General features: G+C 34.1%; 1 pseudogene; it reads left to right on the top strand.

The window, feature by feature from the left end:
• Positions 1–23,242: 23,242 nt before the first annotated feature.
• On the top strand, positions 23,243–56,214 carry LOC140444667 (extracellular signal-regulated kinase 2-like; annotated as a pseudogene).
• Positions 56,215–72,089: the final 15,875 nt, after the last annotated feature.

Here is a 72,089-nt window from a genome sequence, read left to right as displayed (position 1 = left end):
CGGATTTTAAAATTGCCTCCTAAATTATATGTCAATATTTTAGAGCCACATGTGCATCACTGTGTGTGTGAGTGTTTTGCCAACTTAATGCTCACCAACAGTCAGAGGTAAATAAAAAATGAATGCTTGCTGAATTTTAAACACAGACTTTTACGACTATATATTTTGAGAAATATATGAATGTATCGTGTTTTACAGCTTTACTGCTCTTTTAGTATTAGAATAATTTGGAATTGGGTATGAGCTGGAAAAATGGCGTAAAACTACGACATAAATGTGGTTTTTCGTTATATTTGTATTCTTCAAGCTGCCAGGTGATTTGTTACAATAATCAGTTTACCTAGTTTATTTTAAAAAACATACAGAAAGGTAAATTTGCTTTTAAATACCAACAAAATGAAAGTACCACAAAAAAATGATACAGCAGGTGGTACTGTAGACTAACGCGAAGCTTCATAATAGGTTTTCTGTATTTTTTAAATTTAAATGATATGTTTAAAATTAAATAAAATATATTTTATCATTTATGTTTATTTTTATAGATTTTAATAAAATTAAAAAAGTTTATTTGTTGCATAACTTAGAGTCAGACCAAGTTTTTATTTTAAGTAGATATAGAAAAGATAGAAAAGTTATAGTTGCATAAAGATTTGTAAAATTAAAGTTCCCCCAGGGGATATACAATGTTTTTTTGACTAGAGTCTGTATCATTAATTTGCTCTAACTATGTAGTTGTTTCCCATTTTCTAAGATTGGAAACAATTTAAAGAAATACCTCGAATTCCAAAGAAATTTTGTTTTTTTTTTTTATCAAAATGTCGTGGTTTACCCAATCAAAAGCTTTGGCATAGTCACAAAAAAACAATGGCAGTATAAAGATTATTGTTTAGTGCTTGATAGACCTCATGTAGTACAGAAAACATAGCATCACTGATACATTTATTACATAAAAAGCCGATCTGATTTTGCAATTTTTTACAAATCATTAAATATAAATATAACTTAACTAATTATAATAGCACCTAATATACACAATGTAAGCCTGAATACAAATTAATGACTGGTAATAAGATGACCAATTATGGGGATAGGTAGGATACTATGGACCAGATATATTTATTAGCGTGCAGCTAATAATCAGTTAAAAATATGATACCAAGATCTCGAGTTTCCACTTTGCCATTGTTTTAATATTATTGGTAACATATATTAAATCTTTTTTTATGAAATTATTCCCCATCCTCTTCAAAAGATGAGGAGGATCAAACTCCTTTGACCTCAAAGGAGTTATTTCTATTTTGATCTACATTGCCTTGTCTCAGATATTCTGCTTCTGTATTTTTCAAGAGCATATTTATTACAACAGATAACAGTAACAGGTATACTTCCAATATTTAATAAATTAAAAATTACTTCCACCAACACGTTTTTAATTTGAGGGGTTTTTGCACCACCTCTGCTACAAAATTAATATGAAATAGATGATTTCCAGTTTTTTAGACCTCTTACCATAAAAACTAGAACATGCTCTGCTATATATAAATCTTTATATAGATGGGAGGTGACTTATATAAATCTATAAGTCACCTCGCATGTCTTCAAAACCTTCTATATACCTACTATGCTCATTGTAATGAAGACTTGGCAGAATCGTCATTTCATCAAATATTATAGCTATATGCTTATCCATTCCTTTAATGTTTGATGTTGTTACTTTTAGTGACTCAAATATTAACTTATTAATTCCTGGGCCCCCAATAGTTTGAGCTAGAAGTTTGTTTAATGTTGACTTACTGGGTAAGATAAATCGATTGAAAAGAATACTATATGAACGAGCACTTTGTTTGTATAAATACAAAGCCAAACATTTTTAATTAAGAGTAAATCGTCTTAGCTTTATTTCTTTACAGCTCTCTCTGTACTGAATTAGCATAGCTGCCATTCAATTAATTTTCTGAAGATCACCCAATTGATTTTCTTTAAAAAACTCTTTAGCTTCAAACAGTCTGCGTTTAAAAGACTATTTACTATTTTTTTCCAAAGAATATTTTTATGGTGTAGTTGTTTTAATGCTCCATATAATTTTTTTTAGGGGTAATTGTACTTCTTGATATCTTACACTGATGCAATATTTTCATCGGTTTGATATTCTTAGGGGAAACACCTAAAAATAAATGTTATGTTAATTTCTTTATTCAATCCTTACAAGGCAAAATCTATTTATTATATTAACCTTCCTGTAGTGGCATTACAACGTGAGAAACTTAGTAGACTGTTTTTTGATGTGATTATTAAACAATTTATTGTAAGGACTAGAATGTTTCAGTACCTTCATATATCTTTGTTAGATTTTAGCAATGGGAGATTATGAACACAGCCAAGTGGTGTTATATTTCTAGTTTTTAGTCCCAGCTGGTCTATGACACGGAGGCAACTAAACTTAGTACCACTAAGTCTACTGATACTGAGTAAACTCTAGTATCACTATCCGAAGGTTAAGCAAACTGTTAATTTTATAATAATTAATCATATTAGAGAATGTTTACAAATCTGCTGATGATAATACAAAATATAAATATTGTTCTGAAGCTATTTTCTTGTGGCATGTTAAAGTAATTACTATTTAAATGGGAATAAGCCACAATTAAAGGTTAAAGTACGTTTATTGACGTTTCAATTTCCACTTCGGAAATCCTTCTCAAAATACGATTTCCGAAGTGGAAATTAAAACATCAATAAACGTACTTTAAAATCAATCAGTTATTTGTTCTCCAATATCAAATACTTATTGAGCTCACCATGCAAATGTAAGCTAGGAATTGCATTTGGATACAATCTATGTATGTATGCATTTGTTTTGTTTTAAAAACTGTAGTGGAATTCATCATATCTAAATTATTAATTTTAATAACACTAAGCCACTTCCTAAATCGTATAATGTCTTTATTAGGATTTGGAAAGGAATGTCTAATTGTTGACAAATTGGTGCATTGTACAATACAACGTTTATTGTGAAAAATCATACTTAACTAATTATTATTAATGGCGACTAAGATGGGTAGGCCACGTGCACAGACTGCATAACGATAGACTTGTAAAACTGGTATGGGAAGAGATTCCCACATGCAAAAGACCACTCGGACGTCCCAGAATGCGATGGAGAGATAACATCCAAGCAGATCTCCGGAAAATGAACATTCCCTTTGACCCTAGGTTGATGGAAGACCGAACAAATTGGAAAAAAGTTGTACAGTCAGCCAAGACCCACCCAGGGTTGTAGCGCAACGTGATGATGAATAGTAATAGCGAATTATTCTTAAAAGAAGAGACATCTCTGTATCAACAATTCAAATTGACACCTAATCAGTTATATAGGTACTTCCCCCCCCCCCCCCAGTTTTATAGCCTTCTGATTTTTCATACCGTGAGAGTGTTTTTTAGTTTTTTTCTGGTGGTATTTCAGTTTCTTTGCGTTTCTTATCTTGCAAAAATTATACAAACTAATTTGGTATTGAATGTAATCTGATTTTGTTTTTACCTCCGTGTTGTAAGTCAAAAAAAAAATAAATTCAAAATGTTTTTAGAAATTGATTCAGGATTAGCTTTTTATTTTATTTATATTGTATTTTGTTTAAAAGAGCATCAACAGCTCCCTGTTTGCACGTTTGTTTTAAACAATACATCAAATAGTTTACCAGTTTGTAGAATTTCGACAAATTCTGCGAAATTTGAACAGAGTAAAAAGAGTAACTAGAATGTAAATTGTAAAGCCCATTATTAAACTGTATTGTCCATCCTCGTTTAGTTCATTGTTTGACAAGTTTGATAAAATCCCTCCAACAGTATTATTAATTTTAATATTACGAGGGTGGTACGAGGGTTGTTTTAGGTTTGACAAAATATTAAGAAAATTGAAGGTGATCAGAAAAACTCGGTTTTATACACTTTTATACAATGTATACAAAACAAATAATAATTGTTGTATCATATTGCTAATTTTACACAATTGAATTCAATATAAAATTGATAAGTCATGATAGTCAAGGGTATTCTATGAACCAAGAATTATTGAAAATATTATAAAAAGAGAATTTTGGAAAACGACCGAGTAGAAAATTATAAAAGCGATATAAAGAGCACCACACATGATCAGTTTTTTATTTAATCCTACCAAGGATACTAAAATATTAACCCCAAGAGGCAACCGTTTTTCCTCGGCAGGAAAAACAGGGGTTAACGTGACTACTGTTTGTAGCATGGATGCCATTAGAAATTTTATACCATCGTTTCTAATATTTCCAAAAGTAAATATCAACCAGCTCTTAAAAATAAAACGCCCGAAGGGACCATGGCAGTAGCTTATCCTTCTGGATGGATGACTTCTGAAAATTTTGTTAAATATTTCATTTAACACGCTCGTTTAAGAGAAAACAAATCTGATTTGGTGTTAATGAATAATCACACTAGTCACGTTTCTTTGGAAGTCATTACGCAATGCAGGAAAAATTACATTACTCTACTTGGTTCCCACCTCATACCAGTCATTGTATGCAACCATTGAATGTGTCAATATATGGAACTCACGAGTTTGCGAAGATTTTTTGATCAGTAATCCGGGTCGTCTTATAACACTGTATGACATTGCAACCCTATTTGGAAAAGCGTATTTAAAAGCAGCAACGGTTTCAAATGCTCTTACTGGTTTTAGAGCCACTGGCATATATCCTGTTAAATGCCAGGTATCTGATATACCTGATTTCGAAGCATCTTTATATATATATATATATATATATATATATATATATATATATATATATATATATATATATATATATATATATAAGCGGGGATCCTACAGCTTCTGCCGCTTCCCGCATTTCGATCGCCATCTTTTTCTATCTCTCCAGGTGTCTTCATCAATGGCTCTGTCTTTCATGGTTTCCATAACACCTTGTATCCAAGACTTGGCTGGTCTTCCTCGTTTCCTTCTATTACTTGGATTGTATTCCATAGCTCTTTTTGGCCATCTGTTGTCGTCCATCCTCTGTACGTGTCCATACCATATTAACTGTCTAGTTTCTATTCTTTCAGAAGTTGTATGTACTCTATCTGTTTTTCTTCTAATTTCAGAATTAGGTATACGTTCTACTCTTGATATACGGCAAGCTCTTCTTAGGTAGTCCATTTCAACCGTGTCAACTTTTTTCTTTCCTTTTACTGTCATTTGCCAACATTCTGCTCCATATGTAAGAATGGGCTCTACAATTACTTTGTAGATAGTCATTTTAGTTTTCATAGTAGCTTTGTTGGACCAAAGTATCGAATTCAGAATTTGAACACTCTTCCTGCCTTGTTGCACTCTATAGTCTATATCTCGTTCCGTTGTTCCTTTACTGCAGATAATACTTCCCAAATATTTGTATTCGTAGCACCTTTTCATTTGTCTAATTTCCAAATCCGGGTCTTCGTCTTCCCTGCCTATTCGCATATATTCTGTTTTAGACATATTCATACGAATTCGAAGCATCTTTAACAACAAATAAAGACAAATCTATTTCAACGGAAGTTCCAACTACGTCTGCTTTGGAAATTGTAAAGCTCGAAGAGGAAATGACAGATATTCAAGGTGTCACCAATATCTTTTTTAAAAGAAACAGCTCCTCAAAAACTTACTTAAATATCTGACGAAATTTCAGATATTCCTATTCCAACTACACCAGGTTCAACTGTTGCTGAAGTGAGAGCAAAATGACCTAGGAAGAAATTACCATCTCTCGTTATTTTCATTACACCAGTGGTAAAGATTTTTGAAGGAAAGGAAACTGCAAAATTAGCAAAAGAAAGAAAAGGGAATATAAAAGGTCAGAAGAAAAATGAAAAACAAAATAGAAGCCAAGACTTTAACTTTCAGCAAAAAATAGAAAAATCACTCTGGATAAAGAAAACGGAAAAATGACTGAGAATCGATTGAAACATAAAAAAAAATACGATAAAAAAGTTAAATATATCAATATCAATAATATTATATCAAATTTATCAGTAACGTATGGTCCTAAAGTTTTGGGAAAAATTTCAAAAGCATATAACTCTGACCAAAATAATCTGTTACGATAAATATACTGGCCTAACTTTTATGACTAATTATTCTGTTTTATTGTAGAAATTTCGGTGGAAGTCTAGAACCAAAATTATGGTGAATGAGCCGGCTAAGCTTCTCGATCTTTCGATGCTGTTCTAGTATATCAGGATTTCGTATATAAATACAACATTTTTATATGGAGGGACAGTTAATACTCAAGACCCGCGCTCGCGAATTTGTACGTACGGATATAATAAATTATTGTCAGATAAGTTAATATAAATAAAGAAATAAATTAAATCCGTAAGTGTTATAAATATTGAACCTTTTAATAAATTCACAACAAATGGTGTCAGAAGTGGGATCGAACATAAATTAGACTTATAATAATAATACAAGTGAATATAAAATAAATTGTGAAAATGGCTACGATTTATGAGCTGACAGTGACTAATTTAAGAAGACATCTTGAAGACAGAGAATTATCTTCCACCGGAAAAAAGGCTGAGTTAGTCCAACGACTAAAGAACGCTTTGCTAGAAGAAGGACTAGATCCAGAGACTTATATATTTGAAGACAAACATGATGCTGTCATCTCGTCGATTTCGAAATTGGAGAACAAAGTTTCTGACGATATTTCGAAAGTTTCTTCTGATGTAGCCAAAGTATCCGGCGACATCGCTTCTTTAGAAAGCAAAGTTTCTAACGAGATTTCTTCTCTGGAAAGCAAAGTCTCTGCTAACATCTCTTCGGAAATCTCTAAAGTCACTTCTGAGATGTCTGCCCTGGACGATAGAATATCTTCCTTAAAAAACCAAGTTGCTGCCGATATGTTGGCCTTCGAAGAAAAGATATGGAAAGAGATGGAAAAGAAGATGGAGGAAACCGGGACAGCAGAGAGAGGAAACAATCCAATTACAGTGGAGATAAAAGAAGACGAGACGAAATGTAAGTTGGAGACACGGCCGAAATTTGAAGGAAGTGGAGGTTCTATTCATGTTAAAGTCCCAACTTTCGACGGAAAATCATCATGGAACAACTACATGAAACAGTTCGAATCAGCCGCAAGAGCAAATGGATGGTCTGAAAAAGAAAAGGCGGTAAACCTGACTATCGCTCTTCGAGGAGATGCCTTAGATGTGCTTCAGACCATAGCAGTAGAGGAGACCGATGATTTCGAACAACTGAAGAAGAGGTTAAATATGCGATATGGCCACGAACATTTGGAGCATGTATATCAGTCGCAGCTTAAAAATCGTAGACAGAAGAAAGATGAGGCTCTTCAAGAATATGAGGTAGATATTGCCAGATTAGTACGATATGCTTATCCAACAGCTCCCGAAGACATGATGGAAAAATTGGCCGTTCAAACGTTTATTGATGGTCTTCGTGATCATGAAATGCAGAGAACACTACGATTAGCTCGTCACAAGACGCTGGTTGATGTCTTATCCGCCGCCCTCGAATACGAGTCAGCTACGCAGGCCTCTGGTGGGTACAGTAAAGTTAGGACTGTAAAAGAGGAAGGAGATGAAGATAAACTTGACCAGCTCGTTAATATGATGAAAAGCATGACATATAAGAAAACGAAGACCATCAGATGCTGGAATTGTGGCGAAATAGGACACGTGCGAAGATCCTGTAAGCACCCTAGGTACGACGCAAATCAAGAAACTCACCATCAGGAAAACTAGAACGGGTCAGCCTTAGGGGGGCAGCTTCGACCCAGAACTTTTCCAAAGACCCTCTCATACTAATAGCTTCTTTGAAATGTCGTGAAGATAGTGTATATGTAGATGGAGACATAAATGGTAAAAAGCATACGTTGTTGGTGGATACCGGAGCGACCAGAACCATTATACGCCCGACAGTTATAAACAGCCGAAAGAAACTGTTACCAACGAGGTTGCGACTTCGGACCGCTACAGGTGAAAATGCTAACATTCATGGAGAAATCCAGGTACAATTGGGAATTGGAACAGAAAAGTTCGTCCATACTGTTATAGTTGCTGACATCGAAGAGGATGTTATATTAGGAATGGACGTAATGAATATGCATGGATTCCAATTGGATTTTAAGAATAAGGTAATCAAAGTTGGCAACGAAGAGGTATTTCTCCATCCACATAATGACAACACTGTGCAAGCAGCCACTACAGAAGATACAGTCGTGCCTGCGAGAAGCGAAACGATCATAGTAGCGCGACTACAGGGAATTGTAGACGAAGGGACACCTGTTATGATGGAGCCTTGGAACCACGACGATGAGGTTGGCCGTGGAATCATAATTGGAAAGGAATTGGTGACTTCGGCCAAAGAAATTCCTGTGAGACTTATCAATGTCAACGACTACCCAGTGACCATCAAGAAAGAGACAAAGGTAGGAACTTGTGTACCTGTGACATCCATAATCCGTCAGGCGACAACATCTGATAATTCCAACGACAAATTCGACCAAATGGTTGCAGTTGCAGGACAGTCTCTAAATCAGATGGAGAAAAGGAAATTAAGGGAATTTCTTCGGCAGTATCGTGATATTTTCGTACCGAAAGGAGGAAAGACGGGAAGAACTACCGTTGTTAAGCATAAAATTGATACTGGTAATGCTAAGCCAATTCGTCAAACAGCTCGACGATTACCACAGGCGAAGAGAGAGGAAGCTGAAACGATTGTTCAGGAAATGAAGAAAGACGGGGTGATAGAACCTTCTACGAGCCCATGGGTCTCTCCGGTGGTCCTGGTTAAGAAGAAAGACGGAACGACGAGGTTCTGTGTGGATTACCGTTTGCTGAACAACGTTACCAAGAAAGATAGTTATCCTCTGCCTCGGATCGATGACACATTGGACACATTGGCTGGAAGTAAATTGTTTTCTACTTTGGATTTGAAGTCTGGATACTGGCAGGTAGAAATGGACCCAGTAGATAAAGAAAAGACAGCCTTCACCACAGGATCTGGATTGTGGCAATTCAACGTTATGCCATTTGGACTCTGTAATGCTCCTGCGACATTTGAGAGGCTTATGGAAAATGTGTTGAGAGGGTTATCTTGGAAAACATGCCTGGTTTATTTGGATGACATAATCGTCTTGGGGGAGACATTCGAAGAACATCTGAAGAATTTAGAAAACGTTTTTAATCGACTTAAAGCTGCCCAATTGATGTTAAACCCCAAGAAGTGCCAGCTATTTCAAGGTAAAGTCAATTATCTGGGTCATATAGTCAGTAAAGAAGGAGTGGCCGTGGATAAGGGAAAAATCGATTCCATTAAGGAATGGCCAAAACCAACTGACAAACATCAAGTGAGAAGTTTTCTTGGACTATGTACTTACTACCGGAGGTTTATTAAGAAGTTTGCAGATATCGCTAAGCCATTAACGCGACTTACAGAGGAAGCAAGAGAATACCGCTGGGATATAGACTGCCAAAATGCCTTTGAAACGTTGAAAAAGCATTTAATAACAGCACCAATTTTGGGGTATCCACTGCCAGAAGGAGAGTTCATCTTAGATACGGATGCAAGTAATGTGGGAATTGGAGGAGTGCTGTCTCAGATTCAAGGAGGGCAGGAACGAGTCCTCGGATATTTTAGTAAAGTTCTTTCAAAACCTGAGCGGAATTATTGCGTCACGAGAAGAGAACTTCTAGCAGTAGTTAAATCAGTAGAGCACTTCTATCAATACCTCTATGGAAGGAAGTTTTTAATCCGAACCGACCATGCCGCCCTTAAGTGGTTGATGCAGTTTAAGAATCCAGAGGGTCAGATAGCCAGGTGGATCGAACGACTCCAAGAATACGATTTTAAGATTGAGCACCGAGCCGGAGTTAGCCACAGAAATGCTGATTCTCTTTCCAGAAGGCCATGCCCCGCAGAGTGTTCCCACTGCAACAAAACGGAATCCAAGGAAGCAGCAGTGCTAAGAACGACGATTGTCAACGACGACTGGACGCCTACTAAGATAAGGGAAGAACAAGAGAGAGATCCAGTTATACAGAAAATCCGAAAATGGAAAGAGGAAAACCGTCGACCACCTTGGCAGGAAATATCAAACCTATGCTCAGTAGTTAAGACGTATTGGGCCCAGTGGGACTCATTTATCATCGAAGATGGCTTGCTCAAACGAGTCCTGGAAAATGATGACGGTTCAGAGAAGAGAAGACAGTTGGTGATCCCAAAGAGCAGAATAGCCGAAGTACTTCGTCAGTTACACGACAGTCCATCGGGAGGGCATTTTGGTGTAAGGAAAACCCTTCAGCGAATTCGGGAACGGTTTTATTGGATGAACAGTTCCGACGATGTAAAAGACTGGTGTAAGAAATGTACTATTTGTGCCACGAGTAACGGGCCTTACCGAAAAAGGAGAGCTCCTATGAGACAATATAATGTTGGAAGCCCGTTTGAAAGAATAGCTTTGGACATCGCTGGGCCATTTCCAGAAAGTGAAAATGGAGGCAAGTACATGCTGGTAGTAATGGATTACTTCACTAAGTGGGTCGAGATTTACGCACTTCCAGACCAGAAGGCCGCCACCGTTGCAGATAAGTTGATCCAAGAATATATCAGCCGATTTGGAGTGCCTTTGGAGATCCATAGTGACCAAGGCAGGAACTTCGAAAGCGATCTATTCCAAGGAATATGTGATAGACTAGGCATGAAGAAAACAAGAACTACAGCATATCATCCGCAATCTGATGGTATGGTAGAACGGATGAATAGGACAGTTGGCAAATATTTGACAAAGATGGTGTCCGATCATCAGCGAGACTGGGACCAATACCTTCCGTTCTTCACAATGGCCTACAGATCTGCCGTTAACGAATCAACAGGCCAGACACCAGCGAAAGTCCTATTCGGACGCGAAATGCGACTACCTTGTGATCTAGAGTTTGGGTGTCGACCTGGAGAAGATGTAGCAGGTGAAGATTATGTGATCGAATTACGAAGAAGAATGGACGATGTACATGAGTTGGTCCGTTCCCACCTTCAGATCGCTAGCGACCGAATGAAGAAACGGTACGATACACAAGCCGAAAAGGGTTGCTTTAAGAAGAACGACAAAGTATGGCTGTATAATCCCAAGAAGCGAAAAGGTTGTTCTCCCAAATTGCAGCAGTTTTGGGAAGGTCCATACCTCATTATGGAGAAGATCAACGATGTCATCTACCGAATAAGCAAGATTCCGAGGGGAAAGCCGATGATAGTACACCATAACCGGTTGGCATCTTTCGAAGGTGACCACGACGTAGATGAAGAAGTGGAAGTAAACCAAGTCCAAGATGTGTCTGACCTCACGTTTGAGGAATTCATGGGTGCCTATGGAGGTACCGGTAAAGCGAGACATGGTGTTACCACTGAAGAAAAGCAAGATCTACTCTCTCTCCCCGATGACTACTCGCTGGCCCTTACCATCCCGGCCAGTATCAAAGACGCACCAGGGTTGGCATCCGTCTTTCGAAGGAAGTTTGGTCGAGTTGCAGAACTTCAATGCCAAGTGCCAGCTCCCGGTAAAACCTTGAAACTCCAAGATGCATCACGTTACCTTTTCTACCTGGTAACAAAAGACACTGCCCGTGACCAACCTACCTACCGAGATGTATGGGAAGCCTTACTTCAATTGAGAGGGCACGTACTAGAGTCCGACGTGCAAAAGTTAGCCATGCCAAAGTTGGAGTGCCGCCAATTAGATTGGAGGGTTATCCGAAATATGGTGGAGGAGATCTTTAAAGACACCGAAGTCCAGGTGTTAGTCTGTTGCAATCCGCATAGTTACTGGTGCGGAGAGAAAACCGTCCCTTGTCATTTTTACACAACTGGAAGTTGTAAAAGAGGGTCCAGTTGCCGATACCAGCATACAGTTCCGGTTCCAGTCCCGACAAGGTTCCAGGAGGAACCATCTTTTAAGAGGGGGGCAATGTTACGATAAATATACTGGCCTAACTTTTATGACTAATTATTCTGTTTTATTGTAGAAATTTCGGTGGAAGTCTAGAACCAAAATTATGGTGAATGAGCCGGCTAAGCTTCTCGATCTTTCGATGCTGTTCTAGTATATCAGGATTTCGTATATAAATACAACATTTTTATATGGAGGGACAGTTAATACTCAAGACCCGCGCTCGCGAATTTGTACGTACGGATATAATAAATTATTGTCAGATAAGTTAATATAAATAAAGAAATAAATTAAATCCGTAAGTGTTATAAATATTGAACCTTTTAATAAATTCACAACAAATCTTATATTTTTATTAAATTATTCAACAATTTAACTTAACTATCCTTATTATAAATCAAAATTCAAATGACAGACAAGGGACCATTATTTTCGATTTGCCTAATAATTCCCCTGACACGTTGCATCATCCTTTGGACGACCTCGGCGTTAATTTCTCTAATTTTTGTATATATGCGGCGTCTTAACTGTTCCTGATTTTGTGCTTCCCATCCGTTATTATAGACTTTCCGACTTAATATTGCTCAGAACTCTTCAATTGGACGAGCCTGAGGTAGGTTGGGGGGATTGTCTGCTTTCGATACAAAGGTGATGTTGTTAGTTTCGTACCAGTCCCTTGTGATCCTCGCGTAATGACATGAAGCAAGATTTGGCCAAAAGACTATTTGATCATTTGCATGATGTGTGTTCACAAACTGAAGCAATTTAAAGAGACATCTTTGAATATAAATATTTGCGTTTAAGGCTTCGCCTCGAACAAAACCAATGTAGGGCTGTGAGATAAAGCCAGCCTCAGAAATTGCACACCATACCAAAATTTTGTCCCCAAATTTTTTCTTACTTTTGAATTTTATTTCATCAGGTACATTTTCGTAATCGTTCGTGTAAAACCCATCGTTACCCTTCATCTCAGAGTTGGAAAAAGTAAAATATTTTTCATCGTCCATCACGATCAACTTGTTGACGAAATGCACTCGCCTTAACGCGCGGCAACATCTCGGAATTCTCTCTAATTGATCCTCTGTGTATTTTGGAGCTTTCCTTCTTTTCCGGTAGATAATATTGTTACTCGATAGGGTCCTGTATACTGTAGTCTTTCCAACATGAAATCTTCTATCCAGTTTTCGCTGTGAGATCCCAATTTTGTTCTTAGCTGCTTCAATCAGTCTTGCCTCTCTTATATGGTTCAAAATCCGCGGTCGGCCACTTTTACGCAAGTTAACACATGGTATCCCTTCTTCTCATTCTCTAATTGTGCGATAAATTGTCGATTTGCTTATGTTTTGATCTCGATAAATATTAACAATATCTCGTTTCGACATTCGCCCAACCATATTATAAACACCTCGACGAATATCAATTTTATAAGACATTTTGCAGAGCACAAACCAAAATATTCTGCTTTGTTTATTAAATGTCAATAACTGATGACATTTCAATGCCATGGCCTTCTTTGTTAAATGCATTTTGCTTCTCAATCAGACCAGGTGAAATTTTTCCCAAAACTTTAGGACCATACGTTAGCTTCCATTGGAAACCATTTTCTATATTAAATAAAAATCATTATAAAGTCATTGGATGAAGTGAATCAGTTTAAATGCCCATTGTCCTTGCAAAGCATATGTCTTTATCGATTTGGGTACTGGCCATTAGACCAAAAACTTGTTGGCAAAAGCTATGAAAGCTCAGTTCTATTTAATTTCTGCAAGCAGATGAAAGTACCTACATACATCATGGAGCCGTGTTGCCAGTATCTGCCGTGAATTTTAAACAGAGTATGACTCTTACTGTGCAAGTAAAACGTGTGGTTTTAAATGTATTGAACTGACATCTGAACTTACAAAAATCATGACAGCTTGACTATTACTGTGGAAAAAATTTCGAAAATGTGCGGTGTGAGTGTTTGCATAATTTATGACATCCGCGAAGAGGCCGAGCAAGGCGAACTGAAACTGGTACAAAAAAGGAAGAAAAACAGTTTCCAGTCCAATTCACGTGAAAATACTTACGATGAGGAAGTGAAATCTCGAATAAGAAAAATTGTTTACTATATTTTTTTGGAAAACATACCACCAACCGTCGATAGCATAATGAACAGAGTGAAAGATGATAAAGACATACAAGCTTTTTCAAAAAGTACATTTTGAAGGTTACTAAGTGACATGAGTTTTGAATGTATTAAAAGAGGTCGAGATTCGATGAAAAGAAAAGATATCATATCCTGGAGACACAAGTACCTCAGATAAATCAAACCATTGGGGAAGAAGGATAATACAAACCTTGTTTATACCGATGAGTTTTGGATTAACGTTGGTGCTTCAGTTAAAAGGGCATATAGGGACACAACGATTAAGAATCCACGAGATGCCCTTTACTGAACTGAAAGCTCCAACCACCCAAATAGGTCCTCGGTTTGTTCTTCTTCATGCTGGAAGCCAAACTGGTTTTGTGGCATATTGTCGTTTTGGATAACTCTTCATACCACTCCCGTAAATTTATTTTCCCAAAAAAAATTGTGGAACAATAGGCAAATCAAGGATTGGCTAATCGAAAAGGACAGTTTCTTCGAAGAAGATTACCTAAAAAGTGAATTATTGAATACTGCGGCCACATTTAGAGACGCGTACGACAAGTACAAAATAGAAAAAATTGCGGAAAAATATGGCGTATAAGATTTTAAGACTGTTGCTTTACCATTGCGAGCTGAACCCGATTGAGATGGTGTGGAGTCGAGTAAAAAGGTATGTGGCTTCAAACAACGTCTATTTTAAAGAAAAAACGGTAGAATGGTTGATAGAAGAAGCTTACCAACCTGTATCTAAAGAGCAGTGGCATAATTATGTGAACGACATCAAGAACGTGGAAGAAAAAATGTTTGCGGTGGATAATTTGTAAAAAGGTATTGAACCGGTTATAATTAATATAAAAGATGATTCAGAGGATGAGGACGATTTAGACGGTTAGTATAAATTAACGAGAAATATCTCAGATCTAATGCTCAGTCGTTTTCTTAGTTCTGTACCTACAGTACATTTTAGTTATGATCTTGTGTATTTTTTGTATATATATCTTGTCTTATAGGGTAAACTACTGGCTTTTTTTTGTATATGTAAGTATTTACGAGGTATTAGATATTTTATGTATACAGACATTTTTTATAGAATTAATTTGTTTTTTTTTTGTTTATTCTCTTATTCTACCACACACCTACTACTGTGCCGACATGAGCGGCATCGCTGCGCGCCGTAAGACCAACACTTCATTTAACTGTGGATTCCACTATAGTGAAAATATTTTTAAATTTTTACGCGACTGTAAAATATTCTACTAGATAAAATTAAAAATATTGTAACTATAATTTCATTTTTATATAAAAAAAATCTGAAATTTATCAGGCGTGAATACCAGCTCATCAAACACAAAAGTAAAATATCAAAAGAATACAGCTTCATGATAACAACAAGAAAATATTTCACGAATAAAATTACAGAAGGATATTAAAAAAAATCCCCTCGTAATAAAACTAATAACCTACTTCGTTTATTATTTTTGCTTTCACTGAAAAATTTTTTTATAGAAAAATCTACTGTAAAGTTTTTAAATTTTTTTGTACTCAGTAAATACCAATTTGTGCACTGACAAAACAAAGAGAATAATACCTGCAATTTACACGGTCGACATATTTGCCATTGATTTTTGGATTTTATGTTTAACTGGGCAAATTGTTCCAAAATGTATAATGCAACAATGATGTTGATTATTTTCAATGACTCCAATTTCTGCGTATTGAATTTGATTCTTGTTTAGAGATGTATAATTAAGTTCACGTGAATTTTAACATACTTAATTGCAACACTAAATAGGAGAGGATAATAGAAAAACACAGAGAGTAATTTTTGATATTTTTAATCCGCGTAAATGATTCGTTAATAGTAATTTAAAATTAGTTAATAACAAAGTTGATCATAATTTTGTATATATAGTAAAATGAACCAGTAAAATCTTCAACAAAAATCAATTTGTTGTTGAAAATCCGTTTGATACAAGTGGTAATGAAACTACTCTCTATCGTTTTTTCTTACATTATTAAATTAATGGTTGAGAAACTGTGGAAAACTATGAATAGTTGCAATAAAACCGAAGATCACCTGTCACCAGTTTAATATAACGAATTTTATGCATGTAAGTAATATTTATTTAATTTCATTTTTACTAAATTATTTTTCACTTAATTTTTTATTTAATTAATTTAAATTGATATTTAATAAATCACACATATATAATAATTGCGAAATTGTTATATATTTTGTACCACACAGCACCCTTATACGGGTTATTATATTTTCAACAAATTATACTATGCGAAACCGGTCGTTGGTGGTAGAATAAATTGATTGGGAGTGTCTTATTCTTATTGCTTTTTACCTATTTTTAATTTCCATGTTTACGTCATATGATAAATCATCTAGTTCAGAAAAGAGTTATCCAGACCCGTTTGAAGATAATGGTAGTGATTGGGGAGAGGACAATTTGGAAACTGAATCCTCTGGCTCCGACAGCCAACTTGATACGGAAAATAATTCTTTTATTTCTCCTGTTCGAATTATTTAAGAAAAATATAACAGTTCAGTCTGAAGACGAGGTAGTACCTAGTTCAGATAAAGATAATATTCCTTAATCATAAGTACGTAAATGTTTAAAATATGTAATTAACTTAAATAAAAAGCCTCATGGCTAAAATGGTCACAATAGCAATGAAAGACAATCATTTATCAGCAAGGCATATATTTGATACCACCATTTCAGGCAAGTTTTACAGATCTTGTATGAATTATCATCGCTTTTTATTCCTACTAAACTCTTTTATCATCAGGAATGGAAATCAAGCATCCTAATACCTCTCTTCAAAAAGGGAGACAAAGCGGACCCGGAACATTGCAGAGGAATTAATTTATTACATTAAAATTAACAGCCAAAGTGTTAATAAATAAATTGAATAAAATTATAACACTAGCAGAAGAACAACAAGGTTTTAGGTTGGAAAATCATGCACCAACGCTACATTTATAATGAGGCAAGTGCAAGAGAAATCATTAGAATACAACAAACTGGTATATCTATGTTTTGTGGACCTTACAAAGGCATTTGACCGGGTCAAATTAAAAGACGTTATCCACTTACTGTACGCAAGAGAGATACCTCTAGGAATAATCAAAACGATCGAGAATATCTACCGAAACAACACAATAAAAGTAAAAGTAGAAGAAAAACTAACCGACCCTATTGAAGCTGGCAATAGGATAAGACAGGAATATTCCCTGAGTACTCTATTGTTCAACCTAATTATGGACGAAATAATAAAAAAAATAAGAACCAAAAAAGGATACCAAATGGGAGAAGAACAAATTAAAATAATCTGCTATGCAGACGACGCAATACTACTATCTCAACGTGAAGATGATTTACAACGTATGCTGCACCAATTTAATATAACAACCAGAAAATTTAACATGTTAATTTCCCCAAAAAAGACAAAATGCATGGTTACAACAGCAAATTGACTAAGATGTAAACTGAAGATGGAAGGTCAGATAATAGAACAAGTAATGGAGTTTAAATATCTAGGCATCATATTATCTAGCTAGGGTAAACACGAAACCGAAAAGGAAGATCAAGTAAATAGAGCAAACAGAGCCGCCGGCTGCCTAAATGAAACAAAATGGAGAAATAAAAATATCGTGAAAGAACCGAAAGGCAGAATTTACAAAAACAGTCATCAGACCAATAATGTTATACCCGGCAGAAACAAGACCTAACACAGACAGGACAAAAAGGATGTTAGAAACAGCAGAGATAAAAACACGTAGAAAAATTTATGGCAAGACCCTATGGGACATTGACTCAACGTGGAGAAAATCAAGAACTGGGTAAAAAATAGAAGAGTAGAATGGAACGATGATATAAGCCAGATGACAACCAATATAGTAGTCAAGACGGCAAGAGACGGTTCCCCAATAGAAAGACGATCAGTAGGAAGACCATGAAAACGATGGAACGACAACTTATTGGAGGCACATTGAAAAACAGACAGAGTCATGTCTATATAAAAAGAAGAAGAAGAAGAAGAAACTCTTTTAGATTTGATAATAAGGAAACAAGAGAAAATAGAAAGATAATTTATCCCTTTACACGCATTAGAGGAATTTAAAACATTTTAATCGATACATGTAGAACGTCGTATTCTCCATCCTTATACGTCCCAATTGAACAACTTTTTACATTCTGAGGATGCTGCCATTTTGGGATGTATATTCCGAACAAGCCAACGAGGTATGAAATAAAAATTGTTATGGTATGCGATTCCTCAACCAAGTATATGGTCGATGCAAGTCCTTACTTGAAAAAAAAAACAGAAACCAACGGTTTGCCTCTAGCTGAATTTTATGTAAAAGAGTTAAATAAATCAATTACCGGTACGTATCCGGTAGCTTTTCCGTTCTTTTGAGCTTGTACAGCATAAATAACTTCTTTTTTTTTTAATTTTTTGACCTTTTTTATTTATTCGATCATCCATGGATGGTGGAGAACAAGGTCTATCATTATCAAAAAGTGTCTGAATGTATTTTTTCCATCTCTCCAGTTTGTCTTCTGTACCTATAATGATCTCGTTAAAATTATTTCCTAATATTGTTTCTTGTCTCTTTTTGTATTTTTTTAGCTTCTCTGCACTTTTTTTCTAATGATTTCATTGACTTGTTTGTATTCTATTGGGTTTGTTTTGTGATTTCGACTTACGTCCATTGGGTCCATGATTTCTTGCTATCCATTATCGTTTTCTGTTGTTTTTTGTGAACCCGATCTCGTCTTCTTGTATCTTTGTTATATTCTTCTTTAGAGTAGTCCATATTACTTCAACGTCTGTTTGTACCAAGTTTTCTAGCGTTTATATTTCTTTCTCAACCTTGATACTTATTTCATTTTTTTTTTCAGGGTAGTTCAGTTGTGAGATGTCTATTTTTCTTGACACTTTTTCCCTTTTAACTTTAAGAAACATTTTTAGTCTAAACTCAATTTTAACTGAATTGTGATAGCTATGAACGTCAGCTCCAGAATATGTTTTAGTAGATTTTATGTACTTCTTGAAGTTGTTATCAAGCAAGATAAAGTCAATTTGATTTCTAACAATATTATCTTTTCTGGCTGCAGGTGATTTTCAAGTGTATAGCCTTCTAGGATGTTGTTTGAAGAAGGTTTTGGCTACTAAAAAATTGTTCTCTACCCAGAATTGTACCAGTCTATCTCCCCTATTGTTTCTAGTACCGAAACCCTATGCTCCTATGTTGTCTCCTTCGGCACCACGACCAATTTTGACGTTAAAGTCACTCGTTGTCATCCTTATCTCGCCTTATTTGTCAGTCGTATTATTCCTATGTTCCTATTATGCCATATTTTCCTAAAAATACCCAAACATGTTTGTTTCATAATTTTATACTTTTGTTTTTATACTGAGAATCTTAATTTTATTTTATATAATGAATAAAAAATTCAAAATTAAAAAATATTGGCTTTTTTCTAATGAGTAGTAAAATTTATGATAGTCCCGTATTACGCTTGGCAAAAACTGTCAAACTCAGCGTTAATCAAGCTAAAGGGACCAAATACCTGACAACCAAACAAAATTCTCCCAGCGTTAATTAACTTTGTATTTTCTTTGTCAATCAAGTTGTAAATGACAAACTGTTTTCCTACTTTAGTATGTTTTTAATTTAACTAACAATTATGACTACCTAAGCCGAACAATGGTTATCTTAATGAATTAAAACTCAGAACGCCGGATTAATGAGACAAAGTCCCTTAAATATTTTTGTTGCCTCGTTTCCCGTATTTCCACAGCTATATAGTACTTCCAGAAATATTTGTTTTGCTGGATGTTCATTTATCAACAAAGTGCGTAATTATGCATCCTCAGCAAATAATCATGGCTGAAATTGCAGGATTCTTCCCGGGGGTTTAATTATACTGAAAACAGAAATAAATTGCTTATGTTTACTAGTGGCTATTAAATAAATCCACTGAGAACGTAAGTTTGTTCTTTGTGAAATGTATACATTGGCGGCTATGTTATATAGCTGAGTGTTTTGTTCGAAACTGCATGGATGGATGAAGTTTTAACTCATTGATAATTTTTAAACATTTTTAATTTAACCCTTTTGGTCCCCTTGGGACAATACGTCTCATCAGAAATACAAAAAAAGCTATTGGGTAAATGAAGCATAATTTAACATTGAAATTAATAATAGTGGTATTTTATAATCGTGCGATCATGTGTCTAATTGGGCCCCATGCTCTTTAATTTGATCATGGATGAAACCATCAAAAGCGTTAACAAAGGAAGACGATACAGATTGGGAAACAAAGAAATAAAAAAAACTGTGTAAAGCAGACGACACAATATTCATAGCCCAAGATAAGTATAGTCTGCAAAGACTGTTCTACAGATTTAACATAAGAGCAAAAGAATTTAATATGACAATCTCATCTCAGAAAACTAAAACAATAGTAGTCAGCAAAAAACTAACCAGATCTAAAAAAGAAATTGATTTCATCAGTAATGAAGAAGTAATGGGAATAAAATACCTGGGAATTACACTCTCTAGCTATGGATATCTAGACAAAGAAGTGAGAGATCAAGTACAAAATGCAAATAGACTGACAAGATGCCTTATTAACACTATATGGCGAAACAGACACATTAACACTGAGATGCAGTCGGGAGATGCAGATCAATAATGACATATGCCTTAGAAAAAAGACCCGACACAGCAACAACGCACAACGCGAGATCCGTTTCGTAACGAAAAATTATATTTCGATACCATTGGAATATATCGTCCCACTAAAAAAAACCATTGGGTTTATTAACCAATTAACAAAAAAATATTAATATGGTCAAACACATCCGCATTAGCTACATTTATTGTTTAAAACATTTTTTTCTACGGCATACAGATTCTTGGTAAATCCATGTTTTTCGTTTTCTCTCTTCCTACGAGGGGCGGTTTTAGGGGGAAGCTCAAGCAATCTTTTTTGGGGTCTTAAAATTGACATTCTCAGTAAAATTCAGCTTGTTCGTATGGTTTATAGAAGTTCAGTGGCATTTTGGTCTCTGACCACTGCTACTGGAGTACATTTAGGTATATACAAATCGTTGCAAACATCACAATTTGACGAACCATATCTTAGTTAGTGTTAGTCCTAGAATATTTTACGATAGACTATTTTAAAGTACAGAAAATAAGCTTTCTGTTTTATTTGGTACCGTAAACCGGGGTAACTTTGCCCCTGCCAGGGTAACTTTGCTCCATTACTAAAAAAATTTTCATTTTAATTTACCTATGAATTAAAAACCGTCTTTACAAAATGCGCTTCGCCGTTTTACTGGTTGTCTATTGACAAAGTCTCCCCACGTGCAGCATCGACTTGCTCTTCCATTTACATGCCTACAGCGAGTCGAGAACCGAGAAGGTGTAAAAACTTCGGTAAAAACTACGTATAAAATTTATTATCTCACAAGTAAGTATTTGTGTATGCGTTAAGTGGATACTGTTTATCAAGTTTTTCACTCAATTGTGACTTATAAATAAACAAATGATAAACTTTTCTTTTTCTTACCTAATTTTACAAATTATCAGGTGATTCGGAGTAACTTTGCTCCAAAAAAGTGGCGCAAAGTTACTCCGAAATATATATATATATATATATATATATATATATATATATATATATATATATATATATATATATATATATATATATATATACCCGGTATTTAGGCGTTCCACGCCCTTCCGGTAGGGATCTATGGAGGAGTATCACCTAGCCGCAAGCCCTTATCTCTTGCCGTACTGCTCCACCATAGGCCGATCAGATACCAGCATATTCTAGACTAAGCCGCAGATTCATTTTAGAATTTTAAACTACTGCGTTAGCCTTTTTGTTTGCTATTCACCGAGCCGGGGATTTGAACTGACATCTCTCGCATTGAAGCGAAGGAGAAGCCAGCCGCCCAGCCCGCTTGGCTATCCGATCGACTCCGAAATATATATTATGTTTATTATATATATTTGTTACAGATATGCCTAGAACACCTAAAAGAGTACTAGGATCACGGCGCTATGCTGACTATACACAAGAAACCCTACAAGAGTGTTTAAATGAAATAATAAGAGGTGAAACCTCACACAGAAGGGCAGAAGAAAAATATAAGATTTCAAGAAGGACCATTTTAAATAAACTGAAAGGGAAACATTCCAAAACGCCAGGGAGGCAAAACGTATTTACTCCGGTCGAAGAAAACCAATTTGTCAATTGCCTGATTTATATGGGAGAGTATGGGTTCCCTATTAACGCAATGGAACTGAGAAACATTATCAAAAACTATTTAAACCGTTGTGGAAGAGATGTCAAAATTTTCAAGGATCACTTCCCTGGAGAGGATGGGATCAAAAAATTTATGGTCAGACATCCTGAAATTTCCCCACGTTTTGAAGAAAATATTAAACGTGTAAGAGCAGGAAATAATGAAAACATATTGAGAAGCTTTTTCGAAAATCTGGCAGTCGAGTTAGACAGCGTTCCTCCAACAAATATATGGAATTGTGATGAAACTAATCCCACTGATGATCCCGGCAAAAAGAAAGTCATTGTCAAGAGAGGTTCCAAGTATCCAGAACTAATTAGAAACGCTTCAAAGACCTCTGTGTCCATTAGGTTCTGTGGAAACGGCGAAGGTGAACTTTTACCGCCCTATGTTGTTTACCGGGCTGCTAAAATGTGAACTACTTGGGCTGAGAATGGGCCAAAAGGATGCCGTTACAACGCTAGCAGTTCTGGATGGTTCGATGCAAATATTTTGGCAGATTGGCTTGAATTCCAGTTGGTACCTAGGTTTAGGAAGCTGAATGGTAAAAATGTATTACTATGCGACAACCTCTCTTCACATATTACAGTACATGCACTTCAACTCTGTCGTGAAAACGACATTCATTTAATTTGTCTGCCTCCAAACAGTACACACTTGACGCAACCTCTAGACGTGGCTTTCTTTCGACCCCTAAAAATAGTCTGGCGAAAAATCTTGTCAGATCACCGCAGAAAAAAAAATTAATGTTCCAGCTGGAAAAAGTGTTTGTGCAGTCAACGATGCAGATATGGAAGAACCTACAATCTCTGGCATGAATATCAATAAGCAACGAATAACTCCTGATGAATCTTGCGATGAGAAATCAAATATTGTTCGCTTTAGAGCTAAAGAGATGGTATTTGATGATAATTCATCGGATGATATAGACTTTGAAGAGCTAGCCAGGGAGAAAGAAGTTGAAAATGAATTTGTAAATTTTTTAGAAGACAAAGAAAACAAACATAATTTTGAAAGTGTTGTTCGAGAAGTGGGACGTTTTGTAATGTTTTCTTACGAAAGCCACCTATACCCCGGGCGCATTATGGCTTTTGATGATAAAACGGTAACCATTAGCGCAATGGAAAAGTCTCTCAAACTGTGGAAGTGGCCCTCAAAAAAGGATAAACTGACTTACCTATGGAGTGATGTACTAGGCTGTATTAATACTTCTAAACAAGTTTCTAAAAGGGGAACTTTTACAATTTCTGAAGTTCACGTTATAATTAACACTTATAATTGTTTATTATTTTCAAATAAATAACGTTGCCTTCTTTTTTAGTTTTTTTTGCACAAATAATATTTTTGGAGCAAGGTTAATATAAGCAACCCATTAGCTTTGCTCCAACTATATGTTACTATACAAAATTTCATGCTTTTATGAGGTGGAGCAAAGTTACCCCACACTATAGGTAACTTTGCTTCACTTTTTTGCTTAAAAAATTATGTAATCAATTATTTTTAGAATAAAAAATACCATACAATAATTACATTGTATACCTTCTTCATCAGTTATTAAAAAAACATAATACTAGTAGAAATTTTATACACTTTTCCCCGCAATTCCTTTAATAACTCCTAAAAGTGAAAACAAAGTTACCCCAGTTTACGGTAATGGATATACCTAAATACACAAGAATAAAAGCTATATTGATAAATTTAAAAAATCGTCGTAAACTTGTCAATATATCAACAAAAATAGCCAAACACATAAAAAGAAAGGAATAACACCAGCTCTTAGAACAAACAACAACTTAGGTAAATATAATTACTATTTAAATGGGATTAAGCCACAATTAAAGGTTAAAGTACGTTTATTGACATTTCAATTTCCACTTTGGAAATCGTTCTCAAAATATAAACATTAGTAAATTAAACAAATTTTGCATTGTGTTGAATGGTGAAAAATTCTTCTAATACTTTAATTTTATCTGACTCATTTATATTGACAATTCAGACACACATTATACATTTTAAAGTAGATGACTTTAAAATGATATTGCCAGTATTGTTTAGTTGCGTTCCTGGGACGACTTTACTTGTAAGATAGTACATTCGATTACATGAAATCAACTTTAATTTGAGAATATCCGTCAGAAAAAATCATAGCATGTAATTCGTATTTAAAAAGACAAACACATGCCATGATGACAGTCAAAATCTCCTGTTAATAATTCCATAGTAAATTATGAGGGAAAAACCAAAAAAAAACCTCATGATACTATCCTGACATGGTAAGTATTTGGTCGTGCATTTAGTTTACTTTCAATAAACACCAAATTCTGATTTTATATGTTTGTTATTTAAAAAACATAAACGATGTATCCTCTATATGTTACCGACTAACCAATACTGTTTTTTCCTTTTAATAACTTCCTCTTGTTGCGAATATTTCTCTTCCTCTTTTTTCTGATGGATTTGTAATTATTGCTGCAGTGATTGAAAAATAAATACCAAGGGAAATACTAAAATGGCATCCCGAAGGCAAGAGAAAACTAGATAGATGGAGAACAAGTTGTAAAGAAGAAATAGACAAAGAAAGAAATATAGAAGGAAATCTACGGAACGTCGGAAAACGACAAAGATTGGTATAAAGAGATATGTAGTATGCAGTAGTAATTTTTATTGAATGAAAATTCTCTAAACGAGGGTAAGATTTCACGGCCACGATTTTTTTTATTATACGGACTATTCCGTCTGGAATTTTCCCTTGGTATTACGTTGATCTTGTAAAGAACAATATTTTATTTTTATGTAAATATTACTAATTCTAATAACTTTCCAAAGTTTCCTATCCCATCTCCTTGTCCCCTTTATTTTCAACTAAAGCCTGTTTTCACTTCGGAGAGTTGAACGAAGAAATTAGCATAGCTATAATTTGCAGAAAAACGTCGTCGACGAGACGCTGGTCCTACCCTAAAGGGACTCCAATGACAGAACGCGGTCCGATCAAAGGACCTTAAGGACTGCGATTAATTATAATTCCAAGCATTTAACTTGACAACAGTCGACGCGACGCGGACGCTAACTTGGCAACAACCACTTGTAAGAAATGGCTGCACCATGAGACACTCATCCCTCGGGATCAAGAACGTGTTCGCTACTTCCTTCAGGATTGTCGATGAGAAACGTGTCTGTCTGAAGACGGTCAGGGTGGATGCTCTGTGCTGGTGGCTTTTGTTATGTTGTTGTTGCTTTGGTAAATGCTATTCCGTCATCATATTAGAAACATGAATTTATCGTCGGTATGTGTACGTCTATATATATATATATATATATATATATATATATATATATATATATATTGTTATGTTTTCTTCTTTCCCAACCAAAGAAAAATAAATAAAAAAATCCATCGAAATAAAATTTTAAATTTTAAGATATCAATATAAACAAATTGTATATAGTAATTTAAGATAAGATTTAGTGTAGATAAGAATAGAAATTTGTTTTTCCGTTTCAAACAAAATTATTAAAAAACCTTTGTTTAGAATTAGAAGACATTTTACCTGTAAGTTAATCTTTTCATTGTTTGTATAATCGAGTATTAAATGACCATATTCTAATCTTTTGAAATATGTATAAATTGTGTATTGACAAAACCAATTTTAAAGTAAGCTATTTAGTTTTTCTCTGAAACCGAAATTAGGCTTTTCCAAAATCATGGTAAACACAATTTCAGCTTTTGATTGGACGGTCGTTTTTAAATGGGAATTTGTGAGCCGATCATGAGAACCGGAGAAGCAGTTATAATTTGGTCATCGAAAGAAACAGTCGTTTTTCTCAAGATAGGGTGTGGTTCGTGAGTTGGATACCGGCATTGTGAAAAGAATTGAATAGTTTTGCAGAAGGAGATAGCAAGTAGATTGAAAGAGGTCCTTGTATCTACCGTTGGCATTTTGTGAAGATTTGTGAAAGTAGTTTTACGGCATCAAGTTGACAAAAGAAGGTCCTTGTGTCATTAATAAGTAGTTGAGTTTTTGGAGAAGTGCATCAGGTGTTTTTGGTTAGTGCAGCAGGTTTGCAGAGACGTTAGGAAGGAGCCTAGGTGCCAAAAAGGAGAGATCACATCGTTGCGGAGACTGGATTTTTCTGGGTATGTTCCAACATACAACTCAATAAGAAAATAAGCTGTAAGTGTTTTGTACAATTGAATTTTATATCTGTGAAGGATCGGTTTGACATCATGGTCATTAGCATTCAAATTTAAGAACTGAGGTTTTGTTAGGCTAATCAAAAGTTTAAAGTTTTGTTGTTTCTTTGTTTCAAGTAAAGAAAAATTTAAGTAAAATTGGTTTTCACTTAATATAAATGTATGTAGATTTAAAATCTTATTATTATAAAAATTTGATTTATTTTCTTGTATGCTGATTGACAAGATAACGACAGAATTTGATAATTGTTTTATTCGTTCATATAAAATAAATAAACGTAAATTTTTGTAATATAATATATTTTCTATTCTTATCCTTCTTCTCTATCCCGATAAAAGACAACTAGAAAATCTTTGAATCCATCGAACACAGGTAATATAAGCAGTTTATTTTACTTTTGATAACAAATAAGTTATATTTTTTATTGGCTCAATAAACTAAGATTAAAGTCAAAATAAACAATCATAACAATATATATATATATATATATATATATATATATATATATATATATATATATTATATATATATATATATATATATATATATATATATATATATATATATACATATATATACATATAGTGTGTAAATTTTAAAACTTACAATGGCCTATATCTCACGAAAAAAAATGGTATCGAAAAAATTTTGAAACAGTTTCTAGGATAGTAAGGGGAAACTAATAAAATAACATGAAAAAGAACTCACCCCCATCAACCGCCTAGGCCCCACCCACCACAACCAAAAAAGTTTAAAGTGCAAACCGCTAATTGTGATATATCATTGAAAAGACTATAAGAAATTCATTCCAATGGTATAAACAATAATTATACAGGGGGACGCAATGTTTGTGAAACTTTGGCTTAAATGGAAAATTTAATGAGGTTTTTATTAATTCTGTTGATGACCCTGTATAATTATTGTTTAATTGTTATACAGGGTGTTAATATCATACAACTTACTATGCCTTTTGTCTTTGTAATGCTATCTCCCAAACCAAACTTAGATGCAGAGGTAACAAATAAAGACACGAAAGACAACAAAGAACAAATAAACTGGACCTGGAAAAACTGAAGATTCAGGAATGTAAAGAGAAGTTCGAAGAAGAAGTCACAAATCAGTTAGGGACGCTAGAACTGCACTTCATATAGGGCATATGCAATAATATCAAAACAGCAATACTGATAGCGGCAGTATCCAACCTGGGAAACAAGAAAAAGGCGAAAAGGGAAGCATGGTTCGGTGACGAGTGCAGACAAAAAATAGAGGAAAGAATTAAAGCGCACAAAATGTATATTACAAGAAGAATAGGGAAAAACGAACATCATTTGAAGTCGCAAGACGGAAAGCAGATAAGATATGTAGAAATAAAAAAAGTGCCTATGAAAATGGACCAATAGAAAAATGGAAGAAAATTTTAAAAACAACGAAATTCGAGCGAACCCGCATCGATTCAGAGAAGGTCACACTCAATATCCTAAAAAAACTGAATGTTTGGGCAGGAATATTAGCGATGCTATAATTGGCCCATTGTTCATACCAGGAAATTTAAATGGCGACATTTATCTCGATATGCTGGAAAACACCAGCGAACCTTTAATTGTGCATGAATTTGAGAACCCAAGGACGATCTAGGCAACCAACACTTCCGATTTGCTGCACTTCCAACAAGATGGAGCACCTCCTTACTATGCAGCTCCAGTTAGGCACTGTTTGGATACTAATTATTCGAACAAATGGATTGAAAAGACAGGTCCTATTGAGTGGCCACCGAGCTCGCCTGACTTACCGCCACCTAACTTTTCTATGAGGTTACCTCAAGTCAGTTGTTTATAAAACTCAATCTGCGTCACTTGGGGAATTGCAAGAAAGAATTACGCAAGCATGTCGCGCTATCACTAGAACAACCGTTTAAATTGTTAGTTGTAGGCATATCTATTATCTTATCGTGATGTGTGCTTGCCAGGAGATCTAGAGAGTCTAGATTATCTGGCTGCTAAGCGGTAGATGTGCTGACAGCTTACATAAATGGGGAAAAGCCCCCTACTCCGGAGTGTGACTGTGGTGCGCAACGACAGACCGTCCGTCACATTGTTGAAGAATGCCCCCGAAGGCGGTTCCCTGGAGTTTTTGACGAGTTCCTGAATGCGACCGAAAATGTTTTAGACTATATTAATGCATTAGATGTTTGTTTGTAGTACTCCATGTAATGTTTTATATTGCTTTTTAAATACGTGTTCTTATTGTATGCCATACGATAAATAAATAAAAAAAAATAAATAACTAGAACAACCTTTGCAAAAATTTGTGCAGAATTTGAAAATAGGCTGTATTATTCTTTACAAAATAACGAAACCGACTTTGAACATTTACTTAATTGACATTTTTAACAAGTTTGTAGTTCAACAAAAACCTCATTAAATTTTCCATTTAAACCAAAGTTTCACAATTATTGCTTCACCCTGTATAATTATTATTTATATCATTGGATAGTATTTTGTTATAGTCTTTTCAATGATGTATCACAAGTAGGGGTTTGCAATTTAAACTTTTTTGGTTGTGGTGGGTGGGGCCTAGGGGGTTGATGGGAGTGAGTTTTACTTTATGTCATTTTAGTTCCCACCTACAATCCTAGAAACGGTTTCAAGGATTTTTCAATATCAGCTTTTGTTCGTGAAATACAGCTCATTGTAAGTTTTAAAATTGATACACTGTATAATATATTCGTTTCGTAGGTTCTGTGTGTAGAATTAATTTTATTATTAGTATGGACTTATCAGTTTTACAGGAGAATTTACCCAGTTCAGATTAAATTGGGCGAAAAATTAGGTACATCTTTTTATTAAAAATATTCCTCACTGTTTTTCATTTTAGTCAACTTCATCGAAAATTTGTCTGCTTGACCAAGGCGTCGCTTCAGCCAATGCACAGACCTTTGTTTCTCTTGTTTCTTGTTCTTGACTAATTTTCTTTTCATGAGGTTGATGGGCAGCAGTTTTTACATTTTTATCAAAAGTTGGATTAAGATATTAGTTATACACAGATGGGGTTCAGATAGGGATTAGGTACTCGAGAAGCTCTCTTCGGCTTGAATGTTCTTACACAAAGATGCCTAGACGTTAATCAGGAAGTACATGCATGTTTTATCCATTTAAAAAAAGCGTTTGACAGAGTACTCCATGATAAGCTAAGAGACATTCCTGAAAGAAAGGACATAGATAATAAAGATCTGCGAATAATTCTCAATCTATATTGGAATCAGAAAGCTAACATTAAAATAGAAAATGAGATATCACAAGCAATAGAAATACTTAGAGGAGTACTACAGGGATGCATTTTGTCACCGCTGCTGTTTAATGTTTATAGTGAAAGCATCTGCCAGAAAACCCTTTTGCAAGCAAACGAAGGAATCGTAATCAATGGAGAGGTTGTAAATAATATTCGATACGCAGACGACACTGTACTAGTCGCAAGAACAGTAGAAGAATTACAACGATTACTTACAAATATAAATATTGTCTGCAATAATAATGGCATAAGTATCAATATCAAAAAAACCAAGTATATGGTCTTCACTAAGAACATGACAAATCCAGCACATATTATTATAAACGGCATTCAAATTGAAAAAGTATCAAGTTGCAAATACTTGGGTACTTCAATAAACCAAATTGGATTATAGATCAAAATAATGAAATAAAAAGACGTGTCGAAATTGCCAATGCCACTTTCATAAAGATGAGGAAATTTTTCTGCAACAGAGATATAAGCATTCCTCTCCGACTAAGAATGCTAAGGGGCTACGTATTTAACACGATATTATACGGTGTAGAGGCCTGGACTCTCAAGCAGAACAATATAAAAAATATTGAAAGTTTCGAGATGTGGTGCTACCATCGAATGGTGAAGATAAGTTGGGTCGAAAGAGTTTCAAACTTTGAAGTAATGCGAAGGATAGGAAAAGACCCAAAAAATTTGTCAACGATCAAACGAAAAACCCTCGAATATTTGGGTCACCTGATGAGAGGACATAAATACGCATTACTTCAAAATATAATGCAAGGAAAAATAGAAGGAAAACAGAATCCAGGCCGTAGAAGAATGTCATAGTTGCGTAATTTGAGAGAGCTGTAAACAAGGTCAGGATAGCCTTGATGATTTTCAATCTCCGATAGGAGTGGCACAAGAAGAAGAAGAAGAAGTTTTTACATCTGCCATTAGTACAGCCAAACTTTTCAAATTAATTAATAATGGCCAATATAAATTTTTCTACGGGTATTAATCTAATTTGAAAAGCTGTAATAATTATTGGGGAAAGTGGCCCAAAATGATTCCAGTAAGACAAAAAATCTAAATAATGTTTAATTACAGGCCAAAAAATTCGACTAAAAATTATTCAGTCGGTATGGTATACGCAATTAATATTAAAACTGTAAGATAAACGTATTTTACAAGATTTAAAATATTTAAATGTTTGCAAAAGGGTCATTTTACTCAACCGGGTGGGACAAAATGATCCCCACCATTTTTTTTTATAAAAACAAGTATATGCTATTGAAAATAAAGTGAAATAAATTAGTCAACAGCATTTCATGAAAAAATATTATAAATTTAGTAGGAAACTAAAACCATTTAATCTCTAATACAAGAAAAATAAACTCTTTTTATTATGATGCGTTAATAACTGAAATATTTTAATAACTGAAATGAAATGAAATGTCACAACTAACTACTTCTCATGGTTTTGTATTATCAACTGTTTTACATAGTGTATAAACATTTATGACTTTAATTTAAAAATAATGAGACTGAACTGAAAATTTTCAAGGAATTTTAAAGATGCACACTATCACTTATCGGCCTCTATGATCTTATTACAGGTAATATAATAAAAACTAATTTTCTAATCTAACTTTATCACTAAAATCGTTTACCTTAGCTATCAGAAAACTAGATCTGTTACTCCTCTATGGCTACGTTTAGCAGAGAGTTATTTCGTATATGCAAGATGCAGCCGGCTTCATTTGCTAGGTGAACTGAAAACGTCTAGATAAGGATTTAATGTATGCTCCAAGTGAAATACGACGGAGAGTTAGCGCGGAAATCAAAAGTAATTTATAAAATGTTTGTGCTTTATACATATGTAAAACTTCTTTTGAAGTTTTGTATTTTATTTTGTTGTTTTATTTCGTTTATGTGTGGTGTGACATTTTAATTGTTCATACTCCACTCGTCAGAGACAAAAATGCCATTGAACCTTTAAAAATGATACGAACAGGCTGAATTTTGCTGAGAATGTCAATTTTGAAACTCCATAAAAAGTGCAAAAAAGTTTATCACTTTTACCTTAATTTTGATTTTTGTTAATAGGACACTCTGATCAAAAGTTATAGAACTTTTACCGTCGAGTTGATAAAAATTTTATTTAAAATTGATTTCGCGCTCGTATCTGACATTGAAAATAACCGGTCCTTTAACGCGTTGTTTTTGAGTGAACGGTTCATTCTACAGAAAGAGTGCTAATACACATTTTCGTTTAAAATTATCTCGTTTAAAATTTCGTTTAAAATAAACAATTTGAAACACAATTTTAACACAGATAAGCGTATGGCAGCCAAGAAGTGGTGTTATGATTGCATGTCAAGACATAAAGAAATATCGTTACGGCTACCGGAGAAAATTTTAATAGCAAGGGCTGCAGGACTTATAGTCCATTTCCATCATATTGATAGCACATTATGTATGCAAATCCCTAAACTGTTGATACGGGTGACTCAATGAAAAACAGATATTTGTCAACAAGTTTACAGAAGTATATAGGAAAACAATTTTAAATTGAGTATGACCACCAGGTATAAAGGTTGAAGCAGAATAGAATACAATAGTTTTGGGGGTTACTAATCCCTAAATAAAGTTGCCAGTGTCGGAGTGGTGGAGATTAACAGGTACTAATGAATTTGCAAGAAATGTAAGATGTTTATTTTATTGGTTATATATAAAATAATTTGTGGCCGTAACAGGGGCCGATTTGTAAAAAAATGAATATTATTTTAATCAAATTCCATTTCAGATTTACTGCTTTCTTCAGAATCTAAGGAATCTTCAACTTCAATGTTAATTATTACCGGTTCCAGCATTGCATCAGTCATATTATCCAAATTCCACATTTTATTTTCTTCCTTGTGAGCATTTTTCCAATTTTCTGGAGTTACTTTTGATAAGCAATGTTCTAATAATTGTTGTAAGTCTTCTAATTTAAAAGTTTTGTTGTTGCGTCCGACTTCACCCTTTACTTGAGACCATATATTTTCTATCGGATTCAGATCACAGTGGTATGGGGGTAAACGTAAAATAATTACATCACGGCTTAATGCCATTTCATCAATTTTATATTTTTTATAAGCTGCTTTATGTTGCCTTACAGTAGGTAATAATTCCAGTTTTGTCGAATTCTCCTTGTACTCAATTGCGTGTTTATCTAACCATTCGATTATCTCTCCTTTTTTCCATGCCGTTGTTGGCAATTTTTCTGCTAGTCCTGAATGGTAACTAGCATTATCCATGACTATGACAGAATTTTTTGGAATTAAATCCAACATTTGCTCAAAATATTCTTCAAAAACGTAAGCAGTCATTTCCTCGTGGTAATCTTTGGTTGATTTTGAGGCAAAACTTAATAATCCACCATTGACAAAACCGTATCCGTTTCCAATATGGGTTATTATGAGTCTGCGTCCTTTTCCAACGGGAATATTGTTTACTCCAGTAGATACACCTTCGATGAATGCCTGACGGGAACTTTTCACATTTGTATCAACCCATAGATATGGTACAGTATGACCTTCATTTAGCCAAGTCAAGTACAACATACAATGTAATCTTTTTTAATTAAAACGGATTTTCTTCTATTCTTTTGCCAACGAAATCCCATCTCTCTCAATAGTCCCCATAATTTCTTGTTGCTTATGATTGGTAACTCTTCGTTTTCTCTAATTAATGTTTGGATTTTGTCCAATGTTGGAAATTCTTTGTTAAAAAAAATGAGTGGACGCTGCGTCTTATCATGTTTATATGTATTTCTTCAATTTCCAAGGGTTTACTCCCTCCACTCTTCTTGGGAGATGAAACAGTTCCTCCTTTTCTTTCTTTTAGGAATCTATAAATTGTTGCTTCTCCAACCCTTGTCATATTTGAAGACATGTTACCGATTTCACGAACATTACTTAAAGGGCGTTGATGTACAAGTGCATCGTGTACATTTAATATTATATTTTTCTCTCTTAGACTGAAGGCACCTTTAAAACTACACTTAACCGGGATAAAACCTGTTGTCGACGTCATTTTTAAATGCAAATAACAAAATATCGACACCAAAAACGTAGGTAGGTATAATTTATATTATTGGCATAAGCTGTAGTGGCATAAAAACTACTTAAACTATCATTAGTGAAGCCTTATAAGTAATTTCAGGTAATCGTTCAAAGAAGGTATTCTTTTTGTGTCAGGCGATAACTTGTATAGAAAACAATAATCACCTATAAATTACTAAAAAATTTTCCAATAAAATCCTTTATACAAAGGTATATAAAAACCCAGTCGGGCTATATTAAAAAGACAAAACGTTTTCGGAATAAGTATTCCATCATCAGTGTCAATATATTACATGAATGTAGCCACTAAATATGAGGGTAAAAACCCTTTAAAAATTAATATATGAAGTTTAGTTTACATTATGTCGTGTTTACAAATAGGATGGTAAAGTTACCGTTGGATTGGTAACATGGCGACATATAACTCTACATTAAGTTGCAAGTCCTGAGACGGTATACACACCGTTTACATTAATTTATTTCGTGAAACATTGAATTCTCTCGACCCGTGTATAATTAACAATAATCGTGTGGCATATATACCGACGTTTTTTACGCACAAAAAAGGTATAGTGAGATTAGTGGACACTTATTTTACAGAAGATTTTTTAAAAGATAATGAATTGTTGACGGCATCTTAAAATATTAATTTTTTTTATTTATTTCAAAACAAGTATAGGGTGACGCCTATGGTTTTTTGACCTGTTAAGGATTTGCTTACATAATGTGCTATCAATATGATGGAAAATGACTATAGCAAAGCACGAGTTGATACATTCTATGAACTTTTACAAAAAATTTGTGAAAAGTAAAAATTGACCGCCACAAGCATATTCAACATCAATGAGACACGTTGAGAAGGGAAAAGCATCAAATTGGGAGCATTTCTATCGGAGAGAGGGGGTAAATACTACTGTGGTTTGTTATGCTAGTGTAGCAGGGCAGTTTGTACCACCCATGATAATTTTTAAAAGGAAACGTGTTCAAGCGAAACTTTCATTAGGTGCTCCGCCTGGCAGCATTGTCACTATTAGCGATACTAGATAATAATATATCAGTAGCTATCTTTTTGTGATATGGCTTAATCATTTAATTGAAACAGTTAAGCCAAGGCCCCTGTATTGTTATTGTTGGACGGCCACAGCACCCACAGTAATAACCTAAAAGCTCTACAAATTGCCAGGGATAATGTAATTAGGTTATGGCTATTACCAAGTCACACCACACACATACTTCAACCGTTGGATTCTTTAGAGCCTTTCAAAATTTTTATGGACAGTGCATTCAAAAATAACCATTTTCAGGTTTCAGTTTCAGGTTTCCGGGATAATTGGAGCCTTTAAGCTTGCTGCAACAGTGAGAGTAAGCAATTAGACTGTCCAATGTGTCTACTCCTCCCATAAAAGAATTGTAAACTTGGATCATTTTTGGTTAGCAAATTTAAACAAATCTTTTGATTTTCGGTCCCATCTTCTTATAGTAGATGTAGGTTGACCATGAGAGAAAGTGCTGGCTAATGTAACACCCCTATTTTCAAATCACTTTAGAGCTCGTATATTAGTATTTTCTATAGTAGTGTTTTTTTCTTCGTAGCTTCCTCGGCCTCTTTTCTTCAACATGACATCTGTTGGAAATTCGAAAGCAGGAAATCTATTTACTCGAATTGTCCCCATGGCTTGAAAACCTTGTTTTAAAAGTTCTACTAGAAGTTTCAGAGAGGAAAACCAATTATCAAAATAAATTATGTGATTTACATTTTTTCGTAAGGTCTGTACTAATTTCAAAACAATATTTGAACTAGATCGTAAGTGTACATCATCTGGAAGTCCATTACTACCACAAATTATAAATATTTTGTAACTCCATTTCTATGGTTTATTGGGAAGATATTGCTTCAAACCTGATTGTCCCTTAAACGGAACCATCTACTTCTTCAATACATTTTTTTCTTCCATAGAAAAGGGATATAGGTACCATCTATAAAAGAAAAAAAACAGGAATTATTGAAAATATCTTTAGTGGGTGTCTAACAAACCCATTTCTTACAAAATATCCCATCCAGGAAAATCTTTAGTAGGTACGCCACTGTATGAGTTAAATTGTAATTTTGGATTATTTTAAACTAAATAAAATCTATTATTCTGGTAAAATATATCTATATATAGATATAAATATATCTACATTATATAATCTATAACCACGTACAATAACATATTATTTAATGACGCAATTGTCGACTGATGCAAATTTGCGACAAACCATTTAACCTTAAGTTACATGTTTTTTCATGTAATCTAATAATTTTATCATGTTCATCTATTTATGTATCAAACAATTACCAAATATTTTTATTAAAAGCACTTACCTTTTAGTTTTCGTATCAATAACCTAGCAAATGTACGACTACTAATCACTAACCAACTCAAGAATACACTAAGAATAGTAAGAATCTACGTTAGAATATAACCCCAAATTCCAAATACAATAAATGGCTGGCGCAGGCGTATCTAACAACCCGAAGGTGCACTCGGCTCGGCGGGAATTGTTCGCGCATCTGGTTTGCGCATTGTCAGCGGCCATGTTTTAGTTTCCAGTCACGTCGTTGGCACGATTATTTTGTGTTTGTTGTTGTCAGATTCATAGTATTTGATTTTGTGCAATCGCAAATACTGACTTCCTAACCAAAAAAATGGCGCAAGGTCACCGAATTTGTCTGACAGCTACCAATGTAAATTTATCGGAGTGCACCTTCGGGTTGTTCGGTGATCTAACGTACAGATAACGTACCGAATGCGCTGCACTCGTCAATAGATCCAACTTATGTCTACAAACATTATATAAAAATTAAAGTACGGTTTGTATCAAATTAACCTCACTCGGCGTTTAGGGGTTTTAATGTTTTAATTTTAATGTAAAAAATAATAAACTACATCAAAATCTAACCACCGTAAACCTCATCTTTTTCAGATAAAACCATATTTGATATTCTAATTAGGTTTATAAACGAAGCTTAAATTAAAGCTTTAGCAAGCTTTAAATTAAAACTTCTTTTAAACAAAATACTGCGCCAAAAAGATTCTTTGTCTAATATCATCTTTCTTTCTACACAGACCCACGTTTATATACGCATATTGAATAAATACCTGTACTTTTTTGCTCAAAATGTATAGAAAACCAAAGACTTACTAGACTAGAATAAAATCTTTGCTAATAATAAAATCGAAAATTGTGTATAAATCAGAATTTCGTGATAAAAGGTTTCACAGAAATTGCGCACTAACAATGTATCATGCGGCACCGTAAATTTTATCTAACACGTTGCAATCTGTGCGAGCAATACGTTAGGCATTCTTGAAAATCCAGAGATATAGCTCTACTAGACCATAGCACCATATCGAATAATCCCCCACGAAATGTCCGTGATCTTGTTAACGTAAATTTAAATAGTGCATCCGTAAATTCTGATTTAGAACGGGCTCTGGTCCAGGATTAGAGCGAGAACTAACGTCCCGAAGCATTAATCGGATATTCCTAAATGCAACCAAAGTTGAAATTAACGAGCAATGGCCATATGATAGCTTATGCGATTTTTGTGATCGAATACACATTTGGAAAATCTCGTGATTTCATTTAAATCTAGTATATAAACATGAATTCTTCAAAACGACTTTTTAGTAATCAATGTTGGGTACATAAAACAAAAATTCATTTTGGTGTTCATGATATCCAGTTGTTTAACCCTTTTATTACGGATCTCATTGTAGCGAAATAAAACTATTTAAAATGACTTTAATGATATTCGTTGTCACCTGGAGACCTAACAAAGCGATTGATTTTTTTTACATTGTTGCGTGTCCTTGTATCCTTAAAAAGGACATGGGACATATATGTCCAATTAGTGTTGAATGGTGGGATAAATAAATCCCACCAGTAAAGAAATAAACTTCCATATCATATGTGCTAACGTTTTGATCGGCGAGATCTACTCCTCCCATAAAATTATTGTAAAAAATAATTGCTTCTGGATAAGTGAACTCAGCATTTTCTTAAGTTTTCAGCTTTCTGTTGATAATTCGAACAGTTGTACTGTGTATAACTTTCTTCGTGTCTTTCCATTTAGTTGCTAAAATTCCTTCGGATGAAACAAAAAACTCCATGTCACCTCTTAACATTTTGTTATTATCAAATTTAGTTACATTTACCCGATTGGCCATATAGGTTCCTGAGCATGAAAAATTTAGGGTGTTTAGTAGGTTGAACGAAAGGAAAAATCTATCAAAGCATAGACACACATCTGGTGACCGTATGGTGTTGGCTAGTGTTTTAACAACTCGTTCTCCTAGAGTTCCAGTAGTTGGTGTGTATTCTTTTCCAGAGTATATATTGAAATCGTATATATATATATATATATATATATATATATATATATATATATATATATATATATATATATAATATCCTGTGAAAGAATTACTACGTTGTCACATTTTTATACCTCTTTTTACTGGTTTCATAGGAAGATACTGTTTCAAGGCAGATCTTCCTTTGAACTTAGTCATTGATTTGTCGATGGACTGATGGGAACTCACAGTCCTCGTTTTTACAAAAGTTTGTCTCAAACAAGAAACCACTTCATCGATATAGTATGTTTTTGATGTATTACCATTTCTTTCAGGATTATTATAGTAGGATTTAGATAGCAGGAATAAACAGCGATCTCTTGAAATAGCTTTTTTTATGAGGGATTTCGAAAGTGATTCGTTTTGTGACCAGTAGTGTCGGATAGATAGTACTTTTTTGTAACACATAACCATAGGACAACCAATCAGTGTCATCATTTCGTACATATCTGTTTCTTTCGTATTTAATTTTAAATGTCTGTTTTTTGCAAGTGCTGCTATTCTTTGATTTGTACAGGAAGTAATATGCATAAATCAACTACGCGGACATAATTTTAGAAAAATATCAACAGGACGAGAACTTTTATCAATATTTAGTGTTGTTATCCCATTTCTCTGCGTAGAAATTTCTTTTTTCGGACAAAAGTTTGTATGTGGTATATTTCATTGTGCAGTCAATTCATTTCTTTCAGACTCATCTTCAGATATTTCCGCGTCATCAGAACTTTCTTCCTCGGAAGCAGTAGTGTTTACATCCACACGATCAGTAGTGTTCTCAGGTACTTCATCAGAATCTGAGGCAGCATAAGGTTCTTCCTCGGATTCATTTTCAGAAATATTTGTGTTTGTCAGTTTCTTCTTGAAGCTCTTTTTGTGTTAGAAAACGTCTACGTGCCATAGTAAGTCTGTAACCAAACAATACGAATGGGAAAAATACGACCTGGTATAAACTACTACTGGGACACTAGATTCTCGTTTAGAAATTATGGTAAAATCAATGAAAACAATATCAAAAACAAACAATATATATCACTAACCTGTGTTAATCGGCAACTGAATTATATATAATCTGTTAAAAGGCAGAGCAGACACTTTTTCCTTACTAAAATTTATATTATTTACGAGTTATTAATGCAAGTGTTTAGTTAACATCAATTTTTAGGTTATAAACGTGATGTGTAGGTTGCATACTACTAATAGGTAATAAGTAAGGAATGTCTAACAATACGGATGCGTTCAAATAACATGGGCTTTGGAGACAAACAGATGCCAGTATATTTTTTGAAATCCGCTGGGACATATATGTCCCCACAGTAATGAAAGGGTTAAAATAATAAAATTCGCTGCCTAGAAAAGAAGCAGTAGCACCAGCACAAGTGATAGATCTGATTAATGATAATTGTAGTTGGCTTTATGAGTCTAAATTGGAAAGCTTTAGCCAAAGAAAAAATACAAAGTATTATGCGGGCTTTACACCAACAATAAATTTTCGAAGAAATTCGTGAATTTATTCATCAATTTCTGTGTCAATAAATTCGTGAATATATTGGACGTAAAAGTTTCTTTGACTTAAAATAATTTTTACATCAAGTGTCATTATTTCAGTAGTACCAATGGTTTTGTTATTGGATGTTATTTATTGTTGTTTGTTTGAATCAAGATATATCTGGAAATATAATCAGAAAACAATAATATTGTTTTTGAAAATTGATAAAGAAGCAATGATTGTACAAAAAGTTATTCTGAATTTAGAAGAGTAAGAGCTTGAACAAGAGGTAAAAATTAGTGGAAATTACACGTAATTAGTGGAAACTGTTGATTTTTAAACAGAAGATAATTTCAAATAAATTAAATAAGGACAAAATAGCTAAAGAAACCGAAAAAGTGGTACTTTTATTTTTTTATATGATAGAACAAGAAAGTCTGCAATCATTACATAGTAAAAATTAACCGTAGTTAGTAGAAATGTTGATAAATTCATTGTGACTTTTATACTGAGAAAGCATTTATTTAAATGCAATACCTGCCTACACCAAGTCGAAAAAAAAAAGAAGAACGAAAGTTACAATACTTTTTATAATCTTTTAACCACTATCCGTAATATATTCTCAAGAGATACTTAATAGAAATAAATAAATAAATAAACTTCTGCTTTAATATTTTGGATAAATAATAATCGATTTGTGTTAATTTATATACAACAAAAATTGTTGAAATGTCAAAAATAACAAGAATGACTTTTAAGTACCGGGTGGGGTGGTCCAATAAGCCGATCTCTCGGCCATAAATCAGAAACTATTCATGTTATAATTTTAGGAGAAAAAATTCCTAAGTAAAAGTGGCCAAGTAAACTAGAAAGAGGCTTAAATTCTGCACAAAGTTGTTCAAGTACTTTTTTTTTATTTTTTCAAATGAAGGGTGAGGGAGAGTGGAAAAGTATTTGTGGATAAATACCTATAATTTGGTTTGGACTAACCGATTTTAACGAAATTAGTGTCATTAGAAAGAGTGTGGACGAATTAATTTAAATCTACTATAAAATAATTACATTTAGTTTTAATTGTCATAAATAGAGGGTACTTTCGAATAAAAAAAATATAATCAGAAAACAATAATATTGTTTTTAAAAATTGATAAAGAAGCAATGATTGTACAAAAAGTTATTCTGAATTTAGAAGAGTAAGAGCTTGAACAAGAAGTAAAAATTAGTGGAAATTACACGTAATTAGTGGAAACTGTTGATTTTTAGACAGAAGATAATTTCAAATAAAAGGAAAAGACAGTTAAGATTTGATTTCACGTACAGGGCGTCTGCACATCCGCTTATACGTATTTCGGCCTAATAGGCCTCATCAGAACGACTTTCGCAGTCGCTCTGAACGTGAAAATAAATCTTTTCTGTCTTAGGAAGCAACTCTAACATGGCTTCGTATAGACGCAAATAGCGACATCTGATAATAAAATCCGTAAACTAATTTTCGAAACCAAATTCAGAATTTTGCTTTAATCTGTACCTTCTAAGAATTGCAAGGCAAAACAGACGTTGATAAAGATGTTATTAGAGACATATGGAATCTAAAAATTGCATTCCACAACATATCTCCTCAACTAAGCAAAATTATTTTTGTTGTAAAAATTTGTTTTTCTTCAAAATGTTTAACGGAAACACCTATTTATTGTAAATTAAAATGGAACTGGATTAAATTCGTAACAAAATGGGGCAAACCGCATGTTAATAGCTTTTGTCGAACTCGAGATATGAATAAAAACATAAGTAAGTATTGTATTGACTCACCCTGTATTATAAATTAAATTAAAAAATAAGTCAGTAGGTACTTTCAAATTTTTTTGTAGCAGAAGAATCTTAATGTTGATACTTATTTTGACCATTGTTATTTCATATTATTAAAAATAGTTTTTTCGAAACTAAGTACGCTACGACAATGAATTTGACAGGGAGTTCATATTGTTTATTTATTGACATCAGTCAAAACATTGTTAAGAACTGTTATATTATAATTCGAATTGAAGATTGCACTTTTTTCAATAGATATTAATATTGGCAATATTAGTAATTAATTATCAGTACTAATAATTCGTGAAGAGTATATCAAATGCAGAATTGTATGATATGATTGAAGTTTATTTCGAATGTCACCAAAATGCTGCTATTGCCTCACGTATATATTCTGTAAGATACCCTGACAGGAGACATTATGACAAAGCAGTATTTGAAAGAAAGGCAAGAAGATTAAGAGAAACTGGTAGTTTTCATTATCCTTGTTTTAAACGACGTAGTAGAGGTATGACCGAAGATAATTCAATCAATGTTCTTGCTTTAATTCAACAGAATCCACATATAACTAGTCGGCAAATCTCTATAGAATTAAATATACCCAAAACTACTGTTCTAACGATTTTAAAACATCAAAGGTTGGTTTTTCATATTATAAAGTGAACTTTTAGGTCAGAAACTTGGAATTCCCTTTAAACTTTAGATTCAACTATTCCGATAAAAACGGCAACACGGCACTTTTATCCGTTTCTTAAAAATACTTATGCACGATTTATCTTGTGAAACAATTGTGGATTTTTCAAGATTTCAAGATTTTTTGAGTGTTGGTAAATATAGTGGTGTTTGGGAAAGTATATACTATTTCTCTTCATATTTTTACTATTAATATTTCTGTTACGGTACTGTAATGTGATCTAATATAATGCTATGTTACCTAACGACTTTGGTAAATATATTGCTTTCTGTAAAATTGTAAAATCTGGTTGTCTCATCTATTATGTTTAAGTACGAAGAATTTGACTCCTTTTGTGTCGCCAATATAGAAACATGTGTACGGTTTCGTATTACAGTCTCAATTAACTTAAAGTATCGCATTCTAAATCGCAACACAATAGAGTGATTTATGGGTTTGTCCTCTTGCTACCGACCACCTCGAAGCGTGGTCAGAGGGTGGCTTTTGACCGTCTTAAGTCTCAACTCAAGACACTTCATCTCAAGACAGCGAACGAAACGCACCACGTTTGGTGGCTCTCGTGCCATAGAGCCGCGTCGGCCGACGCCACGACGGTACCAACGAGATTTCCTTGGCTAAGACATCAATATTTCAAAAGGTAAGTCTATATTCTTTGTACAGACAACAATAATGAGTAAGACCAGTTTCTTTCCTAATTTATTGACAGTTATATTTGCTATTTTTCGCTAATTGATTTACAAACAAATTATTTCATTTTTTCGTTATAATTATTTATCGAATATCATTTAACCAGCGACCTCATTAAGTTTTATACAAAAATTTGGCCACTTCGAGCTCGGATGATAAATAATAATTTTTTAGACTTTGATTCAATTAATTTCATTGTGTTTAAATTAATTCATTTTAATTGGTTTTTTTTCTTTTCAATTTAACTTTAAATCGGTCCTTCGGCATTCTTTTTAAATTTAATTTACATAATTAAATTGGATCATATTTACACAGCAATTTTTTAAATTTATTTCTATTTTTATAATTCATAATTTCAATAGGTAAAATACTTTCATATATATTTTGATTAATACCATATATTAATTATACATATATATTACATTTACGATTTATTGTGTTTTATTGTGATTTATTTACATTTTTACATTGTTTTGTGTTGATTTTTATGAATTATTTTTGTTCTACTTGTACAATACTTTCCAACTCATTCTGTACGTCTTGTTTGTTAACATAAACACATTTCTTTCGATTTTCTTTGTTACTATACCTTTCTTTACTTACCTTTTTTATCGATATTCTTACTTATCTGCAATTGATTTTGTTTAAAAGCGTTCACTTCTTTAAATCTAGATATTCTCTTCGTGTTGATTTGTTAATTTATGTTTACATTGTCCTCTCTTTCGTGCTTGTATCTTACAATGCTCAACAAAATGAACAAATCCAACTTTTCGCGCCATACTCGGCATTCTCTAGATTCAAGGAGGCCTATGAAACGCATTCAAGTATCAAAACCACACGCCTTCATTATTATTCGTAGCCAGGGTAGATTTTCATAAATCTCACAACCTTGTTTCGATTGAATTTATTGTCTTCTTCTACTCGCTTTCGATTATCGCTGTCTTATTTCAATATTTCGATCAAATCTCCGTTACTTGTGGTTTCGTTAGTGCCACAAAGCACTCTAAGGTAACTAATCAAGGTGTTAAATGTGTCTTGTGTTCCGGTTCTTATCAGTCATATAAATGTTTGTATTTTTTTGTGACTAAACGGCTTCAAGAACTTTTCTCGTTGGTTAATCCACATAATTCTTGTGTACGTGACCTGATTCCACCTCATTCGAAACGACGAATTGCACGGTTAGCGAATCACGGTCTCGAGTTTTGCTTCGTTTGTTAACCAACGCTCAAATTCATCTTGTTCCTTTAGACAATCTTTTCTTCAAATACCAACATTTCTAATTTGCATCACAAACGCATTTAATGTCCTCGTCTATTTCGTGCTTTGTGTTCTGGTTCTCACTAGTCATGTAAATGTTTGTATTTTTTGGGACTAAATGGCTTCAAGAACTTTTCTCGTTGGTTAATCCACATACTTCTTGTGTACGTGACCTGATTCCACCTCATTCGAAACGACGAATTGCACGGTTAGCGAATCACGGTCTCGAGTTTTGCTTCGTTTGTTAACCAACGCTCGAATTTATCTTGTTCCTTTAGACAATCACTTCTTCAAATACTAACATTTCTATTTTGCTACACAACCACATTTAATGTCCTCGTCTATTTCTTTCCACATAGTTAATACAGATCAAATATGTTTTCGCATCTTTCTTATAATTCGTATCCTGCTAGATACAGGCTCCGTTTTTCGTTTCGTAAATTCTGGTCAAAATTCTCGGCGAACCAAATCATCCTGTGGTCTTAGAAATCATTTTCAATTATGTTTTAAAAGGGCCAGTCTTATTCTATATTTTATTTCACCTCTTTCATTACTTCTATGTATACAAACATAGATCTTTTCTACAAAGGTTTTGGGAAGTCGAAAAGAGTAGGCACCTGTTAGTTTTGTCCCAACACGACGAAGCTCGTGAAGGATATTTCTCAGTTGTTGATTTTTCGAAAATTAACAAGTCTATTTTCTGTTATTCCACCGTTTCTACAACCCAATCCTCTTTATTTATCTTTTCTCTTGTTTATATTCGCTACTTATTCTTTATTCTTATGACTCAAAGAGACATATGTTGCATTCGTGGAAGATTTTGTTACTTCTCAACATATGATGCCGGTTTCTGAATCCGATTTTAAATCGATTATTTCTTATATCTCTCACACAGTTTTCAAAAAACAAATTTTTATTTCGCTTCTTTTATCCAAAATTCGTACTAGCTTCGACGCCAATCTATATGACGCTCGAGGTGTGTCGCTAATCGACGCTTTTGATACTGGTCCTAAAAGGGCATCTCGTTCTTTGCTTAATTTTCGATATCTTCGTTGTTGTTTTATTTGCGATATAGAGCAAACGTATCGACAAATTAAAGTAAATAAGGAATTTTGGAACTATAAAAGGGGTTCTCTGGAGATCGGACTTTTTTAAACCTCTCCAAGAGTTTTTACTACGTATCGTTACTAACGGTACTTCTTCGTTTTCTTTCGCTCATAAACTCTACAAGAGTAACGCTTAGTTTTTTAATGCTCGATGGTTTTCCGCTAGGCAGTGGGCCAGCAGCCATCTCGACGGACCTACGTCAGAATCACGCTACAAGTGATTCTCTTTGATACTACTCACCTTCTGCAGTGAGCACTCGCTTAGCTTTTAAAGCTCGATGGTTTTACGCTAGACAAATCGACAACGTCAGCAACCATCTCTAATTATTTTCAGGCTTTGGCTTAGGCATTTTGACATGTTGTTCGTTGGCAAAGAGGAACCTTTCATTTTTACGGTACTGGGCCTAAAATGGAATCCTACGACTGATTTCTTTTCTCATTCTTCTTGTCCCTTTGACAAACCGTTCACAAAGCGGGCCATTCGTTTGTAAATCAGTCGTATTTTTGTTGCTATCCTCTTGTTTTTATTCATTTTCCATGTCTTTTTGCAAGTCAAACGTGTTCTAAAATCGTTGTGGTACTTCAATGTATCCTGGGATGATGAAACATCTGAACAGATACATCTGACCTCTGTACTTGTATGTGTTACATTTCTGGTGTTATTTCTATACAGGAACATCTATCGCGAGATCGGAGCTCTTGGCAGCTATACTGCTGACGGATCTAGTCACTTTTGTCAACGAGTCTAGTCCAATTTTCATGCTCGCTCTGTCTCGACAAGATTGGAACTCCTGGCAGCCATAATGCTGGCTGATCTAGTCACTTTTGTCAAAGGGTTGTTCGTCCGATCTTCCGATATTTCGATTCCGATATCGACGATTGCGCTCCCTTGAGCTAATTTTTCTACCCCAAATTGGCAATCGTATTAAACACATACAAGAACTGATACCACACTTTACTCGGCATCAAATGCCTTCTAATCAACACCTCTCTGATTGTGTTAGTCGTGTTTTATCACTGGCACAATTATTAGAATTTTCACCAAACTGGCATTTTCCTACCGTGGAGCTCGTCGAAATATCATTACGCCGAGATTTCGACGCTATTCTTCTTCTTGTCTTTTCGCACCCCACGGAATTCTTATAGGAAAAGGGGCCAACGGTATTGTGTATGACACAATCTTTCTAGTTTAGTCGGTCGAAAAATTCTACGGATTCGTAGCTATTCTTTTCTAATTGAGGGCATTGTACGCGTTGTTAATCTGAGCACAGGGTCAGACGACATCCAACAATGGTCTGTGGTCAAAATATGATCGCCGCTTATTTGTCAATTCATATGTTATTCTTACTTAGTTCTTTATTAGTATATCGATCTTTCATGTCTATTCTTTATACTTATATTTTCAGCTGTTCTTAAAAACATTCGTTTTTGGCGCGGGAGAATGTTTGGGAAAGTATATACTATTTCTCTTCATATTTTTACTATTAATATTTCTGTTACGGTACTGTAATGTGATCTAATATAATGCTATGTATCCTAACGACTTTGGTAAATATATTGCTTCCTGTAAAATTGTAAAATCTGGTTGTCTCATCTATTATGTTTAAGTACGAAGAATTTGACTCCTTTTGTGTCGCCAATATAGAAACGTGTGTACGGTTTCGTATTACAGTCTCAATTAACTTAAAGTATAGCCGCGTCGGCCGACGCCACGACGGTACCAACGAGATTTCCTTGGCTACGACATCAATATTTCAAAAGGTAAGTCTATATTCTTTGTACAGACAACAATAATGAGTAAGACCAGTTTCTTTCCTAATTTATTGACAGTTATATTTGCTATTTTTTGCTAATTGATTTACAAACAAATTATTTCATTTTTTCGTTATAATTATTTATCGAATATCATTTAACCAGCGACCTCATTAAGTTTTATACAAAACAAGTGGTTTCTTTTTCACGAATATTTGTTGTTCTGTTTTTTAGTCTACATCCTTATCATGTAGTTCTCCACCAAGATTTACATGAGAGAGATTTTGATGCAAGGCTGGATTACTGCAATTGGATGTTAGGTCTGCTAAAAGAACAACCGCATATCACGTCAAAGATTTTGTGGACAGACGAGGCTACGTTTAATAGTGCGGGTGGTGTTAATCTGCATAATATGCATTATTGGGCTGAAGAAAATCCGCACTAGATACATGAGGTGCAGGTTCAAGGCAGATGGAGTCATAATGTTTGGTGTGATATAGTTGATGGAAAGATCGTAGGTCTATATTTCTTTGATAGAACTTTAAATGGCGAAACATATTTGGATTTTCTGGAAAATCAGTTGCCTGTTTTATTGGAAGATATTATTTCCTTACAAACAAGAAAGGATATGATATTACAACATGACGGGTATTCTGTGCACTTTTCCATATTATCCACCTGTTCGAGATTATTTGTATGCAAGTTATCCAAATAAATGGATTGGAAGGGAAAGTATATTTTCATGGCCAGCTAGATCTCCAGACCTAATATGTCTGGAATTTGTCTGCGGGGAAGATTGAAGGACTTAGTGTGCCTAACTCGACCGACCACGCGAGAAGACATGAAACATGAAGAGTTTGAAACATGAGATTAAAGCAGCTGTTATGTCTACGCGCGAAAGATTACATCTTTGTGCGAACAACGATGGAAAACAATTTGAACATTTAATTGGACAATTAAGTTTTAATGATCGAGATATTTGTATGATCTTTCACACATTTAATTTTATGTTATAATAAAGGGTGAGTCAATACTATACTTACTTATGTTTATGCGCTTTTATTCATATCTCGAGTTCGACAAAAGCTATCAACATGCGGTTTGCGCCATATTGTTATGAATTTAATCCAATTCCATTATAAATTACAATAAATAGATGTTTCCATTAAACATTTAAAAGAAAAACAAATTTTAATTTTTTCTATTCGAAAGTACCCTCTGTCCATGACAATTAAAACTAAATGCAATTGTTTTATAGTGGATGTATTGTTTAATTGTGTTGTACTCTAGGTCTAATTTACACTCCTATCGTAATTTTTAAGGGCACTTTGGTGCAAAAGGGTTTAATACACAAAACGAAGCTAAAATTTTTATTTTTTTGTTAAATATACTTCACGATTTTCGAGTTTTTTCACTAGTTAATAGTTTTTTAACATTTGAAAACCTTAAAATAGCAAGGGACACATCACCACGTGGTAGAAGAAGTATCGGTCGATCGCGCAAGAGATGGAGTGACAATCGTCCATAGAGGCAATAATTCGTCAATATATATATTCAGAGATTCATCAGTATTCACTGCCTTCCCTCACTCAACCGTTTCCATCTCTCTCTGTTGTCCCATTCTCCATCGTTTAGGCCTCTCTTACTAATGGCGTCGTCTACTTCGTTCCTCCAGGATTTTCGGAGTCGTCCTCTTTTCCTCCTTCCTATGGGGCTCCATTCGGTTATTCTCTTTCTCCCTCTGCTGTCGCTAGTTTTTGACGTGACGTCTTAAATTAGGTTGTGGCTCGGAGTCACTCATGAAAAAGTGTAACGCCCGCTCACGTCTGTTACGATGAGTCACCGAACGAGAGAGAGGCCCGCCGGACCGGCGAATGCCTTGCGTCTCTCTCCCACTCAAACATGATCGGTCCGCTGGTGCGATGCTATTTCTCCTGTCATAGTCCTATCCTCAACAAAATCACTCAAATAGAAATTAGTTAAGTTTAAGTTTACATGTACAATGTTTTAGTAAACAAAATATATTTCTATAGTTAAAATTTGTGCAATTCTTATTTTCATTCAATTCCTTGTTCCTATTGTGCAATTTAATAATATTCATATCAATAAATATTCTACCTAGAAAAAGACGTTGTCACGTAAAATCTTCGCCCGTAAAACCGACTTTACAGGCAACCGATTTTTTTTCTTACATGTCCATACCACTTTAGTCTTTTTTGTTCTATGTATGTTAGTATGTCTGTTTCTATTAACGTTCTTTGCTTTATTTCGTCATTACTTCTCCTATCCATTCTTGTGACTCTGCAGCATCTTCGCAGGCATTCCATCTCTGTTGCTACTATCTTACTGCTGTTTATCTTGTTTATGATCCAATTTTCAGTCCCATATGTCATAATACTTCGCACTAATGTTTTATAAATCTGTGTTTTTGTCTTTATATTTAGGTGTCTATCCCACCATACTGAGTTAAGTTGTCGGATTGCTGTTCTTGTTTGTCCTAATCTTTGTGTAATTTCTTTCTCTGTTGTTGCCTTTTTCGTGATTATAAACCCCAAGTATTTGATCAATCTGTAGATCTTCTATGTCTTCTTCACTTGTAGATAGGTACTCTGTTTTCGTGAGATTAATATCTAGGCCAGCCTTGATATATTCTTCTCGTAGTTTCTTCATCATGTAGCTGAGGTCGTCTTGGTCTTGTGCAATCACTACTTGATGGCAACAACTCGTCAATGAACAAGCAAAATTGCTTATATAAATGAAGAAAATCATGTTTTTCTCTTCTCATTAGAGATACATATTTCTCATTATCTCAAAATGTAAAGTAATATCGAATAACTTTTCTTCCGCTCAATTCAATTGTTAATCTGATATCTGCGACAAATTAATGCTAGTATTTCTGGCGTCATAAATACGCGATATTAATCAAAACGGTTTTATTGGTTTGGAATGTCGTGAAAAGCGACCCTTCTGGTTCAGCAACGATAGTAAATAACTTCGTTTAAAGCAAAACAACCGACAATCGAGACTAGTTTCGAATATATGCCAAAATAGTCTACTAATCCCGTCAATTATACCTAGAACTCGAAACTGCGGCAATAACCAGCATCCAGTGTCAAAATAATCTAATTTTCGGATGAATAGCGCTTTGCACTAATTTTAACAACACGACTACAACAACAATGGCTACAACAACGTCGCCAACAACAGCATAACAAATTGATGTGTCTTCGGTTATAGGACGGTCATTGGGCGAAATGACGACCCCGTTCACTTAAATAATATCACTTTGATCTTTGAAATTGTACCGTTTGATGTTGCTGCGAACTTTATTACTATTATTATAATCTAAAATATCATTTGACGTTGATTCTTAACACAAGATTAAAGTTGTACAATATAAAAAAAAATAATTTAAAATGGCTTTTCGCTTTGAATTCAATTTATTTAATTTAATATACATAGTCGAGTTTGTTTTAATGTAAACATTTGTTCATATAAATACCGAGGGCTAGTGGTCCAATATAGATCTACAGTGTGTTCGAAAGCAAATTTGACATATTAAATTCTTTTGCTCTTATGTTAAATCTGTGGACCAGTCTTTGTAGACTATGTTCATCTTGAGCTATCAATATTGCGTCGTGTGCTTAACAGAGTATTTTTATTTCTTTGTTTCCCATGCTGTATCTTCTTTCTTTGTTAACGCTTTTCATGATTTCAACCATAATTAAATTGAAGATCATGGGACTCAATGAATCTCCTTGTCTTATTCCGCTGCCTATTTCTATAGATTTTCCATCTATTCTGACTTTCATTTTGTTGTTTGGGTAGATGTTTTTGATAGTTTTTATCGGTTTGAATTCTTTCCTCGTTTATCTTTTGGTGCTGATCCACCATTAAAGACATGTTTTTGTAGCCTTCGAATCTTTTCATATGTTATTCCATGAAACCGCAAAAAGCCTTTACACATACTGGTTCTTCTCTTTATACCAACCTTATTTTATAATTAAAGGCAGCAGAATGTTGGAATTTGAGCGTTTGCGGAAAATTACCTTGGCGTGGTGCATCATTTTCTACTTCTGTTAGTAAAACATCCCTAATTTCAGCGTTTTTTTCGGCTTCTTTGCTTTTTAATGTGATAAGATATTAGCCCTACAATGAAATATACTTGTTAATATTTTAATTGTTTAAATAAAGCGATTAATTTTACCTGCCAAGTAACGATCTTGCTCGTGTTTAGTTTCCAAAGCATAAAAGTGATCCAAAACTCGAGATTTCCTTTCATCAATAATTTTAGAATAACATTGAAACCGTGAACACCTAAAAGGAATATAAATGTTTCACTCATCATTTTACAATTAATATGTGTAATGTACCTGCAATTTTGACCCATTTGTACTTGTGCTTTTTCTATGTCCTTATAATTAACATGTTTTTGTCCCTTCACTCTTGCCTGTTTTATCTCTGTACGTCTCAGCACCTTTCTTTTCTTTTTCAATGACACATTTTCATTTGAACTTTGTCGTTCGAGTTCATTGTTAGTTGTATTTATTATAAAACTCATTTTACTAAATTGGTTTATGGTGTTTACTTATAAAATCACACAACACAACTATTCGAAGGAACTTTAACCTATAAAAACCTACTTCTTCGACTATTATTTTACTAAATTGGTTTATGGTGTTTACTTATAAAATCACACAACACAACTAATCGAAGGAACTTTAACCTATAAAAACCTACTGACAGCCAAGCGATAAAGTGTCCTGCAAACACACCAATTGTCATTAACAACTGTGGTTTTTGCAGGAAATTGCGCTTGACATATGGGGTTTATGCGGAATCGCCTATATTTTTGTCGCTTATATCTTCGACTATTGTGGTTCTAATGGAATTTTCTTATGCAAGGAACGTCGGTAATTATTCCTTTAATCCATAGATGGCGTAAGTCCATTTCCGAAAAAAACTGACATATTATGGGGTTTTTGCAAAGAACGCCTCAATTGCTTTTGGTGTATTATATTTTCAAGTTCTATTGTTATAAAATATATCTGTTTAAAGAGAAAAAAATTATACTGTTAGTACTAAAAAATGTGTTTTAAAAATAATAGATTGGATCGAACAGAAAGTTTAAAGCTGTAGTAGGTAAAATTGAAAATTCTAAATTAGCTCCACTGTCTGTGAACTAGACTAACACACCCGCCTAGACCAATCAAGTAGCGTTCAATAGCTAATACAATGCAAAACGGGTGCTGTATTACAAACAATTCTCGAATTAGCATATAATCGGACGCCCTAAGTGCATATTCCCGGTCAAGTGTGCTGTAACGTCGTTTAAATGTGGCTGCTGCTCGACGGATTATTAATACTTTGTTTTTGTGGTATGGTATAATAGCATGGAGCGTTTGATACATATCTCATAAAACACGCATATTGTATTGTCGTACAATTTTATGCTGGTTAGCGAATTGTCTCCTAGTTGTGGTATTTAGTGTTTATAGATAACATGCACAGTGAACGTTTATGGTGCATATAACATATCTATCAGATTAATGGGGCATAAAGGAATATAATGTTTCATTGCAATATCAAAATTTATGGGAATAAAAACTATATTACACTACTGTAATATTGTATTTTTTAAAGCCTAATAATAAAAAAAATTAACTTTCATTTCATAATTAAGAGATAATAGACCAGATATATATGTATATATATATATATATATATATATATATATATATATATATATATATATATATATATATATATATATATATATATAAACTAAGGAACACTCGAAGAGTGCAAAGTGGAGAAATAACAGACAAAGAAGGTGGCTACTTCATCTATTTATTGAAGACGTTTCGCTTTCTGCTTAGAAAGCATCATCAGTTCATCTAAAAAGAACAATATGAAAAAACCAAACATCCAAAGAGAAGTTAAAACATGTGTGTTACCTTAAAAAGACATGTAGCAGTCAATGATATTAAATTTGTGAAAAAGCTTACGATAATGGAACATTCAGAGATAAAGTTGTATAAACAATTAATTGAAACTAGGTACAGTTTACAAATTACCAAACTTAGCACAGCAAAAGAACATGTGATATGTTTATAAAAAAATTGTTGTAAAAAACTTTAAAATTGATATGTAAAGAACTAGAAAGATCATGAGATGCAGTTCCAACAATGTATTATCAGTAACATTTAATTTTGACTTTAGGTAACATTATTAATTAGTTGAGATTAAAATATAATATTTAAAAGTAAAATGAAGTTACCAGTCTTTAGCTTACTGAATGCCGCAGGTAAATGAATTAACAGGTGTAACACCCACGCCAACAACGTGAAGAGACAGTGGCCTTGAGGTCAAAAAGTGACAGAACAGCAAGGCGAAATACCAACCTCTAATGCAATAGAGCGGTACATTTAAAGATTATGATAAATTTGGTGACAACTTGTCATTAGAACTTAAAAACCAAAAAATGAAAGGAAAACGTGGTTAAGATCACCATTTCCCCCCCAGATCTATCCCCCCACCAGATAGGTAAGGTCCAAAGAATACTGGAATAATAAAAAAATATATGATGCAACATTATATATTGAAATAAAATTTACACTCAAATATCTTCAATAAAAAATATCTCATATAATGATTATCAAAATTTTGTTCTACGTACGTGAACGTTCAAAAATTAATGGTATATACAATATAAATTAAATTTTCAAATCAAAATTGTTGTTCTAAATCTCCTGATCAAAATATTCCTATCCTTTCTAAAGCAATTGTTAAAAAATGTGTTGTAATAAAGAAAAACTGACGAATGGTAAAACTATCTCTCTGATGATGAGTTGTCCAAATCCTTGTTCCTTGTAGCCTACACTATTTATTCTTAGCAGTCCCCTAGGTAATCAGCAATCTTACAACAAATTATTGCGAGCCTATCGTCTTTAATGATCTCCTTCAAATGCACGTATCGTTCAAATGATGCTAGCCTCTTCTCCTCTCGATAAACTGAATCTCTCGTTCCGGCCAGAACAGTGACTCTTGGAATATAAGTAGAAAAATATAACTTACAATATTTTACTGGATCAGCTTCGGTCAGATACACTTACTCCAAGAAAACTCACAAACATTCACTTCTACTGTTTACTACCTTTGGAGAACCACCAGAGAACAACGACTGTTCGCCTTGAACCCTTCGAAAAACAACTAATTATCTTTTCTCCCTCAAAAATCTAGCTAAACTCTCATTCCTACATACCTATCACACTTTTTTCAATCTCTTCCAATCACAGTTCGTCACACTTATCCCCATCTCCCATTTAGATAAGAAACAACAATTTTACCTACAATTATAAATTTCCTAAAAACTATTAACGTGCTAATCGGTTTCTACAAATTCTTAAGAACTAACGAAGAATTATATTTTCTAAATATTTCTATTCTATTGTCTTATTCACTGTATATTGACGTACAAGTCTATTTGGAAAACCCGCTCGCATTGTTCACGATTGTACTAAGCTCACTCACGTCACTGGAATATATTTTACAAAGAAAATAATTTATGCATATCTTTAAATTTTGTTTACTACAGCTAATCCAGGATAATGGACTTTCATTTCTTCGAAATATTTTCTATAGTTTATTAGTTGAATTATTTGAATTATTATATTTTGTACTTTAAAATATATTAAAAGCAAACCAATATTATTTTGTCGACTTTATCGACAATATCAGACTTTAAGCGACTTATTTGCAATGAAAGTTGTACAACAGATTAAAATATTATTCTGTTGTCGTCCTAGCCTTAAATATAAGGTAAGCAGAAAAAAATTATCGGAGTGATTGTAGATGCAAGATTAAATTAAAAACTCGTTTACAGTACAATGTTATACACAAGAGATTTTTCGTTTTGTCTATTGTAAAACAAGCCTTTACAAGCCTTTAAGCTTATCTGTCGGCTTGATCCAAAGACAAAATGACCAAAATCGACGAGCATTTCATGATGCGGTTCGACATCTAGAAACGACTAGGCAAGGAGGCCTATGGCATCGTCTGCCATCGATCGAAAGACCAGACCAGAGAAGTAGTGGCTGTGAAGAAGAATTTCGATGCATTTAGAAATCAAAATGATGCTCGAAGGACCTACAGAGAGATTATGTTCCTACAGTCGTTTAAGAGCCATCCTAATATTGTTAAACTGTACAAAGTTCACAGAGCTGCCAATAACAGATACGTTTATTTAGGTTTTGAGTTCATGAAAACTGATCTATACAACGTCATCATAAAAAACGATCCGGAAAGACGTCCACAAGAGATATGTCATATACTAATTACTAAAAGCTATCAAATATATACATTTTGGTAATGTCATACACAGGGATATGAAGCCAAGTAACTTTGTGTTGGATAGTCTATGTAGGTGTAAGATAACAGATTTTGGATTAGCCAGATCTCTTTCGTAAGGATCCGTCAACGACTCAGATGATGATCCTACACTGACTGACTATATGGCAACGAGGTGGTATAGGCATCCGAAATTTTAATAGATAATGGGAGGTATACAGAAGGCATAAATCTATGGAGCATAGGATGCATTCTTGCAGAAATGTTTAATAGAAAACCTATCTTTCAACATCTACGGTAAAGTAGAGAAGATAATGGCGAATATTTTTACGCCAAGTCATGGCCAAGAAGATATAAATATGGTCTGTATTTCCGGCATTGGATCTTCAATGATCAAAAATGCGTCTGCAGTTCAAAAAATGTACCTGGCAACAATGTACCTTTTGGATGCAATCGATGTTATAAATAAATTGTTGATGTTTGACCCACACGACAGACTTACAGCAGAAGAAGCTTTGGAATATTCCTTTATTGCGAGATTTAACAATCCTGATCAGGAGATATTTTTTGAAATGTCAGTCACGGTGCCGTTAAACGACGACGTCAGGCTATCTGTAGACGATTATCGAAAAAAGTTATACTTTTTAATGTCTTTTTAATTATTTAAACAAATTAGACACACAATTTTCTTTAGAAAGTGTGGAAAGAAGCCTTCTTTCAAAAACTTTCAAAAAAAAGTAAATACTTCTACGGGGACGACTTTTTTGGAGGGTATAAAAGTCATTTTGGTAATTTTAACGTTTCATTAATATTTAAATATTTATCTGACCACCCATCAGTTAAAACAATTTATGACATATACCACAATCTCTCTACTCACGATGTAACAGTCTCTCTCATAAGGCTGCCTTCGCATACTGAAATTACTGGTAATAAAACAGCAGATCATTTTGCCAAAGAAGCTACCAACCATCGTTCTAGAGTCACTTCAATTCAACTAGCTAATGATCTCAAACTCGTTTTCAAAAAGCGGTAGATACTTGGCAAAACTTATGGCAAACGAACAAAAAAACTTTTCATGAAATACAACCGTTCATTGATCATCTCTCCCTGGATTTCGTAACTAGAAGAAAAGCATCTATTATTAGAAGACTACGAATCAACAATACCAAACTTACACATGGTTTCTTGATGTTCTCTGGAACTCGTCCAACTTGCCACCATTGCAATGTTTACCTGACTGTAAAACACATCATCACCGACTGCAAACAATTTACCAACCTGTATAAAGCACTGGACTTGAAACCTACTCTTAAGGAAATGCTCAACAACACCACACAGATTACAGAAATTATACAGTTTTTAAAAACCGCTTAACTCTACCACAAGATTTAACACAAAAGACATTAGTTACAATGATATATAATTATTATTTGTTTTCATTATTTATTATATATTTAATATTATTGTTCCAGTACCAATAGTCATAGTTGTCGAGGTAATTTATCTAAATGAGAAAATATATATATATATATATATATATATATATATATATATATATATATATGTATATATATATATGTATATATATATATATATATATATATATATATATATATATATATATATATATATATATATATATCCCATAAAAACGAATCGATACTTTCAAGAAAAAATTACAATTCATTTATTTTGACTGGGCTAAATAATTTCCAAATAAGTGACTGTGAATCCATAATCTTCTAGGATTGTATCCAAATATTACTCATACTGTAACACCTATCAACAATGACATAGACCATACGCAAAAATATAGTATAGTACAAATTATTGTTTGGTTAGTAGTTATATTGCTTTAGATTATCTATGAAAAACGAAAACACAGTTTCATTCTCTGATAGTAATTAATTTTTATACACCTATTAAAAAAATGAAAAAAGTTTTTAAGCAGAGCTTTCTAGAAAATGACTTAGACTGTCAACCTGTTTGGTATTCAAGATTCGTTTCTCTTTTTCCTTTCTTGTACTCTTATAAAGCTCTACATTTCGGTACTTTAAGTTTGATAAATATACGTTTTGAAAAAAGCGTTGTAAAAAAGCTAGTAAATCTTTTAATACGTCTGGATCCGTGTACTACTCGAACGGCCGTTTGGAATACACATGCCCGTAATAATCGGCATATATTGAGAGAATCGCCTGGTTTTTCTTTCGGTAAAAGGGCATTCGTATTTTATACTGGCAATACGTGTATCGCCTTCTACGATCTAAACGGTGATTCAGGAAAATATATTTCCGTAAATCTTTCCTCTATTTCCTTTTTAATGTGATACAGATTCCAAATAGTCTCGATTTAGTGGACCTAGATGCAGGCGGTCCACGTCTGCATATAGGTAATAATACTTTTTCATTTATGCAGTTATGGATTAGAGCTTTATAGTCGTTTATATTCACTGCAGTCGTACTTTTTTACAGCCATATAACTAAATTTATAACTAATAACTGGTTTTTATAATACACCTGAAAAATTTCGAATAAAAAGTATTATAATAGTGATATTTATCGAACTTGACGAATATTTCCGCGAATCAAGTGATTGGAATTATACATGATTTGGATCCTGATCCCAACTATTTTCTAAACATTGGCTTTTTATGAAATATTAAATAGGGTAACTGCTACAGTTGTTAGCCGGTCACTAGTGATTAGCCACTTTCACAAAAGTTCTAAATATTAAGATTTTCAGAAACTATAAGATAATAAATTTATTTGCATTGAAATTTGGCAACATTGCTATATATTTGGTCTAGTCACAGCTACATCTAGCTATTATCTCTCTCAGTTAATATTATAAGTTGTTACGGCGTATGTTGTTCAAAGCTTAAAAGGTGCATCCAGTTTTAAGAGTTTTTTTATGAATTTGTTAAGGAAGGCTATTCACGAGGTGAGTTATCTTGGCTAATAGTATTATGTATCTGGGTATTAATTACTATTTAAATGGGAATAGGCTACAATTAAATGTTAAAGTAAGTTTTTTGACTTTTCAATTTCCACCTTCGGAAATCGTTCTCAAAATAGATATTTTGGGAACGATTTCCAAAGTGATTTTTTCCAAAACTTTGCATGGCCCATCTCACCAGGACGTGTCTGGGTGAGATGGATCAGTAGCTTGGGAGAGATGGATCAGGGGTAAAAAGTAGGATCAATGACTACAAACCAAGTATAAAGTAAAAAATATGTATATTTTACATAATAATAAATGTTACAGTAACCAAATAAAAAAACAAACAAGTCTATTCTTTTGCTTTCTTGACCACAATCTTCCTATTAATGGGAAACTTCCCTTTTTGTGACATTATTTCCCTGGTACCGCAAAAGTCACATTTTACTTCAAATGTAAACCAACCTTTATGAAACCACTGAGAACACTGTACACACTTCACCCAGTCTTCTTTTTTTGTAGTTGTATTGTAAGCCTCTCCACATCCCATACATTCATCTTCATCCCATTCTTCTACTGATATACCGTCATCTTGGACCAGATCTGCAGAATCATAGCTTTCTGAGTCTGAACTTGCAAACTGTGTAACTTTGCCAGACGGTTCCTTTTTTGGCTTGAGAAACTTCTTTTTTGATTCAATTTTTCTTTGATCTTGTTTTTCTTTGTTCTAAGTTGATCTTGTTTCTTTTTCTTTTTTTGTTTACCTTTCATTGCTTGCTCAACTGTCTTCCTTTTTACAACAGCAATCTTTTAAGCTGAATTTAATACTTTTGAAACTGTCGTCAAACATCTCTTAACGGTTACTTTCTGCGTGAGAGAAGGGACGGGTGATATACGTTCTAGGCAAAATAAATCGTTACAAGTTTAGAAGGAGTCATTTTTGACGGTGTAAGGCTACTAGAAGTACTAGGGATACTAGCAAGATTAAATTGAGTTCTTGGTACTGCACAGGAGACATAAGAATCAACAGTGTCACTTGTTGACACACTAGTTACAGCATTGACGTGTTGGCCGATAAGTTCTGCATTGGAGGCAACAGGATCAACCTCGCTGGTTGGTGCACTAGCGAGAGTGTGCGCCAATACTTGGACAATGGGCACTGCACCGGGGGAATCGGGCTCTAAGTAGGCGTAGGCTGGTATTACAGACATATCTAGAGGGACTATGCCACAAGCTTGAAATCCACTTAAACCGTTTTGTACACCTGCAGCTTTGGTCCATGCAGAGTTAAGAAGTTTTCCAAACTGCAGACGATTGATCTTTCTGGATGGATTGTTTGTAACGAAATAATTACAAGCACTATAAAAGTAGGACTTAAGTGATTTAAAAAAGAATTGGTCCAAAGGTTGTAGCCAGTGCGAAGTATGGGGTGGAATGTTCATCAAAATGATTCCTTCTTGCTCCGTGTACACTAGGACATCCAAGGAACTGGTGTGTGAAGTGTGACCATCAAGTAAGAGAAGTACTGTCCTGGCTGGTTTTTTAGGTTCGAAATGAATTTTTAACCAGTGCAGAAAAATTTCACTAGTGACATAAGAAGATTTTTGTGACATTTTTACAACTGAGCCAGGAGGCATTCCGTCCATAAACTCAACTTTTAAGTTTTTACCCTTTACTATGCAGTATGGGGGAAGAAATGTAGCTTTACGAGTAACTTAAAGTACTCTTCCACACACCTCGTGTTCATTCCCTTAGCTCGGGATACAGATGATAGATCAGGGATACACCTGATTTTCTAATAGTAAGAGTAGGATTTCTTAAAAGAAAAGAGTTTAGCGAATCATAACCAGCTTTTCTAGTTTCCTTGTTGAATTTGTGAGGTAGTTTTAGCTCTTCAGCAAGTTCAAACGCCATGCTTCTCCCCTGCAAGGAGTAAACTCCTGAGCTTGTAACTTTTTTATGTGGCCTACAATCTTCTGTTCATTTACTCTTCCTAAAATGGAGGAAAACCCTAAGCTGTCCTTCGTAAACTTTTGTTTTTTAATCCTTCTTTAAAGAGTGGTATTAGGAATTTGATAAGCCTTAGCAGCAGCATTAACACCCATTTCTTTATTATCCAGCGCATTAACCTCTTGTATTAATGCATCTTCCGTCCACACCCCTCAACTGGTATACTTTCTTACGTAGTTAGTTGGCATTTTTCTGAAACAGAAAAATACCAGCTACTTAGTAATTACACTATAAGTAGTTTTATGAAAAGTAACATTTAAAAACGTTGGTACTGGACCATCTCTCCCGTATTGAAATACGTGGCCCATCTCTACCAAAACGTACTGGTCCATCTCTCCCAAAAGTCGGGGTGAGATGGACCACCTTATAATTCGCATTTTTAACGTACACATGGCGGCCTTTTTAGGTTAGGTTATTATAATGAAGTTGATTACCTGACCTATTTAATAATGCGTGAGAAAAACTAACCGTAGATATACACTCAGGTGCAAAAAAATCGATCCAGGGTATTATTTGCTGAAAAAAGAAAACGTTTGAAGATATTAGTTTTAAATCAGGTATATATGTAAAAGTATATGTTAGATTAAAATAATTTTTACAGATTATCCAAAAAAATCATTTATTTATAGAGACATACGCCAAAACTCAAAAATACAAGAATATTCAAAACTTTCTGAAATTAAGAAAAACATTAATAATAAATCAATATCTAGTGTTTCCCCCTCGGACCCTTATAACAGCCTGTACACGTCTAGGCATTGAGGTAATTAGTTTTAATTAGAGGCAAGTTTTTTAGACGGGGTACTCGTGCAAGACGTCTTCCCATCATATCCCATAGATGTTCTATGGGATTGAGATCGGGACTGCAAAGTGGCCAGTTCATACGAACAATTCCCATCTCCTCTATATATTGGTTGACGATTCTAGCACGGTGAGGACGCGCGTTGTTGTCCATAAAAATAAAATTAGGTCCAATGAAAGGAGCAAAAGGTACCACATGCTGATCTAAAATACTTGTTATGTATCTTGCAGCAGTCATAGAACCTTTATCTACAATAACTAAATCAGTATGGGCTTCTGAACTGATACCAGCCCAAACCATAATGGAGCCCCCTCGATAACTTATTCTTTCCGCAATATTACATTGAAAATATTGCTCTCCGTGTCTTCTCCAAACCCTTTCTCGGCCGTCTGGTGACCTTAGACAAAATCTGGACTCATGTGAGAACAATACATTGCTCCAATCTGCATCACTCCAGTTTTCATGTTCTCTTGCAAAAGCAAGGCGAGCTCTGCGATGTTCTGTGGATAGTATTGGAGATAGGGCTGGCCTTCTGGATAATAAATTACCTTCTACAAGTCGTCGAGGAACTGTCCATCTGCTTACATCCACATTTCTCACTTCGCTCAGACGATTTGCCAGTTCAACAGAAGTTAGATGCCGATTTCTCACACATGATAAGACCAGAAATCGATCATCTCTTTCGGATGTTACCCTTCTACGACCTGATCCTGGTCTTCTTGTGAATTTACCGGTGTCGCTAAAACGCAGAACTGCTCTTTGAACCGAAGATCGACTAACACCCAACATTTCAGCTGCATAATATTGGCTACGACCATCTTGAACTAAAGTCACCGCCCTTGCAGCATCTGTCGGAGTTAGAGACATTTAGGAAGGATAATTAAATAAAAATATAACACGTTTTGAAAATAAAATCACTATACTAGTATGGTTGTTGAATTAAAAACAACATTCAATAAATATCTACTTGCTTCAGACCCTTTTTGACAAAAACCTGAAATACCAATTTGTTTTAAGAAATATAAAAAGCAATATTAAAAATATTATTTTATTTCTCGTATACGAGGGTACACCTAAATTTACATACGTAATTTAATGTCTCTAAAATTATACAACTTCAAATAAATAAGAAATAAGGAATGGGTCAATTCTTTTGCACCTGAGTGTATATATAGTTCTGACGTGTATTATAAATCCACCAATCCTAATAATTTTTAATTTCATTTCCTTGGTACAAAATGTTAAATTCTGCCACTGATCACCAGAAAATATATTTATATTTGACAAGCAAGCAAAATATACCGTTAATAATTATATAGACACTTTTGTACGTTTTATGTTTATATCCGCGTAAAATGTGCCAGTCATAACAAAGGTCTTTAAAATGTTACTTTAAGCAGAATATTTATAATTCCTGAGCGAGTTGTAAAACTTCCCAACTTTCGCACATTATCCGTCTTCGGGAACGATGCGGTTAAAAGATGACACGACAAATTTTAAAGGCAGCGTTAACATAACAGTAACACTAAAGTCCTTCGGTTCCTTATTAGAATTCACGGGCCTCATTGAATACTTGAAAAGTAATTTTAGGTTAGCGCCGAAGCCATTAATGCGCTACCTTATAAAACGCAAAGTGATTCAGTTCTCTTCACATATTCCCTCTCCTTTCTAACGTTATTCGGTGGGCCCGTAACAAAAGATACTAAAATTTAAGCACAGACTCGTTTTTTTAACGGTACCGAGCTCTTTTAATGCCGCAGTTGGTTCAATTTATTATGTGGGATGTAATCTAGCAAACGATTTTGAAAAAAAGGTTTTTGGCAGATAAATAATCAAGAATTGCATAGAAACGTGGTACAAAAAAGTAACTTTAAAATAAAAAATAAATGAAAATACTTTCTATCCGGTTAACAGATTATCCCATTTATTATGTTGGATATTTATTTTTATTACCTCTTTCTTGCTTAACGTTTAATAAACTGCGAAACCCTTGGGAAATCTCCTCGGGAAGTCTGGAATTAGGAATGAACTAGTTGCATTTTTTTGCGCATTTGTTGTTATTCCTTAGACAAAGTTAGAAGAATATTAAACAGGCAACTTTTAATAAACCAATTATATTATTTATAGCATTTTTCATATAAAAATGCTTGCAGGTCAAAATTTATATAAAGTGACGTCACTTATATTTAAAATTTCCATAATGTCAACCTTAGAGTTCAAATTTTCCCAACACAGCTAATAATACGAAACCCACACGGAACTGCTCGATCTTTCATAGGTGTCAACATGGTGTAAAAATTAGAAAAATAAAATCATCATTGTATTGGAAATTTTAGAATTATATTGATTAACACGTTAAGCCCCAAAGCATAAACGTGCACCTTTCGTCTGGGACCAAAGGATTTTTTTTTTACTTCTGACATCAAAGTTATATTAGTTTTTGTATGTGCATGATAATTTGACGTTTTGACAATTAAAACAAGGTAAAAACAGTGTGGTCATTTTTGGTACACACAGTCTGGGGATAAAATTTTTTGTTCTTGGTTTTACTCCAGACCATGAGCACCAGGTTGTCCCACACAGTTTGTAATGCATGAACAAAATATATTGCAACAAATATACATATTATGATATTCTATTACATTAACTTCTAATCAGTACTTGCATGGGTATCAAAAAAACACTTAATACGTATAAAAGTAGTTGAGGGACAGCCTGGACAATACGTATGTACTTTTTTAGGATATTTCATTGCGGATTGCCTTCCATCACGTTCTGAAAAATATTTATAACAAAGTGTGCATCTTCCTCTATTCTTTTTTTCTATAATGCAGTGTTTGACGGATTGTACTATTTTTTCTCGGAAAGAAGTAATAGATATTGTTTTACCCGTAACATATTTGTAAAGCACATGCGCATTGACAACTGCCGTATTAGTCAAAAGTTCGATAGCGACTTTCAGGTACCACTTGATACTTCTACGAATGGGAGAACTGTATGCTGCTTTTTGGTACGAAACATCAATAAAGGCTTTTGCTGCATTGTATTCGACAACAGTCGATGGCTTAGTAACAGGTCCCCGTTTAGTCTCTACTTCAATCATTGAAGGAGGATTCTTAGTAGTTAGAAAGAGAACGTCTCTCTTATCTTTCCACTTGCTGACGATAACTTTTGTGTTGCTCTGTAAAGATTTAATTTCTCCTCGTTTGAGCTTGACATTTACGACAGCTTTTGGATTGTGTTTTCTGTTGGCGCGTAATGTACCAACTAAATGTGTGCTTTGTCTGTATAACTCGTGTGCTAGTTTAACGCTTGTATAGAAATTATCCGTGAATAATGTTCTTCCGGTAGCTAAAAGAGGTTGCATAAGTTCGATAACTACCCTAGAAGCTAAGGATTTCTCTGATGGTATTTCTTTTCCCCCGTAAAGTTTCACCGCATATGTATAACCTTCAGATACACAAAGTTTAAACAGCTTGATCCCATATTTATGCCTTTTTTCAGGTATATATTGAAGAAAACTTAACCTTCCACGAAAAGGCACCATTGTCTCATCAATACACAGAGAGTTGTTAGGCGTACAAGTTTTCTGAAATTTACTATTCAACATTGTTATAAGAGGTGAGATTTTATATAGTCTGTTATTTAGTGGAATAGTTTCATTATCGGAAATGTGAAAACACTGTAAAAGGACCTCGAATCGGTTCCTGCTAAAACCGCAATTTAGAGAAATCGCATTTTAATAAAATGGATTATTGCACAACAGCGAATAATTTTTGATGGTCTCATTTACAATCCCCTCAACTACTTTCTGTTGAGCATACCTATTTGTTTCTGTTATTAACAAATCTTGAATTTCAAGATCAACAAATACTAAGTAAAAATCAATCGGTTCATGACCACGTAGTTGATCTTCGTCAATGTTAAATCCTGGACTATCAGTAAATTCAAATTTATGTAGTTCTTCCGCGTCATCTATTTCGTTCCACATTATTTTATCTGCTCTTAAATTAACATCGTCTATGTTGACGATTCCTTCAGTTTCTCTGGGTTATAAATAATGAACAAATCAATCCAAAATATAAAATTGCAAATAAGACATCTTACCAATTACTAAATCATCGACTGCATTAGAAGGACCTACTTCGTTATACATCTTTTGTTTCTTTCTTGGTCTACTAACATCGTCACCCCTTTCTAAAAAGTACGAAAACACCAATCTATACTGTGAGCGAAATCAGTTACCTATTACCACTTTATCAATAGAATTACTGTGCCCAGTTTCTTCATCACTACTCGAATAACGTTGATCACTATCATTCCCTTGATAAGCAGGATCGTCGTTAGAGTCAATCTGATATATTACAATCACTGAAATCAGATTCTTCTAGTATTCGACGAAGTTCATCTTCTGATAATCCTTTTTTGTTCATTATATGAAGATATTAATACTTTTCTACTGCAGGAAATGAATACAATTGTCGCACACGATAATATCACAGTGAAATACAAATGTCAACAAAAATCCTAACCTACAAAAACTAGAGGCAGGTTTTACGAGACCAAGACAAATTTCAGACCAGACCTCTAATTTATCATATAACAACACAGAAACTGCGTCCCTCACATGACCACAGTCTCTTAAACACGATAATATACTGAGGACAAATTGGTACACATGGTCTGTGGTAAAACCATGCTGTGCACTAGTGTGGTGCACATGGGGTTTAACGTGTTAAATAACCAAAAACATTTGTTATTATTAGTAATATAAATTTTATGAAATAACTCTTTAAGTCTAATATTCCAAAAAATAATAATTTTAATTAAATATATTAGACAATTGTAAGCAACTGATACATGAATACTTCAAATTTTATTTACAACTCAGCGTGTGGCAAAAGTGTATGAAGTGTTGCCGCTTTTTTAGAGTGAGAATTTTGTTTATGTTTTGATTTCTTGCACAATTTCATCATAATATAATATATATTAATAAATTGTGTTTATAAATACATATTAAATTTAGATTAATAGCTTTAAAAACTAATTATTGTTGTGTATTGTGATTGTGCTATGCCAGAACAAATAAATAGTATGTAGAAAGCTGATAAGCTTTCATATAAGATAGATTATTTTGAACAAGAAATAATGGCAGGATGTTTTTACTATTAAAGCCCTAAATGAGGTAAGTTTAAAATTTAGAATATATAATTTTGTATTAAAATGTTTTCTAATGAATTTTAGTGTGTTGCAGTAGTCTTAAAGCTAAGTGTATTTGCTGTTAATATAATAGTTTGACAAATAGTTGACATTTTAAAAATTCCTGACTCACTAACTATTCTGATTGTTCTGAAGCTATTTTCTTGTGGCATTTTAAATTAATTTATATTTAAATGGGAATAAGCCACAATTAAAGGTTAAAATACGTTTATTGACGTTTCAATTTCCACTTCGGAAATCGTTCTCAGAATTTACTAATGTTTGTATTTTGAGAACGATTTCCGAAGTGGAAATTGAAACGTCAATAAACGTATTTTAACCTTTAATTGTGGCTTATTCCCATTTAAATATAAACTATTCTGATGTTTTGGCAACGCTGTGGGGTTCTGACGTCGTAAATTTTGAATGACGTGCAAGCATTTTTATATGAAAAATGCTATATCTACTTAGAAAGCTACAATGACGTCTGAGGTGACACGTGATAGAATTTGACGAATAGAAAACAATTACATGAAAAATCCAATCATCATCATCATCCAGCCTCAAGAGTCTACTGCTGAACATAGGCCTCTTCCTCATGTTTCCAACCCCGTCTATCTTGCGCCGCTCTTATCCAGTTTTTATTGAGTCTTCTTAAATCGTCAGTCCATCTTGTAGGTGGTCGACCGACACTTCTCTTGTCTTCTCTTGGCCTCCATTCCAATAACCTCTTTGTCCATCGCCCATCTGTCATTCTGGCTATGTGTCCTGCCCATCTCCATTTTAGTCTGGCTATCTTCTCGATGATGTCTTCGTTGGTTATTCTGTCTCCCAGAGTTATTCCTAACATGGACCGCTCCATTCTTCTCTGCGTGACTCTCAGTTTGGTAGCTGCTGCTTTTGTTAAGGTAAGTGTTTCTGCTTCGTACGTCAAGACTGGGAGGACGCACTATTCAAATACCTTTCTCTTTAGGCATGTGAGCTCACTTTTAAAAGTTTCTCTCAGTTTTCCAAATGCTGCCCACCCAAGGCCGATTCTTCTCTTCAGTTCGTGAGTCTGGTTATCCCTGCCAATCATAATTTCATGTCCCAGGTATTTATATCTATCTACGAGTTCTATTTCTTTCCCACCAATACTGATGTTCTGGTTGGGTACCAAATTGGTCATGATTTTTGTTTTCGAGATATTTATATTTAAACCTACACTTTCTGTAGCCACAACGAGTTCCTGTACCATCTCTCTTGCCATACCTAGATCTTCAGCTATTATAAGTATATCATCGGCGAAACGTAAGTTGTTTAGATATTCTCCATCTATTTTTATTCCCTTTGTCATCCAATCCAAACTCTTAAAAGCATGTTCTAGCACCGTATTAAAAAGTTTAGGTGACATTGGGTGTCCTTGTCTAACCCCCCGTTCTATTTTTATGCGATTACTGTTAGTATGTAATCTGACAGTGGTTGTTGCCTGCAGGTATATTTTGTATAATAATTTAGTATATCTATAATCTAGCCTGCATTCTTTAAGTGCCTGTAATATTTTGCTTAGCTCAACTGTGTCAAAGGCTTTGTGAAAATCGATAAATATTAGAACTAGCGGTTTATTGTATTCCACTGCTTTCTCTATTAGTGTTTTTATACTTTGTAGATGGTCATTTGTTCCGTAACTTTTTCGGAACTCTGCCTGTTCCCTTGGTTGATAGGTCTCTAATTTGAAAAATCCAGTATTCGAGTGTAATGTGATGAACTACCACCATTTGACATTTTAATTGAGCCGTTCTTTGCAAAAAACCCATTTGTCATTATTTACAACATTGAAGATATTTAAAAAAAAAATTTTTTAATTGAACCGTATTTTACGAAGTTTACGGACTTTTGACACATTATGTAGAATTTTATATAAAAATGGGACATAATGTAACATTTGACATATAAGGTGACGTATTATGTGATATAATATATAACATTTTAACATAAAACATAACTTTTTAACGTGAAACCGATGAAAACCCTGAATATTTTGATATAGCGGTAAACAGATACGTGCCAATTGTTTTCAGATGGTATATGACAGTTTGTCAATGTAAAAGAAGACGATTTGTCAGATAAAAAAGAAGAATCCACCTATATACTTGTATGCTTCCTAGACTTTAGGAAGGCCTTTGACAGAGTGCAGCATATGAAGTTAATAGATGAATTAAAAAACATCAATTTAGACAAAAAAGACATTGAGTTTATTAAGGCTATATACTGGAACCAGAAAGAGTAGTAAAGGTGAACGATGTAGAAACAAATATTATACCGATTGCGAGAGGGGTCAGGCAAGGACACCACGAGATTTGTAGATGACACGGTAATTATGGCTGAGAGTATAGAAGAACTACAAATGTTAATAGATGCAATAAATGGTGAATGCATTCAAATGATACATCAACACAGATAAGACCAAATTTATGATAGTATCAAGGAGTCCAATAAATAATGAACAACTAACCCTTGGTGGACAGCAAATAGAGAGAGTGACAAAATATAAATATCTGGAAGCTTACATCAACACAGAATTAGATCCAGACCAAGAGATCAGGGAACGAATAGAAATGGCAAGGACAGCTTTCTTAAAATTCAAGCAATTGTTCCGTGACAAAGTAATCTGAATACTGCGCTGAGACTGAGGTTTGTTGAATGTTACGTCTGGTCCCAACTATTATACAGGGTAGAAACATGGACGTTAAAAAGCGCAAATAGTTAAGAAACTTGAAGCCTTTGAACTTTGGATATACCGGAGAATGTTGTCAATTCCATGGACTGTCAGGGTCACCAATGAGGAAGTGCTGAGAAAGATGTGTCGAGACAAAAAGTTGTTGAGAACAATAAAAATACGCAAGACTGCATACCTTGGACACATACTGAGGAATGATAAATATAGTCTTCTGCAGGTCATCATGCAGGGTAGAGTCGATGGCAAAAAGGGAATAGGTAGAAAGAGGAAGTCATGGCTGCGAAATATTCGAGACTGGACAAACATGACTGTAGACGAATTATTCCACGTTGCAAAAGACAGAGAAACTTTTAGAAATGTGGTCGCCAACCTCCGTTAATGGGGACGGTATAGGAAGAAGAAGAAGACATGTACACTTGTTACATCTACCCACCTGCTTTAACTGACAGCAAGCATCAAAAAAGAGGAGTCAGGCAAGGCTGCATACTATCACCTCTATTATTTAACGCTTATTCTGAAGAGGTAATTCGAAAAACTCTGAAAGATGAAACAGTCGGCATAAGAGTAAATGGAGTCTTAGTTAACAACATCAGATATGCAGATGATACAGTAATAATAGCCGATAGTTTACAAGACCTGGAAAGACTCATAAGTAAAATAGTAATGTGTAGTAGGGAGTACGAACTCGCTCAATATCAAAAAGACGAAGTTTATGAAAATTTGTAAAAACAACCATAATACTAACGAAATCTTGACAGTAGAAGGCCAGCAGATCGAAAGAGTAAAAACGTACACTTACCTAGGAACACTTAACTTAGAATAACAGAAAATAATGACTACACTGCAGAAATCAAATTCAGAATCGAAAAAGCACGTTCTAATTTTATGAAAATGAAAAAGGTCCTATGTAGCAAAGATTTAACATTAGCTCTTAAAGTACGCCTAACAAAATGTTACGTATACAGTGTACTATACTATGGAGTGAAATCATGGACGTTAAATCTAGACACAATGAGACGACTTAACGCCTTTGAAATGTGGACCTATAGAAGAATTATGAGGGTTTCCTGGGTAGATAGAGTTACGAACAATGAAGTACTGAAAAGAATAGGTAAAGAGAAGGAAGTAGAACTAACAATTAAAGAAAGAAAGCTACAGTATCTCGGACATGTGATGCGGGGCGAGAAGTATGGCATCCTGCTACTCATAATGCAAGAAAAGATAGATGGCAGAAGAAGCATCGGAACAAGACGAATTTCATGGCTCAAGAACCTGAGAGAATGGTTTGGATGCAGCTCAGAACAACTTTTTAGAGCTACTGCCTCAAAAATTAAAATAGCTATGATGATTGCCAACCTCCTTAGCGGAGATGGTACCTGAAGAAGAAGCATCAAAAGATGCTGCTTTATTCCACGGTCTTTAAAATTTTCCCACACTCAAGTAGCCTCGGTAATACTATAACTAATACAGTAATTTATTTACTTTCGTATTCTTAACAATATTATTTACATAAAAATTTGAATATCTTAAATCATATTTGGTGCAGATCCGTGAATATTTTGGTAGAGTACTTAATAATGAATTTTATAGTATACCAATATTAAACTACTATAGTAGTTTTCGAAAATAGGAACATCGAATAACCCGAGTTTGTAATATGAGAAAGCTCGCTGGTGGCTTTTCAAGGGTGATGCTTTAATTAAACATCGTCTTGTGAAAGTGTCCGGGACGTAGTTGTGGCCAGACCGAAGCGCACCGACGAAGCTGCAATATTAAAAAGTTTTGTTAGTTCATTAAATTTCGGTGGTTTCATTTGCGGTGCTGAAAATTTTAGTAACATTCTACTATACACTAATTATGACATCGAGCTGTTTTAATTAAATTTGGGAAATTCGATAACATTTGTCCGGTAACAACGTTAATGCGGTTTCGAGAGGAAAAAATAACAGCGTGTAGCTCCAATTCGAAGTAGGTTTTAAAGTTAATGCGTTTGGTATTATACATTTAGTGTTCATTATTTAACATAATCAATTGGTACTTTATTAAATTAAAAGCACTTTCAAAAGAGTTTTCAATTCAGAAAAGTCAAAAATTTATTCCTCTATTCCTTATCTTCATAAGATGGCACAGGTTGATTTTGGAAAGACTCGATTCAATAGAAGATATATTCATTAATGTTTAGCTAATATTTATTTTTCTGGAGGGGAGGACGCTGGAAGAAAAAGAGAAATCGAACAATAAAACGAAGAAAAAGTACAATATTGAAAAACTTAAGGAAGTAGAAATAAAAAATAAATATAAAGAAGAAATAAATAAAATTCAACAATGTGACCAAAATTTACAGACAGATCAAGCCTGGGAACAAATTAAATCTGCCGTAGGAGAAGCTAGCGAGAAAATAGTTACGTGCGACTCCAAGAGAGGTACAAACAAAGATTGGTTTGATGAAGAGTGTCAGGCGATAGCAAAGGAAAAGAAGAAGATCAGACAACAAATATTAACAGATAATAGAGAGTGTAAAAAACAAGAATATAGAATAATCCAAGGAAGATGGAAAGCTCTTTGTAGAAGGAAAAAGAGATACCACAAGGAGTCGAAATTAAAAGAGATAGAAGAGAAGTTTAAAAACAAAGAGGTGAGGTCGTTCTATCAAGAAGTTAAAAAGATGGGAAAAGGTTATCAAAGCCACTGTAGTTATATGAAAGGTAAAGACGGAAATTTAATTAGCGATCCGACGATTAGCGATTAAAGCACGAAGCAGTAGACAACTGGACGGTTGGAGAAGATGCGATAGTTGAAAGGCAGCCTACAGAGGAGGAGGTGGTGACAGCAATACAAGAAATGGAAAATAACAGATGTCCTGG

This window comes from Diabrotica undecimpunctata, chromosome 6 (assembly GCF_040954645.1).
Source record: "Diabrotica undecimpunctata isolate CICGRU chromosome 6, icDiaUnde3, whole genome shotgun sequence".
Classification (NCBI taxonomy): Eukaryota; Metazoa; Arthropoda; class Insecta; order Coleoptera; family Chrysomelidae; genus Diabrotica; species Diabrotica undecimpunctata.
This window is presented reverse-complemented; position numbering and strand designations above follow the sequence as displayed.